This window comes from Leucoraja erinacea, chromosome 3 (assembly GCF_028641065.1).
Source record: "Leucoraja erinacea ecotype New England chromosome 3, Leri_hhj_1, whole genome shotgun sequence".
Taxonomy (NCBI): Eukaryota; Metazoa; Chordata; class Chondrichthyes; order Rajiformes; family Rajidae; genus Leucoraja; species Leucoraja erinaceus.
In genome coordinates, this window is record NC_073379.1 from 30,167,145 (window position 1) to 30,234,522 (window position 67,378).

The 67,378-nt window shown below is 45.0% G+C and overlaps 1 protein-coding gene across 1 annotated transcript; it reads right to left on the reverse strand.

Annotated features, from left to right (window-relative positions):
* Positions 1-29,687: 29,687 nt before the first annotated feature.
* Positions 29,688-59,589, reverse strand: plgrkt (plasminogen receptor, C-terminal lysine transmembrane protein). Its single transcript, XM_055632385.1, has 5 exons — positions 59,431-59,589; positions 45,451-45,548; positions 32,926-33,056; positions 31,898-32,007; positions 29,688-29,986 (listed from the first exon to the last, which is right to left on the reverse strand). Exons 2-5 carry the CDS (start codon positions 45,529-45,531, stop codon positions 29,865-29,867), a joined length of 444 nt encoding a protein of 147 aa, XP_055488360.1. The 5' UTR covers positions 45,532-45,548; positions 59,431-59,589; the 3' UTR covers positions 29,688-29,864.
* Between the last annotated feature and the right edge of the window lie 7,789 nt (positions 59,590-67,378).

Consider the following 67,378-nt stretch of genomic DNA (forward strand, 5'->3'; position numbering starts at 1 on the left):
TGACCACCTTATAATCTTATAAAACCTGCCCAATCCATGTACCTGTGACTCGATCATCAAGGAACCATGCACTTGCACCTCTTGATTTCTCTGCACCACAACACTCCCCAGAGGCCTACCATTTAGTGTAGGTCCTGCCCTTGTTAGATGTCAGAAAAAGCAACACATCACTCTTTCCTGTATAAAATTCCATCAATCATTCCTCCGCCTATCTTGCCAATCGATCCAGATCCTGCTGCAATCTTTCACAACCATCTGCACTATCTGCAAAACCATTCACTTTTGTATCATCAGCAAACTTGCTAATCTTGCCCTGTATGTTCTCATCCATATCATTGATGTAGATGACAAACAGTAACGGGGCCAGCGCTGAACCCTGAGGTACACCACAATATTAATCTCAACACACAGGTAAAGTCTCAGTCTTTGGTATAAGCATGTGAGAATGAAACGTGTAAATGTGAAAATGATCATTTCAACTGAATTGGCAAGGAACTTAGTCTGGGCTAAATGTAAATGCTGAGATATTATACACTAACAAATCCTTATTGTATTTTAATGTTAATGATGGGATCATGAGGCAACACTGGAAATTGAGTTTTGCATGTTTCGTCAACGTGTGATGAGTATACCCAACCTCGTTTTGACAAAGCCAATCTTTGTCAACTGGTGGTGGTACTTTAGGCTAATCGTTGAACATCTTTCACTTAACTTATTCAGTTGGATCGCCATTTTAAGACAAGCATCATGTCCTTAATGGGCTCATATTGCCACATTTTAAATATAAAAAGAGGTCACCTCAGACCAGGTACGCGATACTGATTCGCAGACGAACCCATTCTCCACTTATTTTCACCATAACCTATTTCTCCCACATTTCCATTAATTCATCCACACACTAATATTGACATAGAATCATAGTGACACTGTGTGGAAACAGACCCTTCGTCCCAACTTGCCCACACCAGCCAACAATGTCACACCTGCCTGAGCTTGATCCATATCCCTCCAAACCTGCGCAATCCATGTACCTGTCCAACTCTTTCTTAAATGAGGGGATAGTCCCAGCCTCAACTACCTTCTCTGGCTGCTTGTTCCTTACACCCACCACCCTTTGTGTGAAAACGTTAACTCTTGGATCACCCCTCATCCTCTCACACTTGAAGGAATAGAGACCCAGCCTACTCAACCTCTCCCAAAACTCCGAATGCAGTCCCACCAACGTCTTATACAACTGCAACATGACCTCGCAACTTCTATACTCAATAGTCTGACCGATGAAGGCCATTGTGCCAAAAGCCTTTTGGACCACCTTATCTACCTGTGACTCAATCTTCAAGGAACCATGCACCTGCACTCGTAGATTTCTCTACTCTACAACATTCCCAGAGGCCTACCATTTCCTGTTTTGGCCCTGCCCTTGTTAGACGACCCAAAATGCAACACCTCACACTTTTCTGAATGAAATTCCATTCCTCCGCCCATCTGACTAATCAATCCAGATCCTGCTGGAAACTTTCACAACCATCTTCACGCTCTGCAAAACCACTCATTTTTGTATCATCAGTCAACTTGCTAATCTTGCCCTGTATGGTCTCATCCATATCATTGATGTAGATGATAAACAGTAATGGGGCCAGCACTGAACCCTGAATTGTCTGGGCTAAATGTAAATGCTGAGAGATTATACACTAAAAAATCCTTATTTTATTTTACAATACAATACAATACAATTTATTTGTTGTCATTTGAACCCAGAGGTTCAAACGAAATTTGGTTTCTGCAGTCATACAAACAAGAAGAAGAACCAAGACACAACACAATTTGCACACAAACATCCATCACAGTGAATCTCCTCCTCACTGTGATGGAAGGCAAAGTCTTATCTCTCCCTGCACTCCTCGTTCTCCTCCCGATGTCAGAGTCAAAACCCCCAGCGGGCGATGGTAAATAAGTCCCTCGGAAATTAAAGCCGCGCCGTGCGATGCAAGACCTTGTTCCGGGTCTTGGTGTTGGAGCCCCTGGCGTGCGCTAACAAGTCCCGCGGCCATTTAAAGCCGCGCCAGGCAATGTAAGGCCCCGCTTCAGATCATCCTCAACCCCACAACTCGGGCGGGAGAAGTCGCCGTTGCGGCAGCCCCGAAAAGCAGTCTCCAAGCAGAGGCTCCCGGTGTCCCCGTCCACCAGACCTGCGGTTGGAGCCTCCAAATCTCCGGGGTCGGGTCGCAGCAGCGCGCCACCACAGCTCCTCCCGCTTCGAACTCGGCCAGCACCACGATGGTGGGTAGGTCTGCAAGCCCCGCGACTGGAGCCCCAGGTCGTTCTGGTTGGAGGTCGCTCCACGGTGCTAGGCCCCAACGACAACGGAGTCCCGACAGAGAAAAGGTCGGGTTCTCCGTGCTGGGGAAAGATTTTAAACGTTTCCTCACCCTCCCGCCCCCACACACATACCCAATTTAAAAATAAAATAAAAACTACATTCAAACGAGACAAAAAATTAAAAAAAGACAGACGGACTGCAGAGGCCGCTGCGACGTGAGTCGCGCCGCCCAACCAAAAAAAAAATCCTGCCATTAATGTTAATGATGGGATTATGAAGCAACATTGGAAATGGAGCTGGTCACATGGACAGGAGCTTTGCATGTTTAGTCAATGTGGAATGACTATGCCCAGCCTAGTTTTGACAAAGCCAATCTATGACAGTTGTTGGTCGTAATTTAGGCTAATTTTTGACAATCTTTCCCTCAACCTTTTTAGCTGGATCGCCATTTTAAGACAAGCCTATGTCAAAAGACTCTGTGCATCTAGCCAATCTATTCCTCTCATGATATTCAATACCTCTATGAGATCATCCCAAATCCTCCTGCGCTCCAAGGAATAGAGACACAGCCTACTCAACCTATCCCTTAAGCTCACACCCTCGAGTCCTGGCAACATCCTCGTAAATCTTGTCTGAACCCTTTCAAGCTTCACAATATATTTCCTATACCATAGTGTTTCCCTCAACTTCTTTAGTGGGATCGCCATTTTAAGACAAGCATCGTGTCTTTAATTGGCTCATATTGCTACATTTTGTACAATAAAAAGAGGCCACCTCAGCCCAAGTATGCTATACTGGTTCGCAGAGTAAACCCATGTTCCACTTATTTTCACCAAGACCTTTTTCTCCCACATTTCCATTAATTCATCCACCCATCCACACACTAATACCGACATAGAGTTATAGAGTTATAGAGTGTGGAAACAGACCCTCTGGTCCAACTTGCCCACAGCAGCCAACAATGTCACAGCTGCACTAGCTCCACCTGCCTGCGCTTGGTCCATATCCCTCCAAACATGTCCTGTCCATGTTCCTGTCTAACTGTTTCTTAAAAGATGGGATAGTCCCAGCCTCAACTGCTTCCTCTGGCAGCTTGTTCCATACACCTATCACCTTTTGTTTGAAAAAGCTACCTCTTGGATTCTGATTAAACCAATACCCTCTGGTCCTCGATTCCCCGACTCTGGGCAAGAGACTGTGCATCTACACAATCTATTTCACTCATGATTTTGTATACCTCTATAAGATCACCCCTCATCTTCCTGCACTCCAAGGAATAGAGACCCAGCCTATTCAACCTCTCCCAAAAGCTCACACCCTCTTATCCTGGCAACATCCGTGTAAATCTTTTCTGAACCCTCTCAAACTTGACAATATCATTCCTATACTATGGTGCCCAGAACTGAACACATTATGACAACTGCAGTCTCACCAACATCTTATACAACTGCAACATAACCTTGCAACTTCTATACTCAATACGCTGACTGATAAAGGCCATTGTGCCAAAAGCCTTTTTGACCACCTTATCTACCTGCAACTCGAACTTCAAGGAACCATGCACCTGCATTCCTAGATCTCTCTGCTCTACAACACGCCCCAGAGGCCTACCATTTACTGAGTACATCCTGCACTTGCACACAGCTGCACTAGACCCACCTGCCTTCGATTGCTCCATATCCCTCCAAACCTGTCCTGTCCATGTTCCTACCTAACTGTGTCTTAATGATGGGATAGACCCAGCCTCAACGATTACCTCTGGCAGCTTGTTCCATACACCCATCACCCTTTGTGTGAAAAAGTCACCGCTCAGATTCCGATTAAATCTTTTCCCCTTCACCTTGATTCTTGGCAAGGAACTTTGTCTGGGCTAAATGTAAATGCTGAGAGATTATACACTAAAAAATCCTTATTGTATTTTAATGTTAATGATGGGATTATGAGGTGGCCCTGGAAATGGAGCTGGTCACATGCACAGGAGTTTTGCATGTTTCATTATTGTGTGATGAGTGTACCAAGCCTAGTTTTGACATAGCCAAGCTAATCTTTGAACATCTTTCCCTCTATTTTATAGCAGGATCACCATTTTAAGACAAGCATCATATCTTTAATTGGCTCATATTGCTCCGTATTTTACAATAAAAAGAGGCCATGTCAGCCCAGGTATGCTATACTGGTTCACAGACTAAACTCATGCTCATCATATTTTCACCATAAACATTTTCTCCCACATTCCCATTAATTCATCCACCCATTCACACACTAATATCGACATAGAGTCATAGAGCTATAGAGTGTGGAAACAGACCCTCTGGTCCAACTTGCCCACAGCAGCCAACAATGTCACAGCTGCACTAGCTCCACAAAATGGCGGCGGCGCGGGCACACCGCGACACCCTGTGTCTCCCTAGAATGGGAAAAATAGCAACGATCCCCTTACCTGCTTCAAGGCTGCTCACTCGGAGCAGTCTTGTACTCATCTCGTACAGCCGACAGGAACTTCTGGACTTTGGTTCCCGCGGCTGCAACAACTTTTTGGACGATCTCCCTCTTCCGACTGAGCTCATCAGAGCAACAGAGCACCCGACTGGAGACCGCCAGGTGAGTCGCGGGGTTGGAGACCGCCATCCGACCCGCGGAGCCCAACCGACCCTCGGCCCTCGCCCGCCCGACCCGGTCCCGCCCTCGCGCGACGCCCGACTCCCGGCCCTCACCGGATCCCCGGTCCTCGCCCGACTCCCGTCCTCGCCCTCGCCCGACTCCCGGCCCACGCCCGACGCCCGGTCCTCGCCCGACTCCCGGCCTTCGCTCGACTCCCGGTCCTCGCTCGACTCCCGGTCCTCGCTCGACTCCCGGTCCTCGCCCGCCCCCGGCCCCGCCCGACTGACCCGACCCCCGGCCCACCCCCGGCCCCCGCCCGACCCCCGGCCCTCGCCCGATCCCCGGCCCTGACCCGACCCCCGCTCCTGGCCCGACTCCCGGTACTCACCCGATCCCCGGAGCCCAACCGACCCGCGGAGCTGGAGACCACCACCCGACCCGTGGAGCTGGAGACCACCACCCGACCCGTGGAGCTGGAGACCACCACCCACCACCCGACCCGTGGAGCTGGAGACCACCACCCGACCCATGGAGCTGGAGACCACCACCCGACCCGTGGAGCTGGAGACCACCACCCCCCGTGGAGCCCGTGTGGAGCTGGAGACCACCACCCGACCCGTGGAGCTGGAGAACGCCACCCGACCCGTGGAGCTGGAGACCACCACCCGACCCGTGGAGCTGGAGACCACCACCCGACCCGGGAGCTGGAGACCACCACCCGCCCCGTGGAGCTGGAGACCACCACCCGACCCGGGGAGCTGGAGACCACCACCCGACCCGTGGAGCTGGAGACCACCACCCGACCCGTGGAGCTGGAGAACGCCAGGTAAGCCCCGGGGCTGGAGACCATCAGCAGAGCCGTGGGGCTGAAGACCGCCTGCGGAGTAACGCAGACGCGGAGCAACGGAGCGGCAGAACACCAGCGCGCACCAAGCCAGCTCGGCCCACCAGAAGCACCAACAGACGGCGACGGGTACGAAAACACCGCCGGGGACGCAGAGGTGGGTTAAAGGCCAGGTTAGAGCTAGCCCCACACAGGGCAGCGATTCCTAGCCTTTTCCTCGCCAACGTGCGCTCACTGGCAAACAAAATGGATGAACTCCGGCTAAGGATCATCTCCCACAACCGGATCAAGGACTGCAACATCTTGATCTTCACTGAAACTTGGCTCAACACTGACGTTCCTGACAGCGCCATCCAGCTATCGGGGCGTCATTTACTCCGAGCGGACAGGACATCAGACTCTGGTAAGACCAGAGGGGGGGGGTCTGTGCATTTATGTAAACAAAGCATGGTGCACGGACTCCACCATCATCGAGAGTCACTGCTCAGCTAACCTTGAATTCCTCTTGGTTAGATGCAGACCGTTCTATCTGCCCAGAGAGTTCACCTCCACTGTTGTGACTGCAGCCTACATCCCTCCTGATGCTAATGCCAAGCTTGCAATGAAAGAGCTGCATACTGCCATTAGCAAACAACAGACTCACAACCCCGAGGCAGCCTTCATTGTTGCGGGTGACTTCAATCACTCCAACCTGAAGACTGTACTCCCCAAATTCCACCAACATGTATCCTTCCCCACTAGAGTAGACAAGACACTGGACAAAGTCTACACCAACATGGCTGAAGCTTACAAAGCCATCCCCCTCCCCCACCTTGGTCAGTCTGATCACGTCTCATTGTTCCTGCTCCCTAAGTACTCCCCACTCATCAGACGGGTTAAACCAACTGTAAGGACAGTTAAAGTCTGGTCAGAGGAAGCGGACTTCACACTTCAGCAGTGTTTTGGAAACACTGACTGGAAGGCGTTTGCAGCCCAGGCCACCCTTGACTCTCACACGGACATTGATTCCTATACATCCTCTGTTCTGAACTTTATAAACTCCACCATCAATAGTGTCACCTCCCTCAAACAGGTGACCATATACCCGAATCAGAAGCCATGGATGAACAGCGAGGTCAGGCTACTGCTGAAAGCACGGGACACCGCTTTCAGGTCAGGCGATGCTCGAGCCTACAGTTCATCCAGGGCTAACCTGAAGAGGGGCATCAGGAAGGCCAAGCACTGCCATAAGCTCAGGATTGAGGAGCACTTCAACAACAACTCCGACCCCCAACGCATGTGGCAAGGCATCCAGGCCATCACGGACTACAGACCCTCCAACATCACCCCCACATCCAGCGACGCCTCCTTCCTTGAGGAGCTTAACCACTTCTATGGCCGCTTCGACAGGGACAATCTAGAGACAGCCATCAAGGCTGTGCTACCTGCCAATCACCAACCCCTCACACTCACCCCCTACGACGTGTACGTGGCACTGAGTAGGACTAATGCACGTAAGGCTGCTGGCCCTGACGGCATCCCCGGGCGCGTGCTCAGTGCCTGTGCTGCGCAGCTGACAGACGTCTGGACTGACATCTTCAACCTGTCACTTGCCCAAGCAGTTGTCCCCACTTGCCTTAAAGCCACCTCCATCGTGCCAGTGCCAAAACACTCCACTGCGGCAAGCCTCAACGACTTCCGCCCAGTTGCACTTACCCCCATCATCACCAAGTGCTTCGAGAGGCTGGTCCTGGCACACCTCAAAAGCTGCCTACCCCCCACACTGGATCCCTATCAGTTTGCCTACCGCAAGAACAGGAGTACGGAGGATGCCATCTCAACGGCACTTCACTCCGCCCTCTCCCACCTTGACAACAGAGACACTTATGTAAGAATGCTGTTCATCGATTACAGCTCAGCATTCAACACCATTATTCCATCAAAACTGATCACCAAACTCGGTAACCTGGGCATCGACCCCTCCCTCTGCAACTGGATACTGGACTTTCTAACCAACAGACCCCAGTCTGTGAGGTTAGACAAGCACACCTCTTCAACCCTCACCCTGAACACCGGCGTTCCTCAGGGCTGTGTGCTGAGCCCCCTCCTCTACTCCCTCTTCACCTATGACTGCACACCTGTACATGGTACTAACACCATCATCAAGTATGCAGATGATACAACGGTGATTGGCCTCATCAGCAACAACGATGAGCTGGCCTAGAGGGAGGAGGTCCAGCACTTAGCAGCATGGTGCGCTGACAACAACCTGGCCCTTAACTCCAAGAAGACCAACGAGCTCATTGTAGACTTCAGGAAGTCCAGAGGTGGCACGCACACCCCCATCCACATTAACGGGACGGAGGTGGAACGTGTTTCTAGCTTCAGGTTCCTGGGAGTCAACATCTCCGATGACCTCTCTTGGACCCACAATACCTCTACTCTGATCAAGAAGGCTCATCAGCGTTTCTTCTTCCTGAGGAGACTGAAGAAGGTCCATCTGTCTCCTCAGATCCTGGTGAACTTCTACCGCTGCACCATCGAGAGCATCCTTACCAACTGCATCACAGTATGGTATGGCAACTGCTCTGTCTCCGACCGGAAGGCACTGCAGAGGGTGGTGAAAATTGCCCAACGCATCACCGGTTCCACGCTCCCCTCCATTGAGTCTGACCAAAGCAAGCGCTGTCTGCGGAGGGCGCTCAGCATCGCCAAGGACTGCTCTCACCCCAACCATGGACTGTTTACCCTCCTACCATCTGGGAGGCGCTACAGGTCTCTCCGTTGCCGAACCAGCAGGTCGAGGAACAGCTTCTTTCCGGCGGCTGTCACTCTACTAAACAACGTACCTCGGTGACAGCCAATCACCACCCCCCCCGGACACTTATTATTTATTTTTTATTCAAATCGTTTGCTATGTCGCTCTTCAAGGGAGATGCTAAATGCATTTCGTTGTCTCTGTACTGTACACTGACAATGACAATTAAAATTGAATCTGAATCTGAATCTGAATCCACCTGCCTGCGCTTGGTCCATATCCCTCCAAACATGTCCTGTCCATGTTCCTGTCTAACTGTGTCTTAAATGATGGGATAAACCCAGCCTCAACTATTTCCTCTGGCAGCTTGTTCCATACACCTATCACCCTTTGTGTGAAAAAGTTACCCGTTGGATTCCGATTAAATATTTTCCACTTCACCTTGATCCTTTGTCCTCTGGTCCTCGATTTCCCGACTATGGGCAAAAGACTCTGTGCATCTACCCAATCTATTCCTCTCACGGTTTTCAATACCTCTATGAGATCACCCCAAATCCTCCTGCACTCCAGGGAATAGAGACACAGCCTACTCAACCTCTCGAAAAATCTCACACCCTCTAGTGCTGGCAACATCCTCGTAAATCTTTTCTGAACCCTTTCAAGCTTCACAATATCTTTCCTATACCATGGTGCCCAGAACTTAACACAATACTCTAAATGCAGTCTCAACAACATCTTATACAACTTCAACATGACCTTGCAACTTCTATACTCAATACACTGACTGATGAAGACGAATGTGCCCAAAGCCTTTATGACCACCTTATCTACCTGTCACTCGATCTTCAAGGAACCATGCACCAGCACTACTAAATCTCTGTGCACCACTACACTCCCCAGAGGCCTGCCATTCAGTCTAGATCCTGCCCTTGTTAGATGTCACAAAATGCAACACCTCACTCTTTCTTGTATGAAATTCCATCATCCATTCCTCAGCCCATCTCGATCCAGATCCTGCTGCAATTGTCAGGTCTCACGTTTGATCTAGTTTCTGTTTCTTATTGTTTTTATTATTATTGTTTGCATTCTTGTTTTATTCTGGTGTCTCACATCTCCTCTCGTTTCAGGTCCCATTTCCTGTCATGTCGTTTCCCCTTGTGTGATTGTTGGTCCCGGCCTGATGTGTTTCACCTGTGTCTCGTTATCCCCTGTTAGTCTGTGTATTTAAGCCTTTTGTGTTTTAGTTCTCATTGCCAGTTCGTTGTGTATGTTACTTCGTATCACCTCGTGCTAGCTCTAGAAATCTCGACCAATGGTTGTTATCTCGATCATTGCCTGTTTATCGACCACTGTTTTTGCCTGCTCCTTGATTGTACTGTTGCCTCCGTTTTTGCTTACCTGTGTACCAACTTGGACCGATTAAACTCTGAAAACTGATCTGCCCTGTGTCTGAGCCTGCATTTGAGTCCTCCTCCTCGTTCAGTTCTGATATTAAGAACTGGCCATCAATGGACTCAGCGGGCTCTGATCTTTTTCGTGCAGCGCTCCATAAGCAAGAGGAGCGCATCTCGCATTATGAGGGTCAACTCACTTCGATCGTCGCCGGGTTCCGGGACCTCGGCGAGCGTCAGCAGGGGTTCCAGGCGGACATCGGCTCACAGGTGAACACTTTAAGTTCTCGGTTTGAACACCTGGTTACTCGGCTGGATTCTTTGTTTCCTGCCGCGGCTCCCGTGCCTGCCGAGTCTGTTTCCTTGTATGTGTCTCCAGGAGCTCCGATGGCCACGGCTGCCGCAGTGTCTCCATTCGTCCACCTGGCAAGACCGGAACACTTCTCGAGGTAATCGGAGAAGTGTAGACCTTTTTTGATTCGGTGTGGACTGCATTTCGAACTTCAAGCGGCTTCCTTTTCATCAGAACGCTCAAGGGTAGCCTTTATCATCACGCACCTGTCGGGCAGATCGGAGGCTTGGGCCACGGCGGAATGGTCTCGGAATTCTCCTGTTTGCCAGACGTCGGTCCTGTTCATGGAAGCTCTGTCCCGCGCGTTTGATCATTCCAATCCTGGCCGAGAGGCTTTACAGAACCTGGTCAGAACAGTTATGGATTTTGCTATTGACTTTCGAACTGTTGCTGCTAAGAGGGGATGGAATGAGGCTGCTTTGTTGGATGCTTTTCGCAATGGATTGTCTGAAGCTATCAAAGATCAGTTGGCTCCACTAACCCTGCCTTCCGACTTCGAGTCTATGATTTCGCTGGCTGTCCAGATTGACGCTAGGCTCAGAGAAAGAGAGCGAGAGAGGAGATCGGCTGCAGTTCGTTCCTCCTCCCAGCAGTGGCGGCAGCGTCGCCCTTCGCCTTCCGGTCGGGACTTGTTCCCTCTCGGCCGGTCCAGTCAGCCTACAGCGCCACCTGTCTCTTCGGAGGAGCCCATGCAGGTGGGACGAGCCAAACTCAGCCCGGAGGAACAGCAGCGCCGCCTAAGGGAGGGGAGGTGTGTTTACTGTGGTGAACTGGGACATTTGTTGAACGGCTGTTCAGTAAAAGACAAGGCTCACCAATGAAAGAGAGGACATTGGTGAGTTGTACCCTCCTATGAGCCTTTCCTCTCGTCAACTCACGGCTGTACAATTGTTGGTGCATTCCCAGCGTCACTCCCTGCAGGCTTTGGTTGATTCTGGGGCAGATGAGAACTTCTTGGACATTCAATTCAACTTTAATGTCATCGCACAAATACAAGTTTGAGTACAACGAAATGCAGTTTTGCGTCAGTCCGTAGTAGTTGTGCATAAAGAAATTAAAAAAAAAAAATAGAAAGAGAGAAGATACAGAATAATTAAATGATGGGGACGGAGGGACCGGAGAAATCTATCGGCGGGACTCCGAGTTCAGCAATGCGATGGTATTATTGTAGAAGCTGTTCCTCATCCTACTAGTACGTGACCTGAGGCTCCTGTACCGCCTCCCTGATGGGAGGAGGGCAAACAGTCCATGGTTGGGGTGTGAGGGGGGTCTTTGATGATCTTCCCAGCCCGTCTCAGGCACCGTTTTCGGTGGAGGGCATCCATGGCAGGGAGCGGGGCACCGATGATGTGCTGCGCGGTTTTCACATTCGCTTGGCTGATGAATTCAAGCTGGAACGTGAACAGCTTCAAAATCCTCTGGAGGCTAGTGCACTGGATGGGCGCCCACTGTGCAGGGTAATTCACCGAACTCAACCTGTTCAACTCATCGTGGCAGGTAATCACATTGAGACCATCAGTTTTCACCTCCTCGACTATTCTCTTCATCCTCTGGTTTTGGGGCTCCCTTGGCTGTCTGACCATAATCCTCACATGAACTGGGGTACTGGGGAAGTAATTCCCTGGGGGAATAACTGTGAACTCGCCTGTCTGGTGCATGATTCTTCTCCTGAGCCTATGAAGGATCCGTTGAGGAGCAGTTTGCTTGGATCTTCCAGGACCACCCTCCGGCAGCCTCCCCGTTCAAGGGAGGGGGACTTTCCAGATCTTTCGCTCAACTTCTTCAGCTGGATTGTAATTTTAAGACGAGCATCATGTCCTTAATGGGCTCATATTGCCACATTTTTTACAATATAAAAAATGGCCACCTCAGACCAGGTACATGATAGTGTTTCGCAGAGTAACCATTCTCCACTTATTTTCACCATAACCTATTCCTCCACAATGCCATTAATTCAGCCACCCATCCACACACCAATATCGACATAGAATTATAGAGTGATGCCGTGTGGAAACAGACTCTTCGGCTCACCTTCCTAACACCAACCAACAATGTCACAGCTGCACTAGTCCCACCTGCCTGTGCTTGGTCCATATCTCTCCAAACCTGCCGTATCCATGTACCTGTCTAACTATTTCTTAAATGATGTGATAGTCCCAGCCTCAAATACATTCTCTGGCAGATTGTTCCATACACCCATCAACCTTTGTGTGAAAAAGTTACCTCTCGTATTCTGATTAAACCCTTTCCCTTTTACCTTGAACCCATGTCCTCAAGTCCTTGATTCCCTGACTGGGCAAGAGACTGTGCATCTACCCAATCTATTCCTCTCATGATTTTGTATACCTCTATAAGATCAACCCTCATCCTCCTGCACTCCAATGAACAGAGACTCAGCCTACTCGACCTCCCAAAATTGGGAGAGATTGAGTAGGATGTTGCCAGGACTAGAGGGCAGGGGATCATCCTGCAGTCGGGGGAGGTGGAGGGTTTCAGGTGGTTGCCGGTGGGGTGGGGGCTTTCTGTAGGGCTAGTACCGGTGTTATAGTTGGAAGGGCCTAATTTCTAGAGGGCTAGTTGGACATCCTGCAGCTGGGGACAGGGACGGCTACAGGCAGGGGCCAGCAGGAGCCGGCGGGGTGCAGGATGCAGCTATCCCCAGCTGCAGGATGGTCCCCACCGGCTTCAGGCAGGGACTGGTGGGGAACATCTTGCAGCTGGGGATGGGGATGACTTCAGGCGGGGGCTGGTTGGGAGTATCCTGCAGCGGGGGAGGGGGACGGCTTCAGACGGGGGCTCTTGGGACCGGTGGGGGAAAGAGCGTTCTGCACCTGGGGAGGGGGACGACTTCAGGCGGGAGCTGTCGGAGGCTACTGGGGTTGGGTGGGAGCGGTTGGAAAAGAGATTTATTAAAGCTTAATATGTGAATAACTTAAAATATCACAACAATTTAAACGTTAAAGATGATATTATTCAGTTCATTCTTTCTTGTTGCGTTCTGCAGCCAGGGGAGGGGGACGACTTCAGGCGGGGGCTGTCAGGTGCCAGTGTGGGGGGGGGGGGCGTTCTGCAGCCGGGGAGGGGGACAGCTTCAGGCGGGGCATATCGGGGGCCGGTGGGGAGTGGGGGTGCTGCCATGGCTTACCGCTGCCTACCCCTGCAGCTGCCGTGACCTGCCGTCTCTCGCTGTTGTGGCCTACTGCTGCCGCTCCCCAACAGCTTCAGGTGGGGACAGGTGGGGAGCATGCTGCAGCTGGGGATGAGACGGCTTCAAGTGGGGGCCGATGGGGGGAGGGAGTCCTGCAGCGGGGAAGGGGGACATCTTCAAGAGGGGGCTTTTGGGGGCAGGGGGAGAGGCGTACTACGGCCAGGAGAGGGGGATGGCTTCAGGCGGGGGCTGCCGGTGTCCAGTGTGGGGGGGGGGGGGGGAGAGGACAGCGTCAGGCAGGGGCTTTCGGGGGCTGGTGGGTGAGGTGCATCATCCTGCAGCCACGGCAGTGTGGACGGCTTCAGGCGGGGGCTGTAGGATGCAGTTGTGGGGGGGGGGGGGGGGGGGGAGTAGTATCCTGCAGCTGGGCGAAGGGGATGGCTTCAGTTGGGGGGTATCGGGGGCTGGTACGGGGGAGCATCCTGAAGCTGGGGGAGGTAGAGGCTTATGGGGGGGGGGGGAGCGGGATTTCTGGAGGGTTTAGTATGGGTGTTATGGTCTGAAGGGAATGCTTTCCAGGGGGATAGTATGTATATTATTGGCTGAAGGGCCTTTTTTGGGCTAGTCATGGGCCGGTGGGGGGGGGAGCGCTGCAATGGCCTACCGCGGCAATGACCTACGGCTGCCCTGGCCTACCACGGCCTGGTGCCGTGGCATATTGCTGTCCTGGCCCACCACTACCACTGTCATGGCCTGCCATTACCACTACCACTGCCACTGCCACTGCCACTGCTATGGCCTATCACTGTTGTGGCCTATCGTGGCCGTGGCCTGTCGCTGCAGTAGCCTACCGCTGCTACTCCCCATTGGCTTCAGTCGAGGTCTGGTGGGGAGCATCTTGCAGGGGACAGGCTTCATGCAGTGGGGAGTGTGGGGTGGGGGAGCGTCCTGCTGCTGGGGATGGGACGGCTTCAGGTGGGGGCCGGTTTGGGCGGGGGGGGGGGGGGGGGAGCGTCCTGCTGCTGGGGATGGGACGGCTTCAGGCGGGGACTGGCGGGAGCATCCAGTAACCAGGGACGGGGACGGCTTCAGGCATGGGCTATCAGGGACCAACCAATGATCAACCAATGTTTTTCCGTCTGATGATAGACACAAAATTCTGTAGTAACCCAGTGGGTCAGGCAGCATCTCTGGATGCTCTGGATGACACTGTGGTGGTGGGCCTGATCTCAGACAACGACGAGAAGGCCTACCGGGAGGAGGTGGCTGATCTAGCACTCTGGTGCCAGGATAACAGCCTCCTCTTGAACATCAAAAAAATGAAGGAGCTGATCATGCTTTAGGAGGGCACATCATCCGAGGACGTACACTCCATTGAGGATAAATGAGGATCCTGTGGATAGGGTAAACTGTTTTAAATATCTGGGGGTCCACATCTCCGATGATATGACATGGACATCACACGCCGCAGCACTCATGAGTAAGGCAAGGCAGCGCCTTTACCACCTCAGGCAATTGAGGAAATTCAGAGTGTCTCCGAGGATCCTCCAGTGCTTCTACGCAGCGGCGGTGGAAAGCATCTTGCCCGGGAATATTACCATCTGGTTTGGGAATTGCTCTGCCCAGGACAAGAAGGCTCTGCAGAGAGTAGTGCGTTCGGCCGAACGCACTATGGGAACTACACTCGCCCCCCCTGCAGGAACTATACATCAGGAAGTGCAACACCCATGCAACGGACTATTCTAGCTGCTACGGTCAGGCAAACGCCTCCGTTGCCATGCTGTGAGAACGGAGAGGTTGAGAAGGAGTTTCTTCCCAGAGGCCATTCGGACTGTAAATGCCTTTCTCACCAGGGACTAACTATACTGAAAGATTTTCCTTCCAATATTTATTATGTAAAAGAATATGTGTGTTTATGATTGTGCTTATAGTTTGTTTGGTTGTTTGTTTGTTTGTCTTTTTGCACAAATGTCCGCGAGCATTGGCACTTTTCATTTCACTGCACATCTCGGATGTGTATGTGACGAATAAACTTGACTTGACTTGGAGAAAAGGAATTGGTGACGTTTCCGAGGGGCTCATCAGACAGATTGAGATCGAGACAGATTGCATGTTGTTGAATTGCATGTGTGCAGGTGTGTGGTTTTTAGTTACAGTGCACAGGAAAATAATTTAAAGCATTTGTCAAAAATGTAAAATTATTAATGTAAAATAAATTGTCAGGAGAACCTAAGAACGTAATCTTTTAGAGTTTTATTTATTTTTTTACGATTCAGATGATAAGCTAGTCACAAAGACCATACTAAAAATTATATTTAATTTATGTTTGCTTTTTCCATGTTTGCAAGATCCTTAATAAACTACAAGGTTTAAATTTTCACTGAAACAGAGTCCACCTCTATGTTTTATTCTCTAGATAGAGGTGTACAGTTTCAGCAGACCATTCTAAAATCTTCTGTGCTGCAACCAATAGCACAGCATTTCTTTGCGAAGCCCATCTTTTCTTCCCTTTTGTTCCTGAAGGATCCAGACCAGGGAATTTGTTGATTCTGTGATGATTCTTGGATCAGATTGCTGCTTGCGTAATTCTGCAGGAGGTATTCATCAATATAGTTTGCAATCTCATCGTTATCCCATTCTTCAAGAACCTTGTTTTTATCTACATCAAACATCAATGGGGGCTTCAAGTTGTCTTTATTACTTAAGGCCATGATGGGATCTAGAAGAAAACAGAATCCATCAGTAACAACTGCTATATCATTCAGGTTGATTTAATTTTCCTCTATCCATGTGCATTATTTATCTGGAGTATGTTCCAGCCTTGGCCCAAAAAAATTCTCTAACTCAATCTACTTAATATCATGTGCCCACAGATGGTTGATTAAATGTACATTGATCTTCATACAGTTTAAGTATCAACTGTCCAGAATGGATAAACAACATGTGGCCAACAGTTAAAAAGATTGTGTGTGTAGTTGCATAGAGAGAGGATTGAAACATCAAATCAGTGAATCATCAATTTATCATAAAGACCACAACACATCTTTGACCCATTCCAAAGTGTGCTCAGCTGAAACATTTTAAGTGTTGCCAAATATACATTTTCTAAAGCTTACGATGTTGCCTGTTTTTTTTTTAACCATTTCTATACTTCCACCTAAGGCGAACTCTGGGCTGATATTGATTTGAAAGTTTCTGATCACTGCTTGACAGTTGGAATATCTGCTGCGTTACACAATAGCCAAACCATGATAGGAAAGAATAGGAAAATGGTCACTCCTCCTGAAATCAATTCAGACATATTTCATCCCTTTATCTAATCAGTGTATTGCACCCTTGTAGTTACACACTCTAAAACAACTGGTCCAATCTTATTTTCAAGATCATAATCTGGAAACTAAAATAAGTTATCAAGAGTTTAGTCACTACAAATACCTACTATGGAACAGAAATAGATTACTTGGCCCAACATGTCTATGGTGGCTCCTAGCCATCCATTTTGTCTTGTTCACCCTCTCTATTTTCCTGCCTTAAGCTGTGGGGCAGCAGCACTTGCTGCTTCATTACCTGTTCTAGTGAAAATTGGGATAGGCATTCTATTGATGATGACCAACAATACATTTATTGTGCTAAACCTTTTTACGACCGGTGTTGTGCTTTCCAAAATTGATCACCATGTTCCAGGATGATGTACCAACATCTTGTCAGCTTTAGGGTATTCCCTTCAATTGTCATTAATACTTTATACTCCAGTAAAGAGAAGAAACAATTGATGAAGGAAAAGGGCATATGAGAGGCATTTTTACAAAATAAAAAAAATGAACCTCCAGTTTTTCAACATTCCCATATGAGCAAAATGCTCAGAATTAGGTGCGTCTTTACATAGGCCAAAACAGCACCTGGGAATATTTCAATAAGGCATCTTGCTTACGTACTATATAAACGTTAAAAAATTGGATTGAATGTATGCAATTTAACTTGTTTTAAGTCACTTTCTTAACCTACATGTTTAACCACATCTTTTAAAATCTGCTCTGCATAAAAATCCCAAGTTTAAATAGGTTTCAAGAGGAGCAGTGAGTTTCCGCTCTCCCTGGTCTAATCCTTTCTGAATCCCACACTTTTTTTGCAACCACATATATGAAACAGTTCAATACCTGCACTTCACCACAAGGAGCTGAAAGTAGTCTAGTTCATCACAAATAAGGTTGAAATAAATATTTGTAGGAAGAACTGCAGATGCTGGATTAAACCGAAGATAGACACAAAATGCTGGAGTAACTCAGCGGGTCAGGCAGCATCTCTGGCGAAAATGGAATAGCTGACATTTCGAATCGAGACTGATGAAGGGTCTCGACCCGAAACGTCAGCAATTTTCTCCAGAGATGCTGCCTGACCTGCTGAGTTTCTCCAGCATTATAGGTCACGCTATGTGATAGGAGCAGAATTAGTCCATTTGGCCCATCAAGCCTGCCATCTCTCCCTCCTAACCCCATTCTCCTGACGTCCCCATAACCCCTGACACACATACCCATCAATAACCTATCTATAGCTACACAAAATTGCTGGAGAAACTCAGCGGGTGCAGCAGCATCTATGGAGCGAAGGAATAGGCAACGTTTCGGGCCGAAACCCTTCTTCAGACCCTTCTTCAGAAGGTTTCAGCCCGAAACATTGCCTATTTCCTTCGCTCCATAGATGCTGCTGCACCCGCTGAGTTTCTCCAGCAATTTTGTGTACCTTCGATTTTCCAGCATCTGCAGTTCCTTCTTGAACACAAGAACCTATCTATCACTGCCTTAATAATATCCATTGACTTGGCCTTCACAGCCTTCTGTGGCAATCTTGCATCCGTATTCATTTTGTGTCTGTACTGTGCACTGACAATGACAATTAAAATTGAATCTGAATCTGAATCTATCTTAGTACAAAGATGAATGAACTTGTTCCAATCACCCTTGCATTAAATGGCTATTACCCTAGGCTCAGTAAGTGAATAAATATACCATTCTAACAGTACAGTTTCTGTTAGCAATATTGTTTAGTCAGGGTTAGATTAGTGAAGATTTGAATTTCAATACTCACAGTTTCCAAAACTAGGTAACCTTGTCCAGCGAGAGCCTCCGCAGAGGTAGATGAAAGCTCGGATTAAGTCCCTCCCACACAGCCTGGACCTCTCTTCCCAATTTGGCCGGGACCAAACAACCGTGGGGAGGAAGGGGAGCAACAGGCCTACGACCAGAACACACGCCAGAGTCTTCATCTCAGCTCAGTTGTTCGTGCCTGCGTTTCTCTATGAAATAGCTGTTGAGTCTTGCTCACTCTCACTGGGTGCAAATCTTGCAGGATGTCTCCACTGCTGCCTCTTCTGCTTCAGTTCTCTGTGTCTCAGATTTCTTCCTCTTTTATACTTCTGAATTCCTTCACTGTGCATCATATATTTTTTGTATCTTCGTCCCTCCTACTGACCAACTCCACCCATCCACCAACACATGGCTTCACTAATTCCACCTCCCAGATTTTCCCCCTTGAATTAAATATAACCATATAACCATATAACAATTACAGCACGGAAACAGGCCATCTCGACCCTTCTAGTCCGTGCCGAACACATAATCTCCCCTAGTCCCATATACCTGCGCTCAGACCATAACCCTCCATTCCCTTCCCATCCATATAACTATCCAATTTATTTTTAAATGATAAAAACGAACCTGCCTCCACCACCTTTACTGGAAGCTCATTCCACACAGCTACCACTCTCTGAGTAAAGAAGTTCCCCCTCATGTTACCCCTAAACTTCAGTCCCTTAATTCTCATGTCATGTCCCCTTGTTTGAATCTTCCCTACTCTCAGTGGGAAAAGCTTTTCCACGTCAACTCTGTCTATCCCTCTCATCATTTTAAAAACCTCTATCAAGTCCCCCCTTAACCTTCTGCGCTCCAAAGAATAAAGCCCTAACTTGTTCAACCTTTCACTGTAACTTAGTTGCTGAAACCCAGGCAACATTCTAGTAAATCTCCTCTGTACTCTCTCTATTTTGTTGACATCCTTCCTATAATTAGGCGACCAAAATGGTACACCATACTCCAGAATTGGCCTCACCAATGCCTTATACAATTTTAACATTACATCCCAACTTCTATACTCAATGCTCTGATTTATAAAGGCCAGCACACCAAAAGCTTTCTTTACCACCCTATCTACATGAGATTCCACTTTCAGGGAACTGTGCACAGTTATTCCCAGATCCCTCTGTTCACCTACATTCTTCAATTCCCTACCATTTACCATGTACACCCTATTTTGATTTGTCCTGCCAAGATGTAGCACCTCACACTTATCAGCATTAAACTCCATCTGCCATCTTTCAGCCCACTCTTCCAACTGGCATAAATCTCTCTGTAGACTTTGAAACTCTACTTCATTACCTGCAACCCCACCTATCTTAGTATCATTTGCATACTTACTAATCCAATTTACCACACCATCATCCAGATCATTGATGTACATGACAAACAACAGTGGACCCAACACAGATCCCTGTGGCACCCCACTCGTCACTGGCCTGCAACCTGACAAACAATCATCCACCATTACTCTCTGGCATCTCCCATTCAGCCACTGTTGAATCCATCTTGCTACTCCACCATTAATACCCAACCATTGAACCTTCTTAACCAACCTTCCATGAGGAACCTTGTCAAAGGCCAGACTGAAATGATTCAGTCATACTTTATTGACACGTGCCCAGGTACAGTGAAATTCTTTGTTTTTTTTGCATACAATACAAAGTGCTCAAATGTGTCGCCACTAGCCGGGTGCTGAGGAAGTTACAAAAATTATTAATTAGATTCACGTTGGTCCCCCTTTGTTCTCGACATTCTCTCCCCAACTCCCCCCGAACTCTCACCCCCCACCCCTAACCCCCACCAAGTTCCTCTTAGCTCTCGGCGCCCCCCCCCCCCCCCCCCCCCCCTGCTTGCTGGGTCTCCCCCCTTTTGTTCTCGGTAACCCATCCGCACCGGGATTCCCAATAACCTTGTTATTGCCGTAACTCACTGGTTCCATCAATTGTTTGAATCAGCACTTTTCTCCATAACTGTGTCATGAGCTTGGTCTTTCTCCCACTAGAAACTGATGAATTATTACAGAGACTGACTAATTATTGCTTAGTACGAAGCCATTTGATCCATCGTGGCTGCCTGGCAGAAGTGCCCAGAACTAACCCCCCAGGGACTATCCACAGCCCCACAGGCGCCGAGAGAACAAATAGGGAGTATTGGGGACTAAATGGAACATTTTGCAACTTTGTCAACACCCTATATGTGGCGACTTTGCATAGATGTGACACTATGACAGCCTCACTCATTCATCATGCATTCATTGATTCATCATGCAGAAACATTGATGTCAAGACCAAGTTCATGAACTTCTGCCACACCACTCCTTGAAAACCTCTGCACGGTCAAGTACATCTTGCTCTAATTTGAAAATATGGGTTTCAAAGCAGCTTTGATGCATTGATTCACCCTTTTTCATGAAGATTCTCCAAGCATTGATTTGATGCCCAGTCATTATGATACTAGAAATGCAGCCACTGAACTGGAAATGTCACAGTTGCAACACCCAAGCGATGGGGACTATGGAGACAAATATTTTGTCTGATGTTAATAATGTTTGATTTTTATTAAACATATGTAGCTAATCGATATAACGTATTTGAAAGAGCCTTTAGAATAGTTGGAAAGTCCTGAACTACCAAGATCGAGGTAACGACGAGAATGGCTCCTAGATGAATATATTTCAAGTTTTTTCATTAGCCTGGGAGTAGACAACTCTGACTATCACTCTATCGTGCGATCAATTAGTCAGGGAATCCCACAGCCTGATGAATAATTTCATCCACAACTCCCTGGTCAAAGCATCCCTTCCCACCCAATCCTAGGTACTTTCCCCTGCAACCGCATGAGATTCAACACCTGTCCCTATACTTTCCCCCCTCAACTCCATCCAAGGACCCCAACAGTCTTTTCAGGTAAGGCAGAGGTTCACTTGCACCCCCTCCAACCTCATCTACTGTATCTGCTGTTCCAGGCCCACACCAAGCGCAGGCTTGGCGATTGTTTTGCTGAATACCTCTCAGTCCGCCTAAACCTATCTGATCTCCCAGTTGCTAAACACTTTAACTCCCCCTCGCATTCCCACACTGACCTTTCTGTCCTGGGCCTCCTCCATTGGTAGGGTGAGGCCCAGTCATAATTGGAGGAACAGCACCTCATATTTCGCTTGGGCTGCTTACACTCCAACGGTATGAACATTGACTTCTCTAACTTCAAGTAATCCCTGCTTTCCCTCTCTCTTCATCCCTCTCCCTTCCCAGTTCTCCGACCAGTCTTACTGTTTCCGACATTTGTCTTATTGTCTCCGACCAGTCTTACTCTCTCTGACATTTATCCCTGTTTGCTTTGTTGTTACCTTCTCCCAGCTAACAATGATATATTCTACATTTTCTTTGATCTCCATTCCCTTTGAACTACTTTCACACCTTACACATCCTTGTCTATGCATCTCCCTCTCCCATGACATAAGTCTGAAGAAGGGCCTCGACCTAAAACCATTTTTTTCCCTCCAGAGATGCTGCCTATGCATTGAGTTACTCCAGCATTTAGGTCTATCTTCTGATTAATTAATTGGTAGGAAACGCTTACTCCAATACCAGAGGCAATCTAAGCTTGCCTTTGGATTCCAGTTCATTGTTGTGTTCAAGAAGTGATGTGGCAAGAGATGTTTCCAAAGCATATATTTATGAAGGATGCAAATTTTATTTAACAGCCTCCATCTTGAGGGCCTTAATGTTGCATCTGCTCTTGAAAATAGTGGCTATTTCAAGGTTGTCCGCATACTTCCTTGTTTCTACATTTTTCTCCATACTTTCCCTTATGTGCATGGAAAGTCTCATGTATTGTATAGTCTATTGTATGTTAAGCAGTAGAGTTGTTGATGATCATAGATTTATTTATATAAATATATTGTACAAGCAACTACTTTCAAGAACAGTTCCTGCCCATGCCTATCTTTGTTTTGTCTCAGCCTTAATCAAGATGTTAACTGCAATGACGTGCACAATTCCCAATATTCTGTTTTCACAGCACAGGCTCCTTAAACAGAAGGCTGCATGGTTTTGATTTTATCAAGCTAATTGGTTTTACCTGCTCCCGTGTTGGGCAATTTACAAATTTGCCACCACCACCAGCTCTCTTCTGCCTGAGCTGCACTTATTACTGCATGATTCAGACAAACTGTTCATTAGAGAAGACGTCCCTTGCTGACCTTCAGACTGGATTGGCATGTCTTTACCGCACAGCTACCTTTTGCAGGCAGTGCTGCACTCAAACCTGTCCATTCCTTTTCTGGCCTTTGTGAACTCCACCATCGTTGAGTCCCAACTCCCACAAATCCGTGCACTATTTAAGCACAGTAAGTTAGAGTCATAGAGTCGTACAACAGAGAAATAGGCCTTTTAGTCCAACTCATTCATGCCGGCCAAACTGACTACCTGAGCTAGTCCCAGTTGCCTGCATTTGGTCTATATCCCTTTAAAGTTTTCCTATCCATGCACCTGTCTAAATGTCTTTTCAACATTGTATACTGGGCTCTGCAACTTTCCCCAGCAGCTCATTTCATATACCCACCAGGGTCTGTGTGAGAGAGTTGTCCCTCGGGTCCTCTTTAAATGGTTCCCCTTTATGTCGCCCTTTAGACACAGTGAAACCACCAGGATTTGACCTCCATCACAAGTAATGACTGCATCAAAGCCATCCACCTAGTAACTGATGCAGTCCCGGCATGGATGTCTACCCTTGACCTACAGCTTTAGGCTGTGCACGCCATACGCAAGAAGAAGATTGCCCTTTCGTTTTCATCTACTATACTCTGATAAAAGATGGTGACCATTAACTTTATTTGTGTCCCTCATGATTTTGTAAACATTGATAAGGTCCTGTAATGTTAACCCCAGCCTCTTTTGTGCTGGGGAATATATTCCCACCCTTGCAGCTCCTTCCAGTCCCAATAACATCTTTGAGAATCTATTCTGCACATTTTCCAACTTAATGGCATCCTTCCTTTAGCCAGGTGACCAGAACTGCACACAATCCTTCAAGTGTAGTCTCACCAACGTCTTGTACAGATGTAATATGACATCCCAACTCTTGTACTCAGGGCTCTTGACCCATGAAGGCAAGCATGCCAAATATCATCATCACCATCCTGTCTATCTGTGTTGCCACTTTTAGGCAACTATATACTTATAGCCCTGCGACTCTTTGTTCCACAACATTCACCAGTGGCCTACCAATTTCTATGTAGATCCAACCGTATTTTAGCTTATCAAAGTGCAACACTCCACTTGTCTGAGTTAAATTCCATCTGCTATTTCTTGGCCCCTTTGCCAATTGATCTTGATGCTATTGTATTCTTAGATATTGTAATCTTCATTGTCTAATGTGATGTTATCTGCAAACCTACTAACTATGCCAACTCAATTCTCTATGATATAATTAACGAACAACAGTGGACCAAGCATTGATCTCTGCTGCACATATCTGATCACATGCCTTCCATCTGAAATTAATTCTCAACTGCCATTTACTGACTCCTATCACCAGTTAATTTTGTATTCAATTGACTAAAACACCCTGGATCCTATGTGATCTAACCTTCTAGACCAGCCTAACATGCCGGTCTTGTAAAATTCCTTGTTAAAGTCCATGTAGACAACATCTACCATCCTGCCGTTATGAATCCTCTTGGTCACCTTTTCAAAAAATTCAATCAAATACACGAGAAACTGTTTCCCACACACAAAGCCATGCTGACTATCTCTAATCAGTGGAGGCAGGAACCACAGATGCTGGTCTACACTGAAGATAGACACAAAGTGCAGGAATAACTCAGCGGGTCAGGCAGCACCTCTGAAGAAAAAGGATGGGTGACGTTTTGGGTCAGAATCCTTCTTCTGACTGAGATCTGTTGTTCAGATAACTCTCATTGCCACCCCGATGCCACCGCTCTGCTGCTGTCAGCCGACACTCCTCGACTCGACCACCCGCAGGCCCAGGGCTTAACCGTTGAATCACGCCACTTGCCCAACCGCCACAGGGCCAAGACCTGGGACGCCAAGAAGAGCAGCACTAACATCCACCGCCGCTCCGACTCTTACCATCTCCCTGGTCGATCCAAGGCCTGGACCACCAAAACTGTCTCCGCCACTGACCCTCACCACCTCCCCAGTTAAACCCAGGCCTGATCCTCCTCTGACCACAAACCCCACCCTTGTCATGTTTTCACCATCCCTTCTGACCTTGCCTTTCCGATATAGACAGGTCTGTCCAAAACAAGGTCTCACCTTTGTACCCATGTGCCCCCAATTCAACATGAGTGATGTAGAGCTTCCCCCCTCTGTGCCTTTTTCTATAGAAAGAAGTCCTCACCACCCAGTGATGACCTCTTCTCCCATCTCCAACGGTCTTCCACCACTTGGACACCCTGGACGGCCTTCCACCGTCTTTAGACCTTTTCATTTCTATTTGCCAGTGGGACATCAACCGCCTTAACTTTTCCACTGCCCTCATCTACTCTCACCTCACCCAATCATACAGCTGTCCACTCACTTCGCAACAATGCCAACATTATTATCAAACCTGGTGACAAAGGTGGGGCCATGGTAGTCTAGCAGGCTGAAGCCAGGCACCAGTTCTTGGACACCTCCTACTACTTATCTCTAGCCCATGACTGTACAGATGAGCACCAGGCCATTATCTCAGACTATCTCTGATTTTAACACTTCCAGCTGTCGTTGCAGTCTGGAGAGGGGTTCCGACCCAAAACGTCACCCATCCTTTTTCTCCTGTGATACTGCTTGACTCAATGTATTACTCCAGCACTTTGCGTCTATCAATCTATCTCTAAGCAGTCCTTGCTTTACAAATTTAGATTGAACTTGTCTCTCAAAGTCCCCTCTGGTAACTCTCACACCACTGATGTTAGGCTTACCAGCCTGCAGTTCCTTGCTTGTCCTTGCAGCCCTTCTTTAATGCACAACATTAGCCACATTTAAGTCTTTAATGATGATACAAATATATCTGCTAGAACCCCAGCAATTTCATGCATATAATGTCCTAGGATACATTTGACCAGGCCCTGCTAATTTACCCGCCCTTTGACTAATCTTCTTGAATTTTTTGAAGCGGTTACTAGGGAAATTTATGAGGGTAAAGCAGTGGATGTTGTCTATATGGACTTTAGTAAGGCCTTTGATAAGGTTCCTCATGAAAGGTTGGTTAAGAAGGTTCAATTGTTGGGTATTAATGGTGGAGTAGCAGGATGGATTCAACAGTGGCTGAATGGGAGATGCCAGAGAGTAATGGTGGATGGTTGTTTGTCAGGTTGGATGCCGGTGACTAGTGGGGTGCCTCAGGGATCTGTGTTGGGTCCACTGTTGTTTGTCATGTACATCAATGATTTGGATGATAGTGTGGTAAATTGGATTAGTAAGTATGCAGATGATACTAAGATAGGTAGTGTTGTGGATTAAGAAATAGATTTCCAAAGTCTACAGGGAATGCAGTTGAACAGAGGGATCTAGGAATAACTGTGCATAGTTCCCTGAAGGTGGAATCTCATGTAGATAGGGTGGTAAATAAAGCTTTTGGTGTGCTAGCCTTTATAAATCAGAGCATTGAGTATAGAAGTTGGGATGTAATGTTAAAATTGTACAAGGCATTGGTGAGGCCAATTCTGGAGTATGTTGTACAATTTTGGTCGCCCAATTATAGGAAGGATGTCAACAAAATAGAGAGAGTACAGAGGAGATTTACTAGAATGTTGCCTGTGTTTCTGCAACTAACTTACAAAGAAAGGTTGAACAAGTTAGGTCTTTATTCTTTGGAGCGCAGAAGATTAAGGGGGGACTTGATAGAGGTCTTTAAAATGATGAGAGGGATAGACAGAGTTGACGTGGATAAGCTTTTCCCATTGAGAGTAGGGAAGATTCAAGAGGACATTACTTCAGAATTAAGGGGCAGAAGTTTAGGGGTAACATGAGGGGGAACTTCTTTACTCAGAGAGTGGCAGCTGTGTCAAATGAGCTTCCAGTGGAAGTGGTGGAGGCAGGTTCGATTTTCTCATTAAAAAAATAAATTGGATAGTTATATGGATGGGAAAGGAATGGAGGATTATGGTCTGAGTGCAGGTAGATGGGACTAGGGGGAAAATAAGTGTTCGGCACGGACTTGTAGGGCCGAGATGGCCTGTTTCCGTGCTGTAATTGTTATATGGTTATGCTCTTTAAGACTACTACCACCTCCTCTTTAGTAACGAGATACTTTCAAAACATCACAATTCTCTTTCTTGAATTGTCTATGTCCTTCTCCACAGTAAATACAGGCAAGAAATATTCATTTAAGAACTTGCCCATCTCCTCTGACCATATTTTCTCCCTTGTTAACCTTTTGCTCTTAATGTACTTACAGAATCTCATAATTTTTCCTTAACTTGTTTGCCAAAGCTATCTGCCAGTTAATTTTGAATATTGCTCTGTCAGCATTTGTATTGTGTGTGGTAAACAGATTAATTATTTAGCAGATTGCAAAGAGACCTCAAGGATTATTTTGAAACATAAGCAATATTGTTCTAAATTTGATAAACACTGATCCCTTTCACTCCACTGTGTACAGAGGTGCTGAGAATTTGATTTCACCCATTTTTTGCACATTACACAAGTGCAAATTTTAGCCATTACACCTAAGCAAAGGATCTTTTAAAAACTGCTAAATTAGTGTAACTTACCTTCAAAAAAACCTATAGCGTGTTCTTCCAACTTATATTACCCATATATATATATATGTATGCACACACACATCTATATATTTAGGACAGCAAGGGTGAGTAAACCAGTGTAAAGAATAGAGAGCTGATCTTGAGGACAGAACATGCAATTGTGGATCTGTTGAACACCAGGAGGGTGAAAGTGATTTCTGATAGTCGGCAGGCAAAATGGGAAACTATTTTGTTGCCAAGGGTTCAATCGGAGAATGTGCTGAGGTATACTGAGGTTAACTCAGGCACTGGAATAATTTCAGAAGTCGTGAAACTGGCGACTCTGTATACTGTCTCAATCTACTACTGTTATACAGTTGCACTGTATCTGAGATGCTTATCTAAGATCCATCTTAGTTCTTATGTATGGTGATACTTGTACTGAGCTGTATATAAAAATGAATTTCACTGTACCTCGGTACATGTGACAAATAAAGTACCACTCTAGCACATGAGTGCAGTGCACAAACTGAACAAGATAGTCAGAGTTGGGTGAAAGAGGAACCACTATTAGACCCTGACAAGGGAATGTATGCAAACTTAAGGAAGTACTATGATGGTGTTCACAAAACAGGATGGCTACTAATTCTGGGTAGAGGGGCATTACAAAGAGCGATTCTGCCCATGCAGTGGAGTCGCTAGCCCTTGGGAGCAGGGAGAAGGAAGGTGAGTAAATATATATGCCGATAGCGATATGCATTTGGGATAGTGCATCATTAGATGATAGCTGGTGCAAGGTTAGGGTTCATGACCATTTGGAAGGTAGAGGTGAAGTATGGAGGAAGAATCAGTCAATTTGTTGAGGTGACTGGGAGACCTGAGGAAGTAGCTGTAAATAACGAAGGGGAAACCAACTAAAGCTTATGCTGACAAGAGAAGCCATGTTGGATTTAGTGCCTGCTGAGCACCCGGCAGACTGCATTGTGGTTAGAGGAGGAAGATATCAAAAGAACCCGAAGATGAGATGCGATAAAGACGGGAGCCAACGGGGCTAATCCAGAAAATGGGCTGTGCACCATGATGTCTGAGCCAATCACTCCTGAAGTGGTACCACTGTATCACTCTTACAGGAGAGGATGTCACACACATTGACGCAATCCTGACTCGACCAAGAATGGGGAGAGATGCAGCAAAATATTTTCAGAGTTGCATGATATAGCAGAGGAAAGCAATGGAAGGTGCAGATGGGCCACCAACCAGGCCCATGCAAATCTTAGGAGAATATCCAGATTGATTAAATGGAAAAATTAAATCCAAAGGCAAGTGATTTTGTTTAGTAATGACTGATTGCTTCGCAAAATGGATATAAACTTTATGTCACGTGAGATTGTTCTGCACTAATGGAAACAAAGACATATGGAACAAGGTTATACCTCAAAGAGGCATGCCCATGCAAGACAATGGAACATATTTTATTGAAGGATATATGCAAGTTGCTGGGCAGCAGTCAGAAGTATCATATTTCATATGATGTGTGGAGTTTGGGAGTGGTCGAGTGAGCCAAAAGGCCAACTGTTGGCCAAGGTAATTGATGAATCGGGTAAGAGATGGTGTGTTTTGTTATCCCAAATATTGATGTGGTTGAGAGTTACAGGAGCGAGAACAAGATTAACTGGTGACAGTAAGAGCTATGCAGTGGCCAATGATACAGTGCTTCAGGTAAGTCAGGATATATACCATCGAATGAGTGTCTGGTTAAGTTAAATCTGGAGGTGAGATGGATGTCGAATCACACACAGGGGCAACATGAGAGTGCCGATTGGGAACGCCATGGTTTGAATGAAGATGCCCCACGTTTACCAGTGGTGGAAGACAGGTAATGAGTTTGGATATTGACCCCTAAGAAAGGGGTGAAGTTAGTATGGGAAGTGCAGAGATAAATGCAGAGGCAGATCATTTATAATTTTGTTAAATGTCAGCCGCTGACTCTCCGCAAGCTGCTCAACACACAGCGCCCCTTCAGCTTTTTATTCTCCTTGCCGCGTTATTGACAGCGGATTCCGGAAAGGGCGGTTTTTACGATTTTTAAACCTTCATAACTTTTGTACTATTTCACCGATCAGAACAAAAAGCCCGCTTCCTTGCTGTATGACTATAACAGCATTATGATGGCACTTTGATTACTAAGACTTCCGGGGTTCAAGAAAGTGTCTCGCTACCGCATTTACAACAATTATGATTATGATTATGAACAATGCTGGGTTTGCATGCAACATATAAATCCCTATAAATGTATATACTGTATTGGAAAATGTGCTCCTAATTTTCGTTGTGAAGCTGGCAGTCAGTTTTGGATTGTCTATTGCATTGTGCTTCCACATAGATCCCAGAGGCGGTCTGCTGGTTTTGGATTGAAATGGGTATTTCTCAGGCTTCAGGACAAATTTATCACCACATTCAGCCATGCACTAGATAATCTAAAAAAATCTCCCAGAATATTTGGAGCTTTATTAAAGAATGGGCACATTATTAAAGAGAAAAGCTGCAGGTCGATTCAATAGATCTATACAGTAACAAGTGCACAACATTCAGGTATTCTTCTTCTTTGATCCATTTTTTTCAATCTGGGATAATCTTCTGATCTAATAGCCTACTTTTGAATGAAAAATGTATTCCGCGCCCTCCTTGCTTTTTCAATGGTTTCAAACGTTGGCACTCCCTTTGGCATCCCAAGTAGTGTTGGTTCTGAATCTATTATGTTCTCTGCCTCATCTAGAAGATAAAATTGTGACAACAAGCATCTATATTATTGCCGGATGTTCAACACTCAGAAACCATTCTTGCTTTTAATACAGAAAATAGATGCCTAGAAGCAGAGGGTAACTTTCATATTCAGCAAGCCTACACCAAATGCCTTTCTTGATTAATTTTGAATAATTATTTTGGTGATTATAATCTGCAAACGGTAGCTACAGCATCAACGCAATTTATGCAACTTCACAAGCAATAAAACTATTATATTATTTTATGTGGCTTGAGGCAGTCAAGGATTCATTATTACAAGTGTACATCAACAAGTGATGAGAAGAACTTTTTTCACACAGAGAGTGGTGAATCTCTGGAACTCTCTGCCACAGAGGGTAGTTGAGGCCAGTTCATTGGCTATATTTAAGAGGGAGTTAGATGTGGCCCTTGTGGCTAAGGAGATCAGGGGGTATGGAGAGAAGGCAGGTACGGGATACTGAGTTGGATGATCAGCCATGATCATATTTAATGGCGGTGCAGGCTCGAAGGGCCGAATGGCCTACTCCTGCACCTAATTTCTATGTTTCTATGTGCAGGAAGAATGGTCTCGACCCGAAACTTCACCCATTCCTTCTCTCCAGCGATATTGCCTGTCCCACTGAGTTACTCCAGCATTTTGTGTCCATTCATTACTACAACTTTGATGACATATTTCTTAATGCAACTGGTAGAAAATTAAACAAAGTTTAGTTGAACCCCGTCTGGAGTTGATACTGACTGCAGAAGATGAATTGATGGGAATAGTTATTGAAAGTTAAACTTTTCGCAGTGCTTCAAAAAGCAACATGCTTGACTCAGTAAAGCATCTCAAAATCAATGCTGAATGTAAAATAGTAAATTGATAACCCATTACTCAAAAATTCAAGACACAAAGTACGGGAGACACTCAGCGGCTCAGGCAGTTTCTCTTGAGATTGGGTCAGGACCTTTTTTCACTTGTCCATGTTCACCAGAGATGCTGCTCTCCCCTCTCCACAATCATTCTCTTTTCTTTCTTCTATTTTCTGGGAGAAGTTATAGGAACTTGCAAAACTGGATGTCCAGTCTTAAGAACGGCTATTTCCCCACTGCTATCAGACTCCTGAACCAATCACCTTTTATACCCACTTTCTGAAAGGGCTGCCATGTATCCTCTCTCTTAACTCTACCTCATTTGGCTATTCGTTATTTTACTCAAATAGTTTTTGCACAACTTCGGATTGAAGGTTTCTACTGGCATTTATTGTTGTATTTTTTACTGTACGTATACAGTTTAATTGCATTGCAACCTTGTGTATATGACAATAAACTAATCTGATCTGATCTGATGTGTTCGATGATCATTTGAGCTGTCCAGGTTACAATGGTGGAAGTCCTTACAATAAAGTTAAGAATTGAAAGCACTTCAGCAACTGAAACTTGCCTTTTAATATATTTAAGTATTGTGTTGAAAAGAATTACATCAGATTACTATAAAACTCAAGTTGCTTTGCTGCAGATTGATGTGAGACTATTATTGACTGTAGACTGAAGGTCAATTAGAAATTAGGTAAATTTAACATTAGTTTTCTTCAAACAACATTCAGAAAATTTTAAAAATGTTCCTGTTGTTTTTGGCATGAAGGTGTAATGGAGACTCTTGCTTTCTTAATTTGTTTAGTTTGCACTGACGCACATCAATTTAATCTTCGTGATCTACAAATACTCAATTCATTATCAATTGCATAGAATTGTATTCATTAATCAAATTTACTATCTTGAGCATTAAAATTGAATCTGAATCTGAATCTGAATTATAAAACCTGGAGAGCATATTATCTCATTCTGAACATCAACAGAAATAATGGCAACCCTCAACTGAACTAATAAACTTGTAGTTACATCATTGATTCGGCTTACCTTTCATTCTTATCATTAGGGTTCCATATGCCAGATCATATTGATAAGCTAAAATGAAGGTCAGAGGAACAAGAGGTGCCAGATATCTTGGCGATTTCTTCTTCATGGCTCTGACAAAGAAGAAAACCCAGATCAGATATGAATTACAGATTTAAGTAGTAAAAATTAGTGTCTGTAAATCTTCCTTCCAAAATTCACATCTGCATACTCTTCATGGATGATATTGTAGTGGCTGGGGAGAAGGTGCAAAATACATCCTCCAGGCATTCTGGGTTCAGAAATCCAACTTCCTAGACTCAAAGTCATACACTCGGAGTTGTAAAACAGAAATAGGCCCTTAACCATCCATGCCACTTGCTGTACCTCTTTACACTAACCCATTGGTTGTGAATGTAGATCCCAACGTAAATAAAAGTCAAGTCATGTCAAGTCAAGTCAAGTTTATTTGTCACATACACATACGAGATGTGCATTGAAATGAAAGCGGCAATGCTCGCGGACTTTTGTGCAAAAGACAAACAACAAAACAACCAAACAAATTATAAACACAATCATAACACACATATTATTTTACATAATAAATAATAGAAGGAAAAACGTTCTGTAGAGTTAGTCCCTGGTGAGAAAGGCGTTTACAGTACAAAGGGAGTAAAGCTAAAATAATTATCTGTTAAAGCAAGAAGGACCCAAATTTGCAATTATTTTAAGAGACCTGCGGCTGGTGTCAAATCAGGAAAATATAATTTTATCGCATGCATTTATAACCAGGCCATTTAATTACCCACCCAGTAATATAATCACATGCCCTCTTAACTTTGGTTTGCTGCCCAGCTACTGTATTTTTTTAAGTGGTAAACAGAAGGTGCATGTATTTGAGATCATGGTAGATATGGAAATCTGTAGATCTGGAGAAGACTGTGATACGACAGTGATGTCTGCACAGCCTACATTTGGAGCTTCAGATTTTGATTTTTTTTTTTTAAAGCAGCAATCTGGTTGGAAGTTTTGAAATAATCAAAAGTACTTACCCTATTGTTAAACCAACAGTTGTAAGTCCAAAGAAAGTTCCAAAGTACTTTATTGCTTCACGGGACCATGCAATCTGCATTGCTATTTGTCTCTGTCTCATCTCGTTCTGCATCAGCATCTGCCTCTCCAGCTGAGAAAGCAATTTAATAGATTTATCAGAAAACATTGTAAGCAATATGCTTCATTTGTCAAATCAACTTTAACCCAAAAAATCTAATCTGTTCAGGAAAGGAGGGAAAGGGAAAGAGGATGAATGCAAAGGAGATAAGACCCATGGGAATGGGAGATGAGCATATGCACAAGGGGAAATGAGCAGGTTGACTAGGGTGGTGGAGATGGTGGGAGAAATGTGTACACAACTACCCCCCACCCATGTGTGCACAGATTTCACCCACCATCCTAATAACCCTGTTCCTTTCCCCTCCTCCCTCGGCTCATCTCCAAATGGAATCCATAGCAAAATTTAAACAACAAAAAAATCTGCAGATCTAAATACAGTAACAATCCACATATCTGGTACATTGCAATTCTCTTAGTACCAAACTGTCACATTTCGCAGACAATCGGATGTAATTCCAATTAACACAACAACACATTCTTACTTCAATTTTTGAATTGGGCGTTGGTCATGGCATCATAGAGTCATAGTGATACAGTGTGGAAACAGACCATTCGGCCTAATTTGCCCACACTACACTAGTGTCCCAGCTACACTAATCCCACCTGCCAGCATTTGGTCCATATCCCTCCAAACCTGTCCTATTAATGAACCTATCTAACTGCTTCTTAAATGTTGGAATTTTACTGTATTTTAAATTCACATTTACATGCATGAAAATTATATTCATCATAATATCACATTGCCTTACAACATAAAAACATAAAAACAGGCCTTTCACCCCAACAATTCTATGCAAAGCCATGGTAGCACAGGTGAGGACAGTAGGAGTGAGGCACTTGGTGTTTGCAACAAATTAATAATGCTGTGCTGCACTTTAGAAATTCAGTTCCACTGGACGCAGTGCAACTGAATATTGGAACAGAAGCACAAAACACATATTTCATAGCATTGTCTGTTGAGTGCTTGCAGTATTGGATTTCACTCCCCAGTTGGTTTCTACTGTATGGCACTTTGGCTCATGTTCTTTGATCAACAACATATTTGGAATTAATTGCAGAGCCCCAATATGTGTTTCATGTTGGTCCACGTGGTTCACCCACTTCAAGAAACTGCTTGGGTCACCTCCAACTGTCATTGAGGAAGATGAGATCGAGACCTCATGGATGTATAGATTCACGACGGCCCCTTCACCATGGAGGAGCTGCAAAAAGTGAAGGCCTTGTTGAAGCAAGGGAAGAGTCCAGGCCCTGATAACATTCCTCCAGAGGTGTTGAAAATCTGTGAGCTCAACGACATCACGCTCAAGTTTTGCAACACAGCACTAATGAAGAATGACAAGCCAACACAGTGGTCACAATCCAACATCTTTCCCGTCCCCAAATCTGGGAAAGACTGACAACCATCGTGGCATCAGCCTGACATGTGGCTTGGCCAAGGTCTACAACCGCATGATTCTCAACCGGATTAGGGCTGCTGTTGACCCAAAGCTACGTTACAATCAGAACGGCTTCAGTGAGAAGAAGAATCACACAGATCCTTGCCCCTCGAAGAATCGTTGAGGAGGTGAAGAATAACAACCTGCCAGCCGTCCTAACCTTCATAGGCTTCAAGAAGTCACTTGACTTGATTCATCGTTGCAAAATGATGAGGATTTTGAAGGCCTACAGTATCCCTCCTCATCTCCTGTGAGCCATTGAGGATACGCAATTGGGTACCCCAGCCAAGGTTGTCACCTCGGATGGCGAGAGCAAAGTGTTTGAGATCCTCGCGGTGGTCTACAGGAAGATACGCTGGCACCCTTTCTCTTCGTCAATGTCCTTGATTATGCCATGAGGCAGGCAGTCAATGAACACGACAACCTCGGCTTCACAATCACCCCATGGCGTTCGAGAAGAATCAGGCCAGTCAACTAGTCAGACCTCGACTTCACTGATGACATCGTCCTGCTGTCAGACCAGATTATGGAGGCACAGGAGCTGCTCGGCAGGGTCGAGACGGAGTGTGGGAAAGTGGGCCTCCACCTCTATGCCAAGAAGACGGAGTAGATGGCGTTCAACATTGGTGACCATGAGCCTCTCCAGCCCAGTGGCGGTGCATCTCTCAAGAAAGTGGAGGACTTCAAGTACCTGGGAGCGAGGATGCAGAGCTCGGAGAATGACATCAAGATCCAGAAAGTGCTCACATCGAAAGGCCCTCAATAACATGGGGAAAATCTGGACGTCTCAGGTGTCTAAGGGTCACAAACTAAGATTCTTCCATGAAACTATAGAGACTATATTATTGTACAGGTGTGAGGTATGGACTGTCACTCGAGGACGTCCAAGTCTCTCGATGGTACCTACACCCGAATGCTCAGAAAAGTTCAAAATGTCATTTGGAGGGACCATATCACCAACGCCCAACTCTATGGGGAGATTCCACCTCTGACCAAGAAGATCAGGTCGAGAAGGATGAGGCTCGCTGGTCACTGCCACCGCCACCAAGAAATGCCAGCAAAACAAGGTTGTGCTGTGGGAACCCACCCATGGACAACGTGACCCGGGACGACCAAGATAATGCTGAAGACGTCGATGGAAGATGTATGTGTAGAGACAAAAGAGGAGCTTGCCAGCTGCATGGAGGACAGAGGTGTGTAGTGCGTCCATCACAGTGCCCGTCGGAAACCAGCACCACTGGTTTTGAACGATTTAATAAAAATTAAATAAATAATAATAAATGTGTCAATTGTTTGCATTCTCACCAACATATCTGTTTTGAGCAACTTTCCAAAGAGACTATGCCTGCAAGCTGATGCATCTCACTCAGCCTGATGCATCTCACTCAGCCTGATGCATCTCACTCAGCCTGATGCATCTCACTCAGCCTGATGCATCTCACTCAGCCTGATGCATCTCACTCCTCCTGCCTGATGCATCTCACTCCTCAGCCTGATGCATCTCACTCAGCCTGATGCATCTCACTCAGCCTGATGCATCTCACTCAGCCTGCACAAATTTCCAACACAATTAAACAACCATTGTTTTAAGACTATAGACAATTCAAACATCATATGTTAACTAGTTGAAACACTAGTTGAAGAATAAAGTGTCAAGAATTTAGATCAGGTAATGATACTGAAGTGTTTCATCTGTGGTGCTAACTCATGTGTCCACATTAACACTGTTGTTTATGCTCCTTTACTGCCTTCCAAGTTACATCGCATGCATTACTAGATCCTTTGCTTCCATCAAATATTGTCTTCTAGTTATATGTCCATTATGTAAGATTAATTGTTGATAATCTTCTGATGGCCTATTCTGCATATCCTTATTTTGTCCATGCCCATTTTTTTTAAAGAAGACTCCTTTGAAGAGCTACAAGACCATGGTGCTTAAAAGTACAAGTAGTCAACAGTAGGTTACAAATTTAGCTGATAACTACAGAAGATTAAGATTTTATTTACAATACAATACTTGTACTACAATACTCAACTGGCTGCTGTTTCTAGTGAGAGCTCTCCATAATAAACTCCTTTCTATTAACAATTATATCGCATTTGCATCAGTGTTGTGTAGTTAGCACATACATCAAACTTACAAAGAATGTTTCCATATACATAACAAAACAATAAAAATGCTAGGAATTCAAGAGTTTAAAATCCATTTCACTTCCACAAAAGCTCCTCATTAAAGTGGGTATATTATTGCCAGGAGCCATAATGGGGAAACTTTTTCTTCCACAAACTGATCAACCCAGACAAAGACAATCAAGCTGACTGGTTGCATCATGGCCTGGTATGGAAATGTCAATGCACAGGGACACAAGAGGCTGGATTCAGCCCGGACATCATGGGCACATCACTCTCCACCATCAAAAGCATTTACATGTGCTGCCTCAAGAAACCAGTATCTATCATCAAAGATCCCCACCATTTGTGTCATGCCCTTTTCTTATTGCTACCATCATGCAGGATGTAGACACCGCATTATTCATACTACCAGGTTCAGGAACTGCTAAATTCCTACAACTGTAAGATTCTTCAACTAACCTGCACAACCATAAATCCTATTTTGCGAAAGGAACACTACAGTCCAAGTCTTGCACTGCATAGACTTGTTTTTTAAATATGTATTTTAGCACCAATGCCTTTTTTTGCACAATCTTTTTCATTTCACTGTCTTGTAAAATGTATATGTAATGTTTTTGCAGATTTTGGATATTTCATTTAGACCAGCAATGTGCTGCAAGCACTCTGCTGCAATTTATTCCACCTATATTTTACCCTAGAATTTTCACTCGGTTTTGGGTCATGTTTTACATGAACCTGTTCATCACTTAATAGGTCCTGTGGAGGCTGGAGAAAGACTTAAAAAATATATTTTGCCATGTTTGATACAAACCTATTCTGATGAAAGAGACGCCTGGACATTTCATTGATCTGCATTATTACACGACTGCTAAACCGATTCTTGACAAATTCTTGAATCCAATATTTTGACGCTGTTGCTTACTTAAAACAAACATGGTACAAATATGCTGAATGTTCATATATGAAAATATTGGATGATTTATTTTTTAGTCATTACTTTATCACTATTCTTCTTATCTTCTGTTAAACAGCACAATGTCCTAAGCAAAAATGTAAGTGATTTGAGCTGGAGATTATGAAAAGTAAGCAGTAAGTTTTGATAACTGATTTGGGGTAAAGGTGCTACATTGTGTAAAGTAATGGCACAAGGATTCTGACCTTGCAGTGTTTTGCACATTTAAAAAATCTTAAAAGATTCTTGATATCTTTTGTAAGGTGGCGACACTGATATCCGAAGTCTGAATATTTTTGCTCTGGATCCTGACAATAGTTTGGTCTGCTTGAAATTGTCTTTATTCGTTTGCAACAATGATAAACAGGCAACATTGTCAATACAGCACACATTTTTGTTTCTGGCAAGAATGACTCTTCCAAAAAATTTCTAAAGAAACCTCACATGATCATTGATTCTCCCTTCTCCATCCAAGGGGAATTGCCCTTCCATGGAGCAGAGACCAGCAGAGAAACTACCCAGATGTGCAAGAATTTCTGAGTTCCTGACATTTCAATGAGTGATATTCTGTATTCAGGGATAAGCCCTTTGGGTTCCTCTGTGAATCCAAGTCTCTACAAGGAGCCCAAGGGCTCTTGCTCCCTGAAAGTGCCGCTTGTCTGCAACCACAACATGAAATCTCTTATTGCCATTCTGGGGGCATCTGCTATATTAAAACAGTAGTCTGACTGCGGGTTAAGCAGAACATCACCTCTTTTCTAGGCTTTCCTAAATCTTGCTGATAAAACTGAACATCAATATTACCAGAGCCATGGTGACACCAAACAGCCTCTTAACTGCACTATTAAGGTCCTCATCATAGGATGCTGCGGATCCTCTAGTAATTAGCAGAGAGTTGTGTGTTTTCGGCAGTTATCAGGACATTATGTGGACTCATACTTCATTTGCAGCCTTCCAGCAGGAGGAAGAGGAAGAGTAGGCAGAGAAGCAGCATGTTTGTAGGTAGCAACAATGGGAGGACTCCCTTCAGTTACTGCGCATTAGGGTATAGAGCTTCTCCTGAAGATCCCAGTACCCAGGCAAAGAGGTAATGAAGGAACCCCCTAAGGTGACTCCATGTGGTTGTGGGATTGGTCTAGCTATGTAACGTCTCACTGGAAGCAACTATTTCAAAATCGGTAGATACTGCGTGCACTTACTCTTCTACAACTAGACAAATTTCCACCTTCCTGCTGCCTTGATGAGTCCCTCTGAGAAACAGACACAATGTAACATTGAGGCCTTGAAGACTCCTCTTAATACCAAAATGATTCAGCAAGTGTGATACCCAGGCTTTTAAGATTGCTGCATACATTAAGAGAACTACCATCTAAACACCAGGCCGGGGTGGGAGATTGCAACCTTCACGTGGTCCGCCCTGTTTCGACGAATACAATCAACCTGGCGTGCACAATCAAATAAGATCAAATAGAACAAGTTGTCCGACAACTTTAGGCTGTGCACGCCATACGCAAGAAGAACAACGAGCCTTTTCACTATAGTTCACAGCAAGAATCATCTTTATCAGATCAATGATAACAAACACAACATCTACAGGGTTAGCTCACTGACAAGTCTTTGCACTCCTTCATTAACCCTGAAGGCTACAGTTATCTTCTTGGATTGACATGCAGCGCTATTTTATTTCAAAGTCACGTGAGTGACTACGTGAAGAAGCCTGCCAGGCCACATGTGCGTCATTACGACTAGCGCATGGCGCTAGTCACAGCAGTTCCCGCGCTGCTCTGCAAGGTAAGTCAGTCTTTTTCGGGGCCGTTCTATAGCGGGCCCCAAAAAAGTAGCCGCTCCACTGGAGCTAGCGTAGGGTATATTTTGCCGCAGTCCCCAACGGGAGCGAGAGGCTCAAGTTAGAGGGTTTCATGCGGCTGTTTGCCGTTAGTCTGCACGGCAGGGGACGACCAGTTCAGAGCCGACAGGCTTGTTTAAAACTGAGTTTACGGCTGTAGCCGTTACAGTTTTCAGCAGACGGCCCTAATTATAGAAGCTGCTGACATCACAGCTCCACTTGGGAGCAGGCAGCCAGAGTTACAAATTCAGCAAACTTGCATTCATAAATTGCGGGTGTTACTACAGGTGAGTTTTTTAAATACCACTTGGGTAAGTTCAACCTGCTGTAGCTGAGTACCTGCTACAGCCACAGCTATGTTATAGCACATATAGTATATTCTTTTAATGTATGGCTATAATAAAGTTGGCATTTATAATAGTTGCGACAGGGTCACGTTTGTGACTATCATAGCTAATACATCCTATGAGCTGCAAACTCCACACAGATATATCTGTGGTCAGGAGCGAAGCCTGATCTGGTGCTGTAAGCCCAGGTCTCTGGCATCAGCTCTACCAGCTGCACCATTGTGCTGGTATCCTCTGATTTATAATATCAGTTCTGATTTTATTCTTGGCAATATCAAAAATATGTACAGGTGCACAACCTTTTATCCGAAGATCCAAATAACGAAAACCTCCGAATAGCGGACATTTTGTCCATATTTTTGACAATATGCCGCTGCCTGCCCACTGAGTTAAAAAGTTCCCATGGTAGACTCACGATACACAGTGTATCGCGAGTCTACCGTGGGAACTTTTTAACTCAGCGGGCAGGAAGCAGCAGATTGTCGCTCCCTTCAGTTTCACCCCACCTATACCCCTCTAATTCCCAGCCATGTGTGTGACCCCTTCCCTCCCCTCTCCAGCTCCCCGCCCATTGCACTGGCGCGGGGGCTTTGCACTGTCTTCAGGTTGGCGATGCCAGCATAAAGTGCCAGTCACCGGAGATGTCAGGACCAACGGGACACCGACCCCCAGGCCCACTGCAAGCACGGAGATCCCAGAGACCCACAGCCAGCAGCAGCCCAGCCCCGTTCCAACTCCAGAGGAAAACTGCAAACTGGCCGGAGCCATCAGGACCACCAGAAGCCGCTCCCCGATGGGCCGCTACGGCGACAAGTGGCAGTTCGCCCACAGCCCGAGCTGCGCCCCCTCATTGGGACACCGACCGCCAGGCCCACTGCAAGCACGGAGATCCCAGATCAGCAACTCCAGCCCAGCCCCGCTCCAACTCCAGAGGAACACGCTCCCCGTAGGGGCAGAAGCTGATGGTGTGCAAGGTACGTCTTGTTCTTGGGGTCGCGCAGCTCGGGCTGTGAGCGAACTGCCACTTGTCGCCGTAGCGGCCCATCGGGGAGCGGATTCCTCTGGAGTTGGAGGGGGAGGGGGGTATTGTGCTGTTTGATCGCCCCCTGCTATTCCAGGGACAGGGAGACAGGACGTTCACCGAGGGCGGCCCGCAGAGGTGACAGCGGATCCTCCGGTCGGTCCTGGAAGAAAGGGGAGCTAAATCCCCTTCATAAAAGAGAAGTGGAGGGTATATTGCCCGGGAGGGTATATCGCCTACCTGGAAGAAACCGGACATTTTTTCCAGGATGTCGTCTGCAAACCAAAGCTCACCAAAGCTCACGTTTGGCACCAAACGCACGTCGCCTCTGCTGCACACGGATATAAGAGTGTGAAAATGTCGCCTTAGGCCACCTAAGGGCATGTAGCCCCGCTAGGGTGACATGAGTGCGAGAGGGGATTCAATGCTGCGGTCACATTTACAAATTCAGGAATTCATTCAACACACTGCTTTTCATACAGACATTTATTCTGCAAGAAAAAACTACATTGAAGACTCAAACTCGTGACCGAGGAACTGCCGGGATCAAGGCGCAAACTCACGACCTTGCGGATATGAGCCGAGCACTCTACCACTGAGCCAGTCATTAAAATCTACGTAAAACAATTTCCATTCCGAAGGCCGACAAATTCCGAATTACGAAAAGTGTCTGGTCCCAAGGCTTTCGGATAAAAGGTTGTGCACCTGTATTATCATGCCAATTTAGTTTATGTTTTAAAAGAAAAAAATTAAAGGTGTAGTGGAATTGGAACTGCCATGGCAGTCCAGAGCCCCTGGCTTGGGAAGCCTTGTTGAGCTGTGCCTATCAGTCACCTGTGGGAGCTACACCTGGTGGCGTCACGGTAAGTTCCGTTCATTAGAGGGGACTGTGGAAGATTTCAACGAGAACCAATGAGAGAGCAGGCTATTCTAGACTGGGTATTGAGTAATGAGGAAGGGTTAGTTAGCAGTCCTGTTGTGCGTGGCCTCTTGGGCAAGAGTGACCATAATATGGTTGAGTTCTTCATTAGGATGGAGAGTGACATAGGTTCTGAACTTAAAGAAACAAGAGTTCTGAACTTAAAGAAAGGTAACTTTGAGGGTATCAGACATGAATTGGCCAAGATTGACTGGCAATTGATTCTTAATGGGTTGATGGTGAATATGCAATGGGATGCATTTAAAGGCTGCATGGATGAACTACAATAATTGTTCATCCCAGTTTGGCAAAAGAATAAATCAGGGAAGGTACTGCATCCGTGGACAACAAGGGAAATCAGGGATAGTATCAAAACAAAAGATGAAGGATACAAATTAGCCAGAAAAAGCAGCCTACCAGAGGACTGGGAGAAATTCAGAGTCCAGCAGAGGAGGACAAAGGGCTTAATTAGGAAAGGGTAAATAGATTATGAAAGAAAACTGGCAGGGAACATAAAAACTGACTGCAAAAGGTTTTATAGATATGTGAGGAGAAAAAGATTAGTTAAAACAAAAATAGGTCCCTTGCAGTCAGAAACAGGTGAATTGATCATGGGGAACAAGTACATGGCAGACCAATTGAATAATTACTTTGGTTCTGTCTTCACTAAGGAATACATAAATTATCTGCCGGAAATAGCGGGGGAAGGGGGTCAAATGAGATGGAGGAACTGAGTGAAATCCGGGTTAGCTGGGAAGTGACGTTGGGTAAATTGAATGGATTAAAGGCCGATAAATCCCCAGGGCCAGATAGGCTGCATCCCATAGTGCTTAAGGAAGTGGCCCCAGAAATAGTGGATGTATTAGTGATAATTTTTCAAAATTCTTTAGATTCTGGAGTAGTTCCTGAGGATTGGAGGGTAGCTAATTAAAAAGGGAGGGAGAGAGAAAACAGGTCTAACATCGGTAGTGGGGAAAATGCTAGAGTCAGTTATTAAAGATGGGATAGCAGCACATTTGGAAAGTGGTGAAATCATTGGACAAAGTCAGCATGGATTTATGAAGGGTAAATCATGTCTGACGAATCTTATAGAATTTTTCGAGGATGTAACTAGTAGAGTGGAAAAGGGAGAACCAGTGGATGTGTTATATCTGGACTTTCAGAAGGCTTCCGACAAGGTCCCACATAAGAGATTAGCATGCAAACTTAAAGCACACGGTATTGGGGGTTCAGTATTGATGTGGATAGAGAACTGGCTGGCAGACAGGAAGCAAAGAGTAGGAGTAAACGGGTCGTTTTCAGAATGGCAGGCAGTGACTAGTTGGGTACCGCAAGGTTCGGTGCTGGGACCCCAGCTGTTTACAATATATATTAATGGTTTGGACGAGGGAATTGAATGCAACATCTTCAAATTTTTTGGATGATACAAAGCTGGGGGGCAGTGTTAGCTGTGAGGAGGATGCTAGGAGGCTGCAACATGACTTGGATAGGTTGGGTGAGTGGGCAAATGCATGGCAGATGCAGTATAATGTGGATAAATGTGAGGTTATCCACTTTGGTGGCAAGAACAGGAAAGTAGACTATTATCTGAAAGGTGGCCGATTAGGAAAAGGGGAGATGCAACGAGACCTGGGTGTTATGGTGCACCAGTCATTGAAAGTAGGCATGCTGGTGCAGCAGGCAGTGAAGAAAGCAAATGGCATGTTAGCATCCATAGCAAAAGGATTTGAGTATAGGAGCAGGGAGGTTCTACTGCAGTTGTACAGGGTCTTGGTGAGACCACACCTGGAGTATTGCGTATAGTTTTGGTCTCCTAATCTGAGGAAAGACATTCTTGCCATAGAGGGAGTACAGAGAAGGTTCACCAGACCGATTCCTGGGATGGCAGGACTTTCATATGAAGAAAGACTGGATAGACTCGGCTTGTACTCGCTAGAATTTAGAAGATTGAGGGGGGATCTTATAGAAACTTACAAAATTCGTAAGGCTAGATGCAGGAAGATTGTTCCCGATGTTGGGGAAGTCCAGAACAAGGGGTCACAGTTTAAGGATAAGGGGGAAGTCTTTTAGGACTGAGATGAGAACATTTTTTTTCACATAAAAGAGTGGTGAATCTGGAATTCTCTGCCACAGAAAGTAGTTGAGGCCAGTTCATTGGCTATATTTAAGAGGGAGGTAGATGTGGCCCTTGTGGCTAAAGGGATCAGGGGGTATGGAGAGAAAGCAGGTACAGGATACCGAGTTGGATGATCAGCAATGATCATATTGAATGGTGGTGTAGGCTCGAAGGGCCGAATGGCCTACTCCTGCACCTATTTTCTATGTTTCTATGATTCTATTTCAAGAGGACTAGAATATAAAAAACAGGGATGTAATCCTAAGGCTTTATAAGGCACTGGTCAGTCCACATTTTGGGTATTGTGAGCAGTTTTGGGCCCAATATCTGAGGAGGGATGTGCTGGCTTTGAAGAAAGTTCAGCGGAGGTTTACATGAATGATCCCAGGGACAATGTGGTTAACGTGTGATGTGTGTTGATTGTACTGAGCCTGTACTCACTGGAATTTATACAGATTATACATTGAAAAGCAGAGGTCCCTTTTAAATCTCTCACTTCTCACCAATTGCGGATGCCCACTAGTTTTATAATCCTCTACCCTGGGAAAACGATTGTGACTGCTCACAGTATTTATGCCCCTCATGATCTTGTCACTCCACCACCTTCTATGCTCGGAAGCAAAAAAGTCAGAGTCTATCCAACCTCTCCTTATCTCAAGCACACGTCAAGGTAACATCCTGGCAAATCTTTTCTGCACCCTATGCAGCTTACAGCTGGGCCACCACAACTGCATGCAGTATTCCAAGCATGGCCTCACCAATATCTTGTACAGCTGCATCTTGATGTATTAATTTCTGTACTCAAATCGCCTTTCCCAATGAAGGCAAGCATACCAATGCCTCTCCCAACACTTTCCACAGCCATATATGCAGCAGCAGTGAAAAATGATCTGGAGGAATGTCAATTATCAGAGAGGTCTACTTTGATCCAGTATGTTGATGAGCTTTTGGTAGACTGTGTGACAGGTCCTGATTGTAAAGAAGACTCAATGCTGCAACATTTGGCAAGAAAAGGGCATAAAGTATCCCTGGGAAAATTACAGTTCTGCCAGCCTAGAGTACAGTATCTGGGATTCCAGCTGCAGGAAGGCAGAAGTAGATTTGGAAGAGACAGAGTAAAAGCAATAGAGAACGTCCAGGTCCTGAAGTCAAAGGAGGACATACTCTCCTTCTCAAGGGCCTGTCCCACTTTCAAAACCTAATTCACGACCTCTGCCGAGTTTGCCCTTGACTCCTACTCGCAGCATGGTCATCACGAGGTCGTAGGAGGTCGTAGGTAGGTCGTAGGATGTTATGATGCTAGTCGTAGATACTCGTGGCATCAAGTAGGTCAGGGCATTTTTCTAGCATGATGAAAAATGTCCACGAGGAAAAAAGGTTGTGAATTAGGTCGTGAAAGTGGGACAGGCCATTTAGGCATGGTGGCTTACTGCAGACAGTAAAAGCCACTTTTAATAGTGATAGGTCATGCAGTCTTGTTGTAATGCAATACAATGTTAGACCTCAGAGGAGGTGAATACGGAATTCACCAAGGCTTTCCATTAAGTTTATGTGATCAATTTCCAAGCATTCATTGAGTTATATTTCAGGAAATGTATATTTACTGCCCATAGCTAATAATTTGAATGTTGTACCTGGAGAGCGCTGTTTGCTGCCATGAACTCTTGTTGTTTCTTTAGGCTTTCATCCATACTTTTAGACATAAAAAAGCCCATCCTGGACCTATAAAAAACTGAAAAGAAACAAAAATTTACAACTTAAATGACATGCATACATTTGTTCATTGAGATTAGTATACAAACTTAAAGCACACGGCATTGGGTGTTCAGTATTGATGTGGATAGAGAACTGGCTGGCAAACAGGAAGCAAAGAGTAGGAGTAAACAGGTCCTTTTCACAATGGCAGGCAGTGACTAGTGGGGTACCACAAGGCTCAGTGCTGGGACCCCAGCTATTTACAATATATATTAATGATCTGGATGAGGGAATTGAAGGCAATATCTCCAAGTTTGCGGATTACACTAAGCTGGGGGGCAGTGTTAGCTGTGAGGAGGATGCTAGGAGACTGCAAGGTGACTTGGATAGGCTGGGTGAAAGGGCAAATGTTTGGCAGATGCAGTATAATGTGGATAAATGTGAGGTTATCCATTTTGGTGGCAAAAACAGAAAAGCAGACTATTATCTAAATGGTGGCCGACTAGGAAAAGGGGAGATGCAGCGAGACCTGGGTGTCATGGTACACCAGTCATTGAAAGTAAGCATGCAGGTGCAGCAGGCAGTGAAGAAAGCGAATGGTATGTTAGCTTTCATAGCAAAAGGATTTGAGTATAGGAGCAGGGAGGTTCTACTGCAGTTGTACAGGGTCTTGGTGAGACCACACCTGAAGTATTGCGTACAGTTTTGGTCTCCAAATCTGAGGAAGGACATTACTGCCATAGAGGGAGTACAGAGAAGGTTCACCAGACTGATTCCTGGGATGTCAGGACTGTCTTATGAAGAAAGACTGGATAGACTTGGTTTATACTCTCTAGAATTTAGGAGATTGAGAGGGGATCTTATAGAAACTTACATAATTCTTAAGGGGTTGGACAGGCTAGATGCAGGAAGATTGTTCCCGATGTTAGGGAAGTCCAGGACAAGGGGTCACAGCTTAAGGATAAAGGGGAAATCCTTTAAAACCGAGATGAGAAGAACTTTTTTCACACAGAGAGTGGTGAATCTCTGGAACTCTCTGCCACAGAGGGTAGTCGAGGCCAGTTCATTGGCTATATTTAAGAGGGAGTTAGATGTGGCCCTTGTGGCTAAGGGGGATCAGAGGGTATGGATAGAAGGCAGGTACGGGATACTGAGTTGGATGATCAGCCATGATCATATTGAATGGCGGTGCAGGCTCGAAGGGCCGAATGGCATACTCCTGCACCTAATTTCTATGTTTCATTCCAAAAGAGTTCAATCGTCATTCTTAGTCAAAATGTTTGATGCCTTGTGTTCAAAACCAACTCTCCCAAGATATACACAAAATGCTGGAGTAACTCAGAGGGACCGGCAGAATCACTGGATAGAAGGAATGGATGACGTTTTGGGTTGAGAAGGGTCTCAACCCGAAACGTCACCTATTCCTTCTATCCAGGGATGCTGCCTGTCCCGCTGCGTTATTCCAGCAGTTTATGTCTATCCAGTGTAAACCAGCATCTACAGTTCCTTCCTACCCATTCCGTCTGCTCTCTTTCCCACCTGTATTTGTATATTTAATGAGCACATGTTCATACGCTTATATTTTTTAAAAACTATTTAAGTGCTCCTCCAAAACGAGTCAAATTTAAATTGCTGCTCTGTGTTAAAATGGATTTTCCATTTCTTAAGGTAAAATCTGAAATTATAGAATTGAACAAATTATGAGGCAATACAACAAACATATGTTTATATCAAACAAAGTCTGTTATCATCTTTCAAAATTATACTTTAAGCATCAATGAGTGTTCCTGTAAAGATGATCTTTGCAACCTGCTATATAACAATGTGGCAACTCATTAAATATTCTCAGCTTTACAGGAATATTCCACAGACTATATGTGATTCTACTGCCTTTAGCAGGTTAATATGGTGTCTATTCTTCCTAATTGTGAATGCATCATTAGTTTAACACAAGGCAAGTTTAGTTTAGACATACAACATGAAAACAGGCTCTTCGGCCCAGCAAGTCCATGCTGGCAATCTCATCCACTCCTTGCACATTAGGGACTTTTATTTTACAGAGGCCAATTAAATTACAAATCCACACATCCTTCGGTTGTGGGGGAAAATTGGAACATCTGGAGGTAACCCACAAATTCACATGGAGAACCTGCAAACTCTACACAGACAGCACCAGCAGTCAGAATCGAACATGGGTTTCTGGCACTGTGACAGCCCTGAGGATTTTTCCGATCTATGAAAAATATCGAAGTTATGAATGTTTAAAAAATCTTGAGATCAGCTGATTGGTCCTCTCGCCTGTCAAGCATCATGATAAAGGTAAAGGGGGGGGGGGGGGGGGGGGGAGTATAAAGCCCAAATGGTAGTATAAAGGTGGCCCAAATGGTTGAAATGATGAAATTGCATTTGAATTTGGTGGCCTGCACTCTGCTTGAAATGGTATGAAATTGTATTTGAATTTGGTTGCCTGCACTCTGCTTGAAATGGTATGAAATGAATTTGGTTGCCTGCACTCTGCTTGAAATGTAATTTCAAGGAATATCCGTGAGTGAACTGCCAGCCCACCAGCCGTGAGTCAATCAACTGCCAGCTCACCATCCATGAGTCAATCAACCGCCCGTGAGTCAATCAACTGCCAGCTCACCATCCATGAGTCAATCAACCGCCAGCCCACCAGCCATGAAGGAGTGAGTGAACTGCCAGCCCACCAGCCGTGTGAGAGAACTGCCAGCCCACCTTTGGCTTATCTGAAACCACTCATTTCAGACCACAAGGCCCCTATTAGCCCAGAAACCAGTCCCTTTTGCCCAAAATGCCCGGATTAGCCCAGAAGGCGCATTTTGGCCCAAAAGGCCCGTGCCAGGCAAGGAAAAGTCCACAAAAAGTGCCTTTCACTGAGATTTCACACTGATTTTTTTAGGTCCCTTCGGCCCATCTGGCATGTACTAGCCCAGGATTCCCTTCAGCCCATCAGTCATTATTCCCCCTGTAAGCATTAAACCTCACCCCAGTATTTTCCTCCCTCCCTTCATGGGCTTCCTGTGAAATCCAGGCCAGGATAAACTTTCCTCCTTCATTGCAGTGATCTGTAGAAAAATGTCTAAAATTGATTCTCCACCCTCTCCCCCTTCTCTCTCACAGTCTTGTGCCTGTTTTGGGCAGAATTTCTGACTGTTTCTGAGCTACCAGCCCTGAGTAACTGATCTGCCATCCCACCAGCCCTGAGCTGCCAGCCCACCAGCCCTGAGTGACTGAGCTGCCAACCCACCAGCCCTGAGTGACTGAGCTGCCAGCCCACCAGCCCTGAGTGATTGAGCTGCCAGCCCATCAGCCCTGAGTGACTGAGCTGCCAGCCCACCCGGCCTGAATGACTGAGCTGCCAGCCTACCAGGCCTGAGTGACTGAGCTGCCAGCACACCAGGCCTGAGTGACTGAGCTGCCCAGCCCAAGAATCCATTTGGCCCACAATGTCCATACTAGCCCAATGGAAAATCACAAACAATATTGGAATTGGTGGAACACAATATCAATCCATACAAACCAAAAAAAATGAGAAAAACGAGAATCACAGAAACAGTACACTATAGAAACTCATGAAACGTCCCCCCACAGCAGAATTCACTGTGAGGGAAGGCACCAAAAATAATAAAACAGTTTCTCCCAACTCAGGCCCCCCTGCCGCGAAGCTGGACCATCGGACTCCATCAGCGGCCTGGACTGAAGCGGCCGCTTCCCCCCGAAGACTGCAACGACCAAAGTTCACAGGCCGCGCCGGCCGAACCTCCGACTCTGGCGATCTCGGATCCCAGGCTCTGCGGTGCTGTCGGCGGTAACAGTGCCCCGGAGCTTACCCAAGGCACAACACCCAGCATCCATACTAGAAAGGCCGCACAGCCCCCCATCTCCCAGGTCCCCCCCTCCCCCACCCCACTGGCCACCAATATTGGAATTGGTGGAGAGGTGGAATATTGCGTTGGGGGACCAGCCCTCCTGTGTGCACATGGGACCCAATGGGTCCCACTTAGTCCAGTAGGTATTATCTGTGAAGAAATCTCAAACTCAGCAGTGTTTAAGAAGGAACTGCAGATGCTGGAAAATCGAAGGTACACAAAAATGCTGGAGAAACTCAGCGGGTGCAGCAGCATCCATGGAGCAAAGGAAATCGGCAACGTTTCGGGCCGAACCCCTTCTTCAGACTTCAGCAGCACTTGAATGAAATTGTTCTCCATATGGAACTATTTTGAGAAAACAATATCTCATTATGGTGAAATGAGTTTGTAAAAATACTTTAAAAAAAAGGCCATCTCCAAAAGCAGACACATTGAAAGTTTTAGCTACCTTACATAGTCAAGAGCCACTCCCGAATATTGGGCATTAACAAACCAGACTTAAAATCCTTTCCAGTAGCAATTTGATTTGTTCTCAAGATACCAGCAGTTGCAGTCGCTTGTGTTTTCTGTGCAACATGGTCTTTCACAAATTTGCATTAAGGCATCACTGTAGTTAGAATCTTCGCTGAGATCAGAAGCCTTAACTCCAACAGATGCTGCCAGGTATGTTAGGCATTTCCTTCGTAGTGTGGTTCATTTACAACCACTGCTGATGAATCTTGTCCCTCCCCCATGGGACAAGATGCTTTAACAAAGACCTTCTGGCTTGACCCAGCAGTGGGTGGGCCGATTGCAGCCCTCAGTTGCAGCTCATTTGTCGAACACTGAACACAATCGCCAAGCCAGCCTAGTTCAAAATTGCCCTCATGACCCCATCTCTTCCAGTAGTGTATTCATGGTGTGGGCATTTTTGGTCATTTCGGACCCACTGTCGGGCAGCCTAGCAGAGTCACAGAGGTGGGAACACTTCCAACACCACTCCAGCCATCACTGCCAAAGGCTATGGAGCCCACTCTTGAATGCAGTCCGACCCCAGCCCAATGAAACATCCAACTCCTGCATACCCAACCACCACAAAACCCTGACTCCAAAGCATATATGGATAATCACATATCTAACATCCCAGGTCCACCAAAAGTCTGAACCGAATGTACATGAGAATGTCTAGCCCGCAGTATTAGATCTGGATCTGGATCAACCACTTCTCATTTGGCTAAAAGGTCAATGGGTTATCTTTTTAACTCAAGGTTAATCCTTTGCTGCTTAACTCTTCCTCGTCTACTAAGATGATATATTGTTGAACAAACTGTAAGAGACATAATTGCATCAAATACAATGTTTTTGTGCCAGAAACCCATGTTCGATTCTGACTATGAATCAGTCACCAGCACAGTCACTTCAAAAGCAGTGAAACATCTGTTAAAGACAGTGACCACCAGTGTTGGGTGGAAAGTGAAATATTTTTACTTTATAGACCCGCATGACTCTGAGAACATGCTAGTGTCGCACAGTGATGCAGCAGTAGTGCAGATTCCTCACGGCTCCAGAGACCCAGGTTCGATCCTGACTACAGGTGATGTCTATGTGGAGTTTGTACATTCTCCCTGTGACCTCATGGGTTTTCTCAGGGTTCTCCAGAAGGCCAGAAGGCCAGAAGGTCGTTGCTTCTGTAAATTGTCCCGAGTGGGATAACATAGAAGAAGTGTATGGGTGATCGATATTCACCGTTGTCTCAGTGGGCCGAAGGGCCCGTTTGCATGTTGTATCTCTGAACTGAAGTAAACTCAACCCGACTGGCAGCTTGGCATTCCCTGCATTTCCCCAACGAGTGCTGTCAATTCTAACTATCTGGCAAAGAGCAGACTCTGATACCGCTGGCTTTCTGCCAACAATGTAGATGAATTTCAACTAATTTCTGCATTCACTCTATTGCTAAGACTTCTCACTCTAGCCTACAAACATTCAATAATGGTCTCTGCAGCTTCACCACCTGAGGCAGCAGGCATTCAAATGAGGGCTTGGTTTGATTTCCATTATTAGGTAAAGGAAAATGATTAAAGGATTAAATATTAGCACCCCACACCTCCCATCTCTTCTGCACCACAACTCTCCAGGTAATGATTAATTTAGTTTCAGAACCATAGTAAGGATGTGCATCAGAAATATATATTTTAAGCTAAGAACTTCAGTGCACAATAAAGACTTTGACAAAAATATGTCCACTCTCTCTGTGCATCTACTGAAGCAAAAGGATGCACAGCCGGTACATAAATACCTCCAAGGACTTGGTTCATTTCAGCTTTGAAATCTTCTCCTGCCCAGGCCCAACTGATCTACTGTAACATCACCCAATCACCTCTGTCCAATAAGTCCCTAAAAGCACACCAAATGCATGATCACAAATTTGACGACTTGACATTCAGATTTGGGGGGGGGGGGGGGGGGGGTTTCCCCCTATTTAACCCAATGTGCTCTTAAGATTTTAATAATTTACTGGAGACCACATAATCCAGAGATTTCCAAGCATAGTGGATAGTGGATATATTAGAATGCACGAACTGTGAGAGGAATTACTCTGTTTTAACACCAGTTACAATCTGGTGCATTTAACACCATTTGCAATCTGGTACATTTACATGATAAAGATGGTGCATTTTACAAAAATAAATTGTAGCCGTCTTAATCCAGTTTATATCAATGGGACAATGGTGGAGAGAGTCAAAACTTCAAATTCCTGGGCGTGCATATTTCCGACGATCATTCCTGGACCCAGCACACTGATGCAATTATAAAGAAAGCATATCAGCGCCTCTACTTCCTGAGGAGGTTACGGAGATTCGGTCTCTCAAAGAGGATTCTCTTGAACTTCTACGGCTGCACAGTAGAGAGCATACTGACTAGTTGCATCGTGGCCTGGTTTGCATCTTGAACGTCCAGGAGCGGAAAAGACTGCAAAAAGTTGTGACCACTGCCCAGTCCATCACCGGCTCTGACCTCCCCACCATTGAAGGGATTTATCGGAGTCACTGCCTCATAAAGGCAGCCAACATTATCAGAGACCCACACCCCCACACACACTCATCTCACCACTGCCATTGGGAAGAAGGTACAGGAGCCTGAAAACGGTATCATCCATGTTCAGGAACCGCTTCTTCCCTGCAACCATCAGGCTATTAAACACTAAAACCTCATAAGCTATGAACTACAATAGACCATTATTATTATTATTGCACTGTTATTGTTTGTTTTATTGAGTTTTGTCATATTATTTATTATGATTACATATTCTGCTGTGCTAGAATATATCAAGTAAGAATTTCATTGCTCTATCTGGGATATATGACAATAAAACACTCTTGACTTGATTTCTTCTAAATGTGTTTAGCAGTCCCTCTGTATTGGGATGACTTTTATATATTATTTTAGAAATACGGAAGTATAAAGTGAAAAAATACAGTGGGCATGAATGATTGCAGACTTCAATTAATTTTGCTAATAACTGATACACACCACCAGACCCAAAATTCTCTTTCTGAGGAAATGTCTGCCTTTCTTTCTAAACTCCTTCTTGTGGCATAACTTGGAATGTTACAAGGCGAACAGCAGAGATGTTCACAATCTAGTTTACAAATCAAGTACACAATTGTTGTTAGAAGATGAGGACAACCAAGGGAGATCAGAGCTGTTGAAGATTATTGTAATGAAATGTTTGATTAAAGCAATAAATCCTAACAGGATTTGTACACCCTCGTTATTTGTTAAATGTAGAAAATTGATCAATTAAGAATATAGTGCATTACTACAGTTTAAGAAAATGAGAACAATTTACGTGCAATCATAACATGAATTTAAACAGGCAAGGGATTTTTACAACACTAAAAATAAAGCTTCAGATTAACTGTTGCTTTGAAGTACCCTGCATGTGATCCATGTATACAAATTACAGGTGGCCTGCAGGAAGAAACTATAATCTACTTGCCAGGAGTTCTAGGGAGAAGGCAGGAGAATGGAGTTATGAGGGTAAGATCAGCCTCATTCAATCAGCCACGATTGAATGACGACGTAGACGATGGGCCAAATGGCCTAATTCTGATCCTATCACTTATGAATTTATGAAATTATGGAATGGGTTTAAATAAATCTTTAATAATCAAACATATGCATGTAAGCATGTAATTGTGTGTTTCTTCAAACTGTAAATTTACCTGGACCATAGGTTGGATATTTCAGTTATTGAGGAAGTGTATAGATTTTAAGGATGAAAATGCTTCAGGAGATCTCCAGAATATTTGGAGGGGAAAAAAATAACCCAGAGCCACCAAGTGGTCACATTGCTCAGTTACAGAAGACGATTATCCTGAAAATCAGAATTTTATATACTTCTATCAGGTCTCCCCTCAAACTCTGGCATGCAGGAAAAACAATCCAGGTCTGCCCAACATCTCCTTGGAACTAATACACCTCAATCACGACATCATTCTGATAAACCTCCTTTGCACCTTTTCCAAACCCTCCACACCCTTCCTGTAATGTGGCAACCAAAAGTGCATACAATACTCCAAATGCGGCTGAACCAAAATCCAATAAAGCTGCACCACGACTTCCTGACATACACTCAATGCCCCGACCAAGGAAGGCAAGCATACCTTACACCACCTTTACCACTCTGTTTACTTGTGTTGCTATCTTCAGGGAGTTATGGCTTTGAACTCCAAGATCCCTCTGTTCATTAATGCCGCTTGGGGTCTTGTCATTAATTGTATATTTTTCTCCTTACATTTGACCTCCCGAAGTGAAACACTTCACACTTCACACTCCATCTTCCATTTCTCCACCCAATTCCCTGCAGTGTGCAGCCCCAGCAATTTTAGTATAATCTACAAATTTACTAACCAACCGATCTATGTTTGTTTGTATGTACGTATATATGTATGTATATCAGAGGCTCCCCAGCACCGATCACTGCAGAACTCCATTAGACACAAACTTATGGCCTAGATATTGTCCTTCCACCACAAGTAGTCTCTATCAGTAAACAAGTTCTAAATCCATGCAACCAATTCACTGTTAATCTCGTGCATCTTAATCCTCGGGATCAACCTACTATGGGGAACTTGTTCAAACACCTTACTAAAATACGTAGACGACATCCATTGCCCTACCCTCATCCATCACCTCAGCAAAAAACCATCGTTAGTAAAACATGACCCGCCATGTACAAAACCATGCTGACTGTCCCTAATTAATCCATTTCTTCCAAATGGAAGTAAGTCTTAACCCAAAGAAACCTCTCCAACAACTTCCTCTACCGCTGGCCTGCCTACAGCCTATAACATCGGGCCATCCATAGCGGCTACTGCGGAGGGTCAAGGCCCCAAACACGAGAGGATGACTGACTGAACTTTTATTGTCTTCCATTACAGTGACCAATGTGGTGGATGTTTATGTTAAGTTCAATCATTCCTTTTAATTGTGTGGTGTTCTTTTTAATCGTATGGCTGCATGGTAACTCAAATATCACTGTACCCTTAATTGGTGCATGTGACAATAAATGGGAATGGGAAAGTGAATCTGACATCAATGGACATTGAACTTTCTAATTTCAAGTCATCCACACCTCCTGTGATCCTTTCCCTTTCCTACTGATCCACCCAGGCACTTCCAACCTTTCATCACGTACGCTCCACAACCCCCACCGCACCACCCCCACCGCACCTAGTTTCTTTCCCCATCAGCCCTCCACTATCTGATTCCACAAATCTCCTCATTTACTTATCAGATGACAGCATTTGCAATCTCTGTCACTTTTCAACCTCTGTCTCTGCCCCCACCCTAACACTTCCCATCTGCTCTTTGTCCTCTCTCCTAACCCGTCACCTACCAGCCCCTGTTTCCCACCCTCCTGCCCATCATCCCCCTCCTCACCTGGTTCCTCTGCCTCACTCCTCCCCTCCCCTCTCTCATTCCTGGTGCAGGGTCGCACCCTGAAACGTCTACCCCCGCCCTGCCTACACAGATGCTGCCTGATCCTCTCAGTTCCTCCAGCAATTTGCTCGATGTATTATTTTGCTGCGAACTAACGGCGAGCTGCATTAGTTGGCCACCTGTGTTAGCAGCAGCTTTCTGCGCCGGGATCGGGAGGCTGCAGGCTGGGTCGCGATCGGATGCCGCCACAAACCTCCCTGCAGTTCTGACAAACCCCAATGTGTTCAGCAAAGTGTGCCCGGGAGAGAGTAGCGGGGTCGTTTTCCCACAACGGAGTAACTACGAAATGCTGGGGGTAACTCAACGGGTCAGGCAGCATATCTGGGGAAGATGCACAAGCGACCATTCGGGTCGGGACCCTTCGTCAGACCGATTGTAAAGTGAGGGGAGGGAGAAAGTTGCAGGAAAGGTGGGAGGCTCGACAAAGATTGGCAAATGATGGGTGAAGATAAGACACAAAAAACTGGTAACTCAGTGGGTCAGGCAGCATCCCTGGAGAAAAGGAATAGGTGGCGTTCCGGGACAAGACCTTCTTTAGACTGAGAGTCATGGGGAAGGGTAACGAGAGATATCCAGTGCCCTCCATAATGTTTGGGACAAAGACCCATCATTTATTTATTTGCCTCTGTACTCCACAATTTGAGATTTGTAATAGAAAACAATCACATGTGGTTAAAGTGCACATTGTCAGATTTGATTAAAGGCAATTTTTATACATTTTGGTTTCACCATTTAGAAATTACAGCTGTGTTTATACATATCCCCCCCCCATATAAGAGACCCCTCAACACTTAAGTCTTTCCTCCAGTCTTTCCATCACCTTTGGAAACTTTTATTTCTGTTTATCAACATGGGGACCAAAGTTGTGCCAATGAAAGTCAAAGAAGCGATTATAAGACTGAGAAACAAGAATAAAACTTTTAAGGGCCTGTCCCACTTAGGCAATTATTTTAGGCGACTACAGGCGACTAGGCTGTCGCCACATGGTCGCCGGGGTGTCGCCTGTATGGCCGTGAGTCGTCTCCTCAGTCGCCCAAAGAATCGTGGCATTTTTCTGGTCGCCGCTGGATTTTGAAATGTTCAAAGCTTTTCGGCGACAGTTGCCTTGACACCAATGAACGTAGCTTGACTTCTCCTGATATAGGTGCTGTCGTAGGTTTTCGCCAGGATGACGTAGGTTGTCGCTGGTGTTGACTTTGGTGAATTCCATTGGCGACTACCTACATCAACCGGCAACAGGTACCGACAACCGAATTGTCTTAAGTTGTCGCCGACAGGGTCGTAGCATGTCGCGGGTGGACGTAGGTTATTGTAGCTGTGGTCGTAGGTGGATGTCCTGATGGATTGCTGTTTGTCAGGACCTTGCCCTAGCTTGACGTCAACTTGGTGGTAGGTTGTTGTCGACATTGTCGTGGGGGGGGCCCTGTCGCCGTTTTTTCGGCGACTTGCTACAACTACGGCAGTGCCGGCAATCACCGAAAAAAAATCACCTAAATGGGACAGGCCCATTAGAGACATTAACCAAACACGCTTACCAAAATCAACTGTTTGGAACATCATTAAGAAGAAAGAGAGCACTTGTGAGCTTAATAATCGCAAAGGGACTGGCAGGTCAAGGAAGACCTCCACAGCTGATGACAGAAGATTTCTCTCTATAATAAAGAAAAAACCCCAAACACTCTTCAGGAGTCAGGTGTGGATTTGTCAATGACCACTATAGGCAGAAAACATCATGAACAGAAATACAGAGGCTACACTACAAGATGCAAACCACTGGGAAGCCGCTAAAATAGGATGGCCAAGTTACAGTTTGTGAAGAAATACTTAAAAGAGAAACCACAGTTTTGTTAAAAGGTCTTGTGGACAAATGAGACGAAGATTAATTTATATCAGAGTGATGGCAAAAACAAAGTATGGAGGAGAAAGGAACTGCCCAAAATCCAAAATACCACTTCATCTGTGAAACACGGTGGTGGGGGTGTCATGGCCTGGGCATGTATGGGTGCTGAAGGTACTGGCTCACTTATTTTCATTGATGATACAACTGCTGATGGTAGTAGCAAATTGAATTGTGAAGTGTACAGACACATCCTATGTGCTCCATTTCAAACAAATGCCTCAAAACTAATTGGCCGTCCAGCAAGACAATGATCCCAAACATACTGCTAAAGCAACAAAGGAGTTTTTCAAAGCTAAAAAATGGCAAATTCTTGAGTAACCAAGTCAACCACCTGATCTGAACCCATTTGAGCATGCCTTTTACATGCTGAAGAGAAAACTGAAGGTGACTAGCCCCCAAAACAAGCATAAGTTAAAGATGGTTGCTATACAGACCTGGCAGAGCATCACCAGAGAAGACACCCAGCAACTGGTGATGTCCATGAATCGCAGACTTCAAGCAGTCATTGCATGCAAAGGATATGCAACAAAAATACTAAACATGACTACTTTCATTTACATGACATGGCTGAGTCCCAAACATTATGGTGCCCTGGAATGTGGAACTATGTATAAACACTGCTGTAATTTCTACATGGTGAAACTGAAATGTATAAAAATGGCCTTTATTAAAATCTGACAGTGTGCACTTTAACCACAAGTGATTTTTTTCTATTACAAATCTCAAATTGTGGAGTACAGAAGCAAATAAATAAATGATGGGTATTTGTCCCAAACATTATGGAGGGCACTGTAGATGGTGATGTAGAGAGATATAGAACGGCGCAAGAGGATGTGGCAGAACTCTCATCGGAGAGAGTAGGAAAACTTCTTCAGTCCCCTTGAATACCAAAGTACCCCACATACCTTGAGGAGAATTTGCAGTGGAGCAGACAAAATGTGTAGGAAGGAACTGCAAATGCTGGTTTAAACTGAATGCAGGTGAGAGGGGTTTTGAATGACAGATGGTTGGACAAAGGAGTAACAAGAGTTGTATATGGAGAATGGTGCATTCAGCACCAGGGCCGTGCAGGGGCAGTGTCAGAGTCATACAGCGTAGAAACAGATAATTCAGCACGGATCATCCATGCCGACCAAGATGCACCATCTAAGCTCGTCACGTTTGCCCATGTTTCCCCCATATCCCTCTTAACCTCACCTATCCACGTGCATGTCCAAGTGTCTTTTAAATGCTGGTAGGGTACCTGCTACAACCACTTGTACCCATGTTACAAAAACCCATCAGGTCACGGAGAATGTACAAACTCCATAAAGACAGTAGCACCCTGGCACTGTTAGGCAGCACCCTACTGCTGCACCACTGTGCTGCCCTGTGTCATTGATATAGATGGCAAACACCAATGTGCCCAGTACCAATCCTTGATGTAAACCTGTGTTCACATGTCTCCAGTATGAAAAACAACACACCACCACCACCCTCTGCTTCCTACATCGTGTCAATCAAACATACTAGAGGAGCGCTCCTCTAGTATCTTTGGTGCCAATTCTGTATCCAGTTTGCTTGTTCTCCCTGGTTCCCACGGGATCTAAACTTCCAGAGTAACCAATCACGCAGGACCTGGTGAAAGGCCTTGCTGAGGTGCGTTTCGACTATGTCTTTTGTGCTGCACTTGTTAACCTGTGGGGTGTCACACGGGGCTGTGTGTGGACAGTGTCACACGGGGCTGTGTGTAGGGGATGTCACACGGGGCTGTGTGTGGACAGTGTCACACGGGGCTGTGTGTAGGACAGTGTCACACGGGGCTGTGTGTGGACAGTGTCACACGGGGCTGTGTGTAGGGGATGTTACACGGGGGCTGTGTGTAGGGGATGTTACACGGGGCTGTGTGTGGACAGTGTTACACGGGGCTGTGTGTGGACAGTGTTACACGGGGCTGTGTGTAGGGGGTGTCACACGGGGCTGTGTGTGGACAGTGTCACACGGGGCTGTGCTGTGTGTGGACAGTGTCACACGGGGCTGTACTGGTAGAAGGTCACATTACGCCTCGTTCATCTGCTGCTTTGAACACGCTGCCCTTGCCGACTGTCCTGTGCGGGGGTGTCTGCACCCAGCAGGTTCCGCTCAGTTCTGCCGCAACAACCTACCGTGGCCGCGCTGCCCACCGACTCCCCCGTGTCTCGCTGCCTGGTTGCCGGCGCTGCGCAGGGTCCCGGCCGCCGCTCCTCCGACTCTCCACACAGGCTGGGCACGAACAGTGTGGGTACAATACCAGGCCGAAGACGCATATGCTTGAGTGAGCCGACCAACACTGTCCCAGAGTTGCAGCAGCTGCTGCTCTTAGACAACCTGTGAAATTTATTAAACCGGCCCATTAAAAAAAATCAATTTTCTTCAATCCGAAATGACATGTTTATTTATTTTTTGTTATTCAAGAATATATCCCGATAGCACGTCAGGTTTGTCAGACATTCTCATCTTTCACACATACAATTTAGCAATAGGGCACTCGACCTATTGCAATTTCTGCCTAATCTAAAATTTAAAAAAAAAATGCTGGTCAGACCACATCTGGGGGAAGAGAAATTGAGTTACCGTAATTAAAAAAAGCTCTGAGCTACGATATGATCAAGCAAAACCAGGTTGACCATGGGGATAAGATAATAAGTTTATTGGATCAGAGAGTGGATGGGAGTAGTTAAGAGTCCAAGAACATAGACAAAATGGGAGTTGCAAAATGTGAAGAAGGAGAACATGTCACAGTGATCTCACCAATGCCATGTGTACAAATAGCATAAGCATAACTTTATATTCAATTTCCCAAACAATAAACAATAACATTATCTTAGCTTTCCTAATTTCTACATCTGCATTTTAGCCCTTAGTAATCATCCATTATTACACGTAGATCCCTCTGCATCTCAGAGTTCTGCAATGCCTCACAGTTCCGTTTATTTCCCATGCCAAAAAGGACAGATCTGTATATCTGTCTAAATATCTAATTATTGAAATTGTCCCCACCCCCTTTAGCAGCTTGCTGTATATGTCCATTATGCTCTCTAAAAAACTTGTCCCTCACCTTAAAATGATGCCATCTAGTTTTAAATTCCTCTACCTTGAGAAAAAGGCTATGACTATTCATCTTACCTACAGTGACTTGCAAAAGTATTCATACCCCTTGAACTTTTCCACATTTTGTCACGTTACAACCACAACCACAAACGTAAATGTATTTTATTGGGATTTTATGTGATAGACCAACACAAAGTGGTGCATAATTGTGGTGGAAGGAACATGATACATGGTTTTCAATTTTTTTTACAAATAAAAAACTGAAAAGTGTGGCGTGCAAAAGTATTCAGCCCCCTTTACTCTGATACCCCTAAATAAAATCCAGTGCAACCAATTGCCTTCAGAAGTCACCTAATTAGTAAATAGTGTCCACTTGTGTGTAATCTAATCTCAGTATAAATACAGCTGTTCTGTGAAGGCCTCAGAGGTTTGTTAGAGAACATTAGTGAACAAACAGCATCATGAAGCCCATGGAACACACCAGACAGGTCAGGGATAAAGTTGTGGAGAAGTTTAAAGCAGGGTTAGGTTATAAAAAAATATCCCAAGCTTTGAACATCTCACGGAACACTATTCAATCCATCATCCGAAAATGGAAAGAGTATGGCACAACTGCAAACCTACCAAGACATGGCCGTCCACCTAAGCTGACAGGCCGGGCAAGGAGAGTATTGATCAGAGAAGCAGCCAAGAGGCCCATGGTAACTCTGGAGGAGCTGCAGAGATCCACAGCTCAGGTGTGAGAATCTGTCCACAAGACAACTATTAGTCGTGCGCTCCACAAATCGGGCCTTTATGGAAGAGTGGCAAGAAGAAAGCCATTGTTGAAAAAAAGCCATAATAAGTCCCGTTTGCAGTTTGCCACAAGCCATGTGGGGGACACAGCAAACATGTGGAGGAAGGTGCTCTGGTCAGATGAGACCAAAATTGAAGTTTTTGGTCTAAATGCAAAATGCTATGTGTGGCGGAAAACTAACACTGCACATCACCCTGAACACACCATCCCCACTGTGAAACATGGTAGTGGCAGCATCATGCTGTGGGGATGCTTTTCTTCAGCAGGGACAGGGAAGCTGGTCAGAGTTGATGGGAAGATGGATGGAGCCAAATACAGGGCAATCTTGGAAGAAAACCTGTTAGAGTCTGCAAAAGATTTGAGACTGGGGCGGAGGTTCACCTTCCAGCAGGACAACGACCCTAAACATACAGCCAGAGCTACAATGGAATGGTTTAGATCAAAGCATATTCATGTGTTAGAATGGCCCAGTCAAAGTCCAGACCTAAATCAAATTGAGAATCTCTGGCAAGACTTGAAAATTGCTGTTCACAGACGCTCTCCATCCAATCTGACTGAGCTTGAGCTATTTTGCAAAGAAGAATGGGCAAACATTTCAGTCTCTAGATGTGCAAAGTTGGTAGAGACATACCCCAAAAGACTTGTAGCTGTAATTGCAGCGAAAGGTGGTTCTACAAAGTATTGACCAGGAGGGCTGAATACTTTTGCACGCCACACTTTTCAGTTTTTTATTTGTAAAAAAATTTGAAAACCATGTATAATTTTCCTTCCACTTCACAATTATGCACCACTTTGTGTTGGTCTATCACATAAAATCCCAATAAAATACATTTACGTTTGTGGTTGTAACATGACAAAATGTGGAAATGTTCCAGGGGTATGAATACTTTTGCAAGCCACTGTATGCCACACATGATTTTATGCACCTCTATAAGGTCATCCCTCGGCCTCTAACACTCCAGGGAGAAATATACCACAACTGAACCAATCATTCCCAATAATTCAAATCCTTCATCCTTGTAAACTTTCTCTGCATGCTTTCCAGCAAGATAATTTCTCTAGCTGGGTGACTAAAAGTTGCAGACAACACTCCAAGTGCAGTGTCACCAACACCTTGCATATCTGCCATTGGGCATCACAACTCTTGTTCTCCCAAAATATTTCACCATCCTACCTGGTCACCATTTTCAGGGAGAGTGGGAAATCATGTCTCAAAAATATTTTGAAGAGGTAATCAGAATATATATGAGGGCAGGGCAGCAGGTTGCCCACCTGGGTTTTAGTTAAGCATTTGATAAAGTCCTTCATGTTGACTGCATAGTTATTTTATATGTAGGTCTTTGTGCTACAACATGAGAGTTGCAATCCGAACAAACTCCATGTTATAGGAAAATCATGTGAAGAAAAACAATTGTGTCAATGGGAAAAGGAATTTAGGGGTGAGAGAGTTACAGACTCGTAATAACAAAATTATTTTCCTCACAGAATTTTCAGAAATAAAGGTATTTTATTATATGGGTCTATTTTTAATTCTGGAAGCTTGATATGCTAAAGGCTGCATGTTACATTGTTCTATAGAGTATTATTGTACAAGTGACTTGTTTGACTTCCTTATCAGCAAATCGCAATGAATGCAGATCAGTAACAACATTGCCTCTTCACTGCCTATTTGCATAGGTGTACCTCATGGCTCATCTCATTGTTCTCTTTGTATACCAATGACTGTGCCTAAGCTCAGCACCAATGCCATCTATTCATTTGGAAAAGACATCACCATATTTGGCTAAATCATGCATTAGTTTCATTTAGTTTATTGTCACGTGTACCGAGGTACTATGAAAAGATTTTTTGTTGCGCTATCCCATCACCGCTGGGCCGCGGGCCCAGTGGACGACATCGTCGGGAGCTCGCAGGTCATAGGTTGGTGACCTGTTTTTCCGGAGCTCCCGCAACTACAGTTGCGTCTGCTGCACTGGAGGGTGGCAGCTTCGACCACCCCGGGCCATGGAGCTTGAACCGGCCCGTTCGCGGAGCTCGGATTCAGCCGCGGGATTGACTTACCATCACCCGGCGGGGTCACAACAACAGAAGCCTGGATTGCCTCGGCGTAGAGGGAGAACAAGGAGGGGAGAGACAGAGACTTTAAGACTTTTGCCTTCCATCACAGTGAGGAAGTGCCTGGTGAACTCAATGTGGTGGATTTTAATTTGTGTTTATTGTGTGTTTTGTTATTTATTATTATATGTATGACTGCAGGCACAAAATTTCTTTCAGACTGAAAGTTCTGAATGACAATAAAGGAAATTCAATTCAATTCAATCAGTGGAAAGATTATACATGATTACAATCAAGACATTCACATTGCACAGGTACAGGATAAAGGGAATAATGTTTAGTGCAAGGTAAAGCCCAGTAAAGCCTGATTAAAGATGGTGAAGAGTCAGTGTAGAGGTGAGAGATATGGAGCCACTGGTTGAGTGGTGCTGCAGCAACAACCTCTCGCTCAACATCAAAACCAAGGAACTCATTCTTGACTTCAGAAAGGGGGAAGTCGGGAGATCAGGTGCCAATTGGTGTGCCAGTGGAGGAGAGAGTTAGGAGCTGCAAATTCCTTGGTGTTAATATCTCGGATGAACTGTCCTGCATCCAGTGCATAGATCGCACAGAAGGATTACCAGTGCCTCTACTTTCTCAGAAGTTTAATGAGATTTGCTATGTAACCAAATGCTCTAACAAACATCACCAGATGTACTGTAGAAAGTAACCTGACCGGTTGCATAATGACCTGCCTGGCAATTCTAATGTACAGGAATGCAAAAGGCTGTAAAGAGTGGCGGAAACAGCCCGGTCCATCCTGGGAACAACCCTCCCTTCCATCAAAAGCATCTACTTGAGACACTGCCTCAAGAAGGTGGCATCTATCATCAAGAATCCCCACAATATGGTCCATGATTATTACTCATTGCTACCATCAGGCAGAAGGTACATAAGCTTGAAATCTCACAGCACCAGGTTCAGGAACAGCTACTTTCCTGAATCAATCTGTACAATTTTATTCTTATCTTGACCATGAAACACTACAGTCCAACTCTAGAACTACCATGGACTTTCTTTTCAATTGTATTTTTGCACTGCCTTAGTTTTTGTTGTCTTAGTCCTCTTTCTTTTAGAAATGTTATGTTGAATTTATGGATAATTTATTTTTGTGTTTGTCTCGCCCTATGTGCAAGTGCATGCTGCAAGCAAAAATTTCCGTTGTACCTGTACCACCGTACCTGCATAGATGCCAATAAACTTGACTTGTCACTTTATGCGATTGCTTGTCAATTGAATGGCCAGCTGCAGTGAAACTGATGGACTGCTGTTCTTAAGAGACAATATTGTCTGATGCCATAGAAATAATCAGCAGTTATTTTTTCTGCTTGCCAACTTCCAAATAAACTTTTACATAGTTCTTCAGTTGCTGATTGAAATCACGTTACAACCAATTCTGCCAGCATCATAGACATAAAATGCTGGAGTAGCTCAGAGGGCCAGTCAGCATCTCTGGAGAGAAGGAATGGGTAACGTTTCGGGTGGAGACCCTTCTTCTGCCAGCATCATGCTCTTCTTAATCCGACAATTACATTGTATCCAATTTACCGCATGGAAACATACATTATTAGCAGAACTACGTGTTGCTAGAATTTATTTTTTGTTACTGCATGTTTAAAAGATACTAGAGGCTTCATGTTACATTGTTTAATAGAGTATAGTTGTACCAGTATCAATAGAAACAATTGATTGTCAATTTCTATGACCACCCTCTGTAAAACTCACAAACTGTGTTCTGACGAGAGAATGGAGTCTGTTCCTGCAAATATTTTTTTCCACAGTTTTTCCAAGATGTTTTTTTCCCTTCTTGTCAATTTCCAAAGTGCTGCCAGAGTTGATCAAAATTGCATTATTACCAATAATAATACAAGTAATGACTTATCAAGCATGTAAATCCAAATTGGAAACGTGTTATGGCAGAACAAACTGTACTGATAATAAACAGCCTGCATTTTCATTCAAGTCGTTGATATAAATTGTTAAACAATGATTCCTGCAGACATCCAATTGTAACGTACTGTTGACTGAAACCAACCTTTTTATTCATCGGTATAAGGAACTGCAGATGCTGGTTTGCAAAAAAAAAGACACAAAGTGCTGGGGTAACTTAGCGGGTCAATGATACTGTAATGGTTCAATGGTACCTTATTGTCACACGTACCTAGGTACAGTGAAATTACTGTGTGCAAAAAGGAGCAATAGGTAGCAAGGTGAAAAGTAAAAGTGGCAGGCAGACAAAACCCGGGCAAAAATCAAAAAGGGCCACTTTTCAACATAATTGTATAAGGGGTAAGAGTGTTGTAAAAACAAGCCTGAAGCTTTCTGTCTCAATGCAAGGAGCATTCGTAATAAGGTGGATGAGTTGAATGTGCAGATAGCTATTAATGACTATGATATAGTTGGGATCATGGAGACATTGAGAGGGGATCTTATAGAAACTTACAAAATTCTTTAGGGGTTGGACAGGCTAGATGCAGGAAGATTGCTCCCGATGTTGGGGAAGTCCAGGACAAGGGGTCACAGCTTAAGGATAAGGGGGAAATCCTTTAAAACCGAGATGAGAAGAAATGTTTTCACACAGAGAGTGGTGAATCTCTGGAACTCTCTGCCGCAGAGGGTAGTCGAGGCCAGTTCATTGGCTATATTTAAGAGGGAGTTAGATGTGCCCCTTGTGGCTAAGGGGATCAGAGGGTATGGAGAGAAGGCAGGTACGGGATACTGAGTTGGATGATCAGCCATGATCATATTGAATGGCGGTGCAGGCTCGAAGGGCCGAATGGCTTACTCCTGCACCTAATTTCTATGTTTCTATGTTTCTATGTTTCTATGTGGCAATAAGGTACCATTGAATCAATGAACCTTTCAACAGACCCGTTGAATTACTTCAGCACTTTCTGTCTTTATTTTTGGAAACCAGCATCTGGAGTTCCTTTTATTTGTAGATTTTTCGGTTGTCATTAACAATGCTCTAACCATACTAAAATGTGATATACATCTGGGACTCTTTATTTTATGCAACAATCCTTTTCTGACAGAGCATTCAAATGCTTTCTGAAAATCTCGGTACAGCGTATGCACTACTTCCCTTTATGGTAGAGATGTTTGCATCCTTTCTTAGAAATCACAATAATAGATTTTGCTTCGTAATCCCTGGGTGTCATATTATTTTAGGCTTTTCTAACAGCCCTGTTACAATATCCTTAATATTAGATTCCATTAATTTTGTTGAAACTATTGCAATATTAACAACTGTTATTCTTATATTTTTTCTCTCCCTCTTTTCTTGAAATGGCAGTATTATTATTGCAGATTCTCAATATGCTGAGATTCCTCCAGAAACAAGGAAATATACAGCCCACAATCTCTTTCTTTCTCATTTCCCTCTCTATAGTCTCTTCCTCCCTTCTCCCACTTTTGATCTCTCCTTTTTCATCTTCGTTCGTCCCATCATCTGCTTTTCACCTCTCCATCTCTCATTTATAGATCTTTCCTTTTCTATCCCCCCTCCCCCTCCCATAGAAACATAGAAACATAGAAATTAGGTGCAGGAGTAGGCCATTCGGCCCTTCGAGCCTGCACCGCCATTCAATATGATCATGGCTGATCATCCAACTCAGTATCCCGTACCTGCATTCTCTCCATACCCTCTGATCCCCTAAGCCACAAGGGCCACATCTAACTCCCTCTTAAATATAGCCAATGAACTGGCCTCGACTACCCTCGTTTTGCATTTAGGCCAAAAACTTCAATTTTGGTCTCATCTGACCAGAGCACCTTCCTCCACATGTTTGCTGTGTCCCCCACATCGACTATGATATAGTTGGGATCACGGAGACATGGCTCCAGGGTGACCAAGGCTGGGAGCTGAACATCCAGGGATATTCAATATTCAGGAGGGATAGAGAGAAAGGAAAAGGAGGTGGGGTAGCGTTGCTGATTAGAGAGGAGATTAATGCAAAGGAAAGGAAGGACATTAGTTTGGAGGATGTGGAATCGGTATGGGTAGAGCTGCGAAACACTAAGGGGCAGAAAACGCTGGTGGGTGTTGTGTACAGGCCACCTAACAGTAGTAGTGAAGTTGGAGATGGTATCAAACAGGAAATTAGAACTGCGTGCGACAAAGGCAAAACAGT

Coding starts and splice junctions, on each gene's coding strand:
- plgrkt (XM_055632385.1), bottom strand. CDS start 45,531: ATGGGCTTTTTTATGTCTAAAAGTATGGATGAAAGCCTAAAGAAACAA. Junction 33,057..45,450: donor CAGCAAACAGCGCTCTCCAG/GTACAACATTCA, acceptor TTGCTTTCTCAG/CTGGAGAGGCAGATGCTGAT. Junction 32,008..32,925: donor ACTGTTGGTTTAACAATAGG/GTAAGTACTTTT, acceptor CTTCTTTGTCAG/AGCCATGAAGAAGAAATCGC.